The sequence below is a fragment of the Abramis brama genome, assembly GCF_963993115.1.
Source record: "Abramis brama genome assembly, chromosome: 9".
NCBI lineage: Eukaryota > Metazoa > Chordata > Actinopteri > Cypriniformes > Leuciscidae > Abramis > Abramis brama.
The window spans coordinates 21,371,416-21,443,504 of NC_139971.1; the positions used below are offsets into that span (position 1 = coordinate 21,371,416).

A 72,089-nucleotide genomic window follows, 5' to 3' on the forward strand; every position below is an offset into this window, starting at 1 on the left:
CTCAGTTGTTTTTGTTCTCTTTATGAGCATCACACAGGTAGAGTTGTATACTTTTGTCTGCCTGGATCAACTTCATTAAAAGGTATTTAGTGCTTTGACACTTTTATCAGCTATTTTAATTATTGTGGTCTCGAAGGAGGTAAAAAAAAAAAAGAGGACAGAATTAAGACAGCTATTTATCATTTAGTATATATATTTTCAAGCTATATATTTCTTCATATTCTCCTACTTACTGAAGTAAGGATGAGGAGGTTTGGGACTGGACCAAAGCAAAACAAAGCGTATTGCATTGTATTTCTGTCAGTCATCTTAATTGCTTGTATTATTGGCCAGAGTTGGTAAACATGCATTATGTAAGCCTAATCCTAATGTTGCATGCTTAGGCAATATATCTATATATAAACCAATGACTTACTCAACACACAACCATAATTTCAAAAAAGCATTGACATATTGCAGAGTCATGGTGTTGGTTGCAACCATTTTTATGATTATCACCTGTACTGTGAGTACTGCACAACCTAAATGTAAAGCTTATGGGACAGATGAACTCCTTCATTTCTCAAAAGAAGGTAATGTCTCTATTGGGGGCATTTTTTCATTCCACCAAAATCCAGTTGGTGTAAATCCAACACTTACAACCAATCCAGGAAACATCAGGTGTAATGGGTAAGATAGTGAATATTCATTTCATATTACTCCAAAAAAAAAAAAAAAATATTTTTTTTACAAAGATTTGTAATTTAATTCCATTTAATGATGGAGTAACAACTAATTACTATGGATTACTTCACTGAAGAAAACAAAGCTATCTTCCCTTTTCAGTCTTGATCCTGGAGAGCTACAGTATGCAATGACAATGATTTTTGCCATTGAGGAAATAAACAACAGCACAGATCTTCTTCCTGGCTTTTTGCTTGGCTACAGTGTCTATGGCTCTTGCCCAAGTATCCCTCTCTCTATAGGAGCATCGTTAGCTCTGATCAACGGACAAATTGAAGCAGAAGAGAGCTGTGTAAGTCCCTCTACTGTGCAAGCTGTGATTGGAGAAACTACATCAACATCCACAATAGATATTGCAAGGACCATGGGTCCATTTAAAATCCCTGTGGTAAGTCATTAAATAAATGTGTGTGTGTGTGTGTGTATTATTATTATTATTATTTATTATTATTGAATAAAGCACAGCAAGATAATTTGAATTTAGTACAGATTGAGAGATTTCTTGAAATATGATTAAATTACTGTTTATTTGTTTAAATTTGTGTTTTATTTATTTTATTCTGTTATAATGATGGAATTGTTATTATTGGTCTCCGTGATACAATTATGTGAATTATTATCCTTGTTTAAACATCACATACTGTCTTTTTAACAAGAGTGAGTTAATTTAAGCTTTTACATGTGCAAAAAGCAGTTTTGGGTCTACTGCTTATCTAGTGTCACACAGTAATCCCTCTAATAATATAAATGTCAATTATAAACCTTTTTTTGTCTCGTTTCAGCTTAGTCATTCGGCAACTTGTGCATGTCTTAGTAACAGACAGCTGTATCCATCCTTCTTCAGGACTATTCCCAGTGATTATTACCAGAGCAGAGCACTGGTTAAACTAATTAAGTATTTTGGCTGGACCTGGGTTGGGGCTGTGAGGAGCAGGGGAGATTACGGCAACAATGGAATGGCCGCTTTTTTAGAAGCAGCAGAGAAAGAAGGCATTTGTGTCGAATACTCTGTGGCCATTTACAGAACCGATTCAAGAGAGAAGTTTTTGGAAGTCACAAACATAATTAAACAATCAACATCTAAAGTCATTGTAGCTTTCGCAGATGGCAATGATTTGGACATCCTCATAAAAGAGCTTTACTACCAAAATGTAACTGGCTATCAGTGGGTTGGAAGTGAGGGTTGGATCACTTACAGATATGTAGCAACCCCAGTGAACTATGCTGTAGTAGGGGGAGCATTAGGCTTTTCTGTGCCAAATGCGTACATTCCTGGATTGAGAGAGTTTATTGTGAGTAGCCATCCCTCCTTGAGGTTAGGTAACACAGGACTAGTTGAGCTGTGGGAAAGCGTGTTTGACTGCATTTTAAATCCAAACACACACAATGCCTCTAAGATATGCAATGGAGAGGAGTCCCTAGCTAATACAAACACACGTTTCACAGATGTGTCTGATGCTAGTCTTCTAAACAATGTCTACAAGGCAGTGTATGCTATCGCTCATGCAATAGAAGCACTGTTGACTTGCGAGAAAGGGAAGGGGCCATTCCTCAACAAGACATGTGCAGAGAATGGGAAAATACAGCCTTGGCAGGTGTGTTCTTTTGAATTTCTGCTCTGTAATTTTCTGTAATTCAAAACTGATGTTCAAAGATCATGGGTGTTATTATACCACTATTCTTAACAGGTGCTGCATTATCTGACCCAAGTGAACTTTACAACCAAAAATGGAGAAAACGTTTACTTTGATGCTCGTGGTGACCCAGTTGCACGTTATACTCTGGTTAACTGGCAGATGAACTATGAAGGAATAATAACATTTGAATCCATTGGCTTTTATGACACATCCAAGCCAGAGGGACAACAGATTCAAATGAAAGATAAGACTGATGCAATCTGGGCAGGAAACCAAAAAAATGTAAATGATAATAATAATCTGTCATAAGCTTTATGCTAAATAGATTAGTACACAGTGATTTTATATAGTGCAGACTGTGATTATATAAATTTTTGCTTGTGTGTATGATTTAGGTCCCACGGTCTGTGTGTAGTGAGACCTGTCTTGCAGGCACTCGCAGGGCCTTCATAAAAGGAAAACCCATCTGCTGCTTCGACTGCATCTACTGTGCAGATGGAGAGTTTAGCAACACCACAAGTGAGATGAACAAGCCTCTCTCATTAACAGTAATGCTCATCATGTTTCTGTGTGGTCAACCCAAACACTGCATGTGTTTCTTTAAATTATGCTTTACTTAATTTAATCTGCCTTTGTTTTCAGATGCAGTAACATGCATTCCATGCCCTCTTGAGTACAAATCAAATGGGAACAGAACACGATGTGAACTCAAAAACATTGAATTCCTAACATTTAAAGAAGTAATGGGTAATATACTAGTGACGTTCTCTTTGTGTGGTGGATGTCTCACAGTCACAATTGGGTTGATTTTCTTCTACCACAGACATACACCAATAGTAAGAGCGAACAACTCAGAGCTGAGCTTCCTGCTACTCATCTCACTAACTTTGTGTTTTCTCTGTTCTCTTACTTTCATTGGTCAGCCCACTGAATGGTCCTGTATGTTGCGTCACACAGTGTTTGGGATCACTTTTGTCCTCTGTATCTCCTGTGTTCTGGGGAAAACAATTGTTGTGTTAATGGCCTTCAAGGCTACACTTCCAGGAAGTAATGTCATGAAATGTTTTGGGCCTCCTCAACAGAGACTCAGTGTTCTTGCCTTTACTCTTATACAAGTGCTTATTTGTGTCCTTTGGTTAACAATATCACCCCCCTTTCCCTACAAAAACACGAGTAATTACAATGACAAAATCATTCTTGAGTGTGATTCAGGTTCAGCTGTTGGTTTCTGGGCTGTACTGGGTTATATTGGCATACTGGCTGTCTTGTGCTTTATTCTGGCTTTTCTGGCTCGCAAGCTGCCTGATAACTTCAGTGAAGCCAAATTCATCACATTCAGTATGCTCATTTTCTGTGCTGTATGGATCACTTTTATCCCAGCTTATGTTAGTTCTCCTGGAAAATTCACTGTAGCAGTGGAGATATTTGCTATTTTAGCGTCAAGTTATGGCATGTTGTTTTGTATATTCATTCCTAAGTGCTACATAATTTTACTAAAACCAGATATGAACTCTAAAAAACTTTTGATGGGTAAAGCTTCTTCAAGGTTTCTCTAATTAAAATGGCTATTTATCATTACTGATATGTTTAACTAAAAATGTCAAGCATTCTCCCTATTAATTTGATGTTCTAAAGCGGCATGTATACCCGGTTACATACATAACCTGGGATGTTCCTCTTCAAAGTCGAACTTTGATGCTGCTTCATGCCTTTTACACTATGGGAACTTTAATTCTAACTTCTCCATGCCCAGGGTAACAGAGCCTGCTCAAAAGGCTGTGTATAAGCACAGACGATTGTTAAGTGCAGATTGGACTTGGATCAACCCTGAAGGACTTTAGATCCTGGGTTCAAATCCGTGTCCAAACTGTAGAACCTGATGAATGTGTGCATAGAGGACCAGTCTGATGCAGCACAAATATCTTGTAAAGGTTCTCCCCTCACAAGACCTTTAGAAGATGCTACACTCCTAGTGGAGTGAGCCTGACCCCTAGAGGCGCAGCCATTCCAATTGCCTCATAGGAGAGGGTGATAATCCAATGCGAGATACATTGCTTAGAGACTGCAATATTATCAGTGACCACATTATTATATGTTGCTTAGTGACAGCATAATTAGTATCTCTAGAAAGTACACTAAAGAATTCCAGAAGCTGATTTCCAAGTGGAAATAAACAATTTCCAGAACCAATTTCCAAGTGGGAGGAATTCTAAAATTTTGAATTGTTTCAGTGACCTCAGCTGAAAGACCAGAATCTTTGAGCTGGTGCCCCTCAGTGGCCAGGTCCAAAACTTCCAGATGTCCGGCTGGGGATGAAATGGTATCCCTTGCACCTGAGAGAGAAGATCTCTCCGGATTGGAATCTTACAGGAGAGAACGAAGCCGCTAGAAGGAGGTGAACTTGGTCCTTGCAAACCCTTGGTAGTACTGCTGGCAGCAGAGCTATCAGAGGAAAGGTGTACAGACGTAGACTGCACCATGGTTTCCAGCCCCCACAGAGCTGGAGGTGTGAGGGCGAACCAGAAGGGACAGTAGGTTGTCTCCTCGGAGGCAAAACGATCCACCTTTGCCCTGTCTTACCTCTGCCATATGGACTCTACTACTAATGGGTGGAGTCGCCATTCCCCATGCCTCAGCCCCTGCCTTGACAGGATGTCTACCATGTTTATATGCCCCAGAATGTAGAATGCTCTCAGACAAAGAAACTTTTCTTCCATCCAGAGCAGCCCACCCAGGTGATTGATGTAAGATGCAACAACCATAGTGTTGTCTGTATGGACCAACACATGCTAGCCCCTCAGCTGTGGAAGGTAGTACAGGATGCTTCAAAAAGATGGACCCAATTTCAAACAAATACATTTCAAAATTACAACATTAGGCTGTTGGTGCACTGGGCAGTGCATTGAAACTCATTGGAACTCTATTCCCTGCCCTTTCAAGTGGTAAGAGTTTAATTTATGGGCACTTCGTGGTTGCAGATATTGCTATTTCAAATTGGGTCCATCTTTTTGAAACACGCTGTATTTCAGAGCTAGAAAAACTGCACACATCTTGAGGAACTTTATGTGCCAGGAGAGATGAGGGTCCCCCCAAAAGACCACGGCTGGTCAGCCATCGAGAACCGCACCCTAGCCTGTGAGAGAGGCATCCGTCATAAAAGACTTGCAATGACTACATGCCCCTAGTGCCAGGCCCCTGTTGAGGAACCTGGCTTCTTCCAAAGTTGAAGAGCATGTAGCATGGGGCACATTACTCTTATGACTCTGGAAGGATTATTCAGAAGATTAAAACTTCTTCTGCCAGAACTGGAAAGTAACACCCTCTGAATTTCTAGAACAGAAAGCTTATGACCTAGCTTGATGCTTTTTACAGTGGTTAGGATCAAAACCACATGTGCAGGAGACATATGTGCCTGTATCGTGGTTGAGTTCCACACCACCCCAAGAAAAGTGGTTCTTGGGGTTTAATCTTGTGAGCGAGCATAACACCTCGAATGCTGTGGCTCTAACTTGATTGAGCTAGTATCAGCCAATTGTCTATATATTTCAATACACTGTAAACTGTCAAAAAGAAGCCAAAACGGCATCCATGCACTTGGTGAATGTGGACAAGGCTAGGCTGAAAGGAAGAACTCAAAATTGGTATGCTTCGTCCCCGAAAGCAAACCTGAGAAACTTTATGTGTTCTGGCAGAATCTTGATATGAAAGTAAGCATCCTTTAAATTTATTGTCACAAACAAATTTTTGAATTGGACTTGTGGCACTATGAGTTAAGTAGTATGGTTCAGGCCCCTCAATTCTAAAATTGTATGCATAGCGTCAACGTCATGACGCAGCGTTGAAGTATCACTTTGAACGGGAATACATTAAACAGAATTTAAAGCTGCAGTAATTCAGTTATAAAGTAACACAAATGTTGTGTAGTCTGTTTTATTTTCTTTTTTTTAATTATACATTACTGTTCTGAGCTATTTTATTCTGAACACCAATATAATTTGTCTTCAAGCTTTTGCATATGACATATGGCCAGTCTATTTCACATATATGTATGTATGTATCAAATCATGGATGTCCATTTTATGTGTGAAACACTTTACTTGATTTTACTCATATTTACAAAAGATTCATGAATATGCCTAAAGATATTTTAGTCTAAAGATATCTGCATATGTACATGAATTTGAGTTTGAAATATATAAAGATGACAACTCCATGTTGCCCTCTGTCAGGTGACTATCACAAAGCAGCCATAGTGTACGTGGCTGGAATCGTGCACAATGTGTAATGGCAGACAGAGAAACTTGGCATACCCCAGGCTTCAGTCATCCGCTGGTATTAGCGGATTAGCGGATTACTGTGTTTTATTCGTGTGTGATATTTTGGTTGTTGAGCATAGATAATTCCTTTCTAACGTGCAGAGTTTACAAAAGATTTTTCTTAAACATTTATGTCCATGTATTACGTGCATTTATTGCATGTTCCAACTCCATTTCAACCATATCTGCTTGCACATCATTAAAATCTTCCATTTGCAGTAGAAAATGGAAATGGAAAACAAAAGTGGGTAACCCTTTATTTTGATGGTCCCTATTGAACATTCTGTTGACTATAAGTAACTTTGTAACTACATGTCAACTAAAGCCTAGTTCACACTACACAACTTTAAACGTCGGCAGATCGCTGTGCTGTTTAGACTACGTGACTTGCTCTGGAGTCTTGAAGTTGTTGTGGTGTTCACACTATGTGACACTATGTAAATGATCTGCAACCGGGGGTTACACACTACACAAGCTGACAACAACTCTGTCCCCAACGACTCTATCCGGTCCCCAAACCACGTTTTGTCACGAAAACACACGTGAGAAGTGGAATGGGAAATGATGCGAAACAGGAGTTGTCTATTTGAAAATGGACGCTGGGACAAAATTGGTGATGCAAGTTGTTTGTGCAATGATCTGTTCAGAACCCCCCCAAAAAATAGAATATGGGTAAAAGAATGGATAAGCACACGCGGGCAGCAGGGATTGTCTGTGCTCAGGGGCAGCGCTAGATAATTAAAAAAAAAAAGGTGCTGAGGGCTAGATCATTGACAGGAGGAGCTGCGCAATTATATATAATATATAAATACTATTATTAAATGAGCAAAACTTGTCCACTCAATATTTAATATTCAATTATTTTAATTATCACAATTAAAGTTTTAATTTGATCAAATTGAACAAGCACAACATTCAGCATTCAATCAAATATTCTTAAACATTTATTATTATTAATAATGTTATTTCAACATAATATCTTGTTATTTCGACATAATATGTGTGCGTGCAACAAAAAAGATGTGCATTTGTAAATCCGGTGACACGCGTGCATTGATTTTTACTAATAAACTAGTGTTTTCTGTGTCAGTGTCGGCTGCAAAGATGAAGTTGACGATCGCCATATCTGTAGTGAACGCGCCTATAGAGAAAAATGCACATAATGGATTACATAATCAGAGAGTAGCCTATTTCTTTTCGTTTTTAATTGTTTCGTTTAAAGACATTTAAAGCTTTCTATAGATATATTTCTCACGTCTGTGAGGCATACGCTGAGTTTTGGTTAATTTAGGATGAGATGCGCTCCAGTTCACGTGCAATGCAAGACCGCGTCGGCGCCTCCATGTCATGATAATATTGTCTGCTATATTTGCTTCTTATTTATTAAATCCAGGCAATTGGTTGATGAAAATTGATTAAAATTCAGATACAATTTACACAAAACGAAATTCACTTTAAAGAAATGTTTTCTACAAAACAAAACTTAATAAAGTGGTCAAAATCATGTCTGACCCACTCCATGTCTCCTGATATATTGCGCATCCTATCTTACACATGCTGTTCACTTTTCATAATCAACATAGATGGTGTCATGAACTGCATGGAAGCAGAGACGGTAGTCGGATCTAAATGCAGCAATAGAATTTAATTAACAAAGACTTGGTAAAACTCAGAACTGGAACAGGGAAAACTCACGGAAGATACATACATTCATACATTCAATAACTGACCCCGAACAAAAAAAAACACACAGGGTTTAAATACACAGCGGGATGAGGGAACGAGACACAGCTGGGGCAAATGAGCACAATAATCAGGACCATACAAACTGACAAGACCACACACCTGAAACAAGGGAACTAATAATTAACATGACTAGCAGACTAGGGCTGCGTTCCAAACCGCATACTCAATGAGTAGGTACTTAATTTCAATAAGTACTTACTTAACGAGCGCTAAAAGAGTAGGTACTTTATAGCCAGATCTCGTTGAGTATGAATGCGAACCGGACATCTGCCATGTTTACGTTATCATGTGACCTACGACGCGTTATCACACGCGCAACAACTTAAAAGATTCGAACGGACACGTTTAATTCATCTATCTGTAAATATCTTGATATTGATTAAACTTGCTCATTTTGTGGTTTTTTTGAAGAAACTGCTGCCCATTTATTTTGTGAATACATTTAGGGTTGATTTAAGTTCTTATATTTAACCCTACTAATGTGACCCACCGTCTTATCCTTAACGATATTATTTATTTTTATTACGAAATCCCAAAATTGTCATCTCTTGAATATGTTGTTAATTTTATTTTATTTAATATCCAAACATTTTCATCCACAAGCCAAAGTGGCTCACTGCTTTATGTATTCCTCTTTTTCTTGTTGAATTTAACTCTCGTTTCATCCCTCAGGCCTACCCAGCCAACACACCCATGTGGGGCCCAAACGGGCTGCAAATGGGCTGATATCCGGGCCCCACCTGGGCTACCCAACTGGGAACCCAGCTAATTTTGGCCGCGGTTTCCGTGGTGGCCCCACATGTGTTAGCCCAGATGGGTTGATGATGGGCTCTTGATGGGCTCCATATCGGGCCCATATGGGTAACCTAGGTAGCTCCCATTTAGGGCCTACAGGAGTCTGCCCACATGGGTTGATGATGGGACCCAGATAGGTCTTATCTAGGACTCTTATGGGCCACAACGGGTATATATATGGGCTACCATATTTGTCTGTTTGGGTTACCTTATTTTACAGTAAACCCCTAAATACAATCATTACATGTGATCCACTAAACTATACTAAAATGTTAAAGGTATTCAATGAACAGAAAGCAGTAGTTCACTTTTAAAGTTACTTTATTAAGCAAGTACAAGTATCACAAAACAAGAAAAGAGTAATATATATATATATATATATATACACACACGTTATATATGCATATCTGAAAAATTAACCATTTCACAAACAAAACAATAACCGTGCAGCTTCTCACTCCTCTGTTGTCGCTCTCCCAACGGCCCTTTGAAAAGAGAAAATAAATCAGTCAACCATTATGCCACTTTTTTAATTCCTTTTCACAGTTCAATCAGATGTGTCAGGTTAGCCTTTTGGTGCCCCACATCAAGTGTATCTAGATAAGGGGTTTGCAAACCTGTCCTGGAACACCCCCTGCACTGCACATATTGGATGCACAAAATGTACATTTTGACCAACTTTTACCACTTTTGAAGTAATTTCTAGAAATTAGTGTTGTAGATCATTAAACCATTATGCTGCCTCATAAGTCTGTCTGAAATCAGAATGGTTACTGCTCAAATAAATAATAACTAATAAAACTTCCATGGGGTCACAAGCTTGCCCGCTGTCTGTACTATCCTGTATAAATAAAAGCAAGAAAACTCAATACAAATTAAGTCATGTACAAGATTTTCACTTTACAGTTCAATTAGTCGGGTAGAAAACAAAGTATACAACACTATCCATTCTAAAACACATTTTATGTATTCACACAAGCAATTCTTCAGAGCCCCAACATGGAATTGTAAAAAATGTATTATTACTTCCATGTGTCAGTTACGCTTACTATAATGATAAGGTCATGATTTCATCTTTAAAACAGATGAAGAAATCAACAAATTGTGGTGTTGAGCTGAGAGGGTTGTGGTCTGTTGCTCTTTGACATATCTTTCAATGCAGGTTTATATTGTTTCAACAATTTTTGCCTGACCTCTGGGGGCTCTGTATATTTCTGATAATATTTGTGGAGAAACATTACACTGTTTTAATTCAGAATCCTAACCATACATTGTAGGCTACTAATTAAAAGTAATTTATTAAATCAAGTAAAATAAAAAATAACACAAAAGGCCAATGAATCTGTACCAGAAGTGATAGTGCAATGTAGCAGCTAAAGAACAATCCTCCACCAAATTGCCAGTAATCAGCTGGATCCTTGGCGAATCTGAAGGGGGGAAAGAAGAAATGACTCAATGAAAAGTCCTTAAAAAGCAGTATTTTTTTATATCATTCCTTTAAACAATCTTAAATTGTAAAAGCGTTTGCTATTATAACATTCACACAACATGAACTGAGTAATGTCAAGGAAGGGCTGGGTAAAAAAATATTGATTTCTCGATTTTAATTGATTCTCATTTTTACGAAACGATATCAATTCTTAAATCCCAAGAATCGATTAGTCATCCTCATCCTGTTTTCAGTTGATGAATGAATGGAACATTGTAGCGCGCATCCCATCCAATAAATCCAGCCCTAGTAATGTCATCTTTGAGACTGTTAGTTGTTACATGATTAAAAATGTAAACATAAACTTTAAGCATGGCAATCCCATCAGAAATGTGTATCATAGCAAGGGAAGCAAACACACACACACACACACACACACACACACACACACACACACACACACAAAAAAAAACAGTTGGTACCAAAATCAAACCATCAAATAATTTTACCTGCAGCCATTTATCCTATTATGACACGTCTGAGGGTCTTTTCCTTTATGGTGTCCAGTGATTAAAGAAAGGACTGATGAAGGTGACATGAATCCACTTTAAGTGCGCCACTTCAGCAGAAGAAAGACAAAAGGACAAAAAAAGTTACTTAGACTTTCTATAAGTAACATTAAATGTATTACTTTAAAGGTGAAAATCATACTTAATACTAACGTTATATATTAATCCCAGTGTAGGTTTTTGAACAGTGGGTAAAATACACTTACTGTAACAGTTAACTTAGTTGGTGAATGGGTCTTTCTGTTGGGTGTTCTCCCCAGATAAAAAATATTCCAATGCTTGATCTAAAAAAAAAATGTAAACAAATATATTTTCAATACTGTTATCAGTGTTTGAAGAGGTTATGTAAACATACTTCTAACGAATAAATGACTGTTTTATCACTTTACTCATTTCCACGCTTTTTTACCTCTCATGCGTTTTTAAAACGTTAGCTGACAACATTAACGTTAAACACAACGTTAACTTACCAACAACAAAACACAGCAATGTCAGTCAGATGGTACTAAATTACATTGAAATACGTTCTTATATCGCTACAGCAGTACATAAACACACACAGAGAAAACTTATTTAACGTACGTTATAAGGTTGCATTAAGCCTATGACCGTTACTCGTGTCCATAAACGTTCATTTAACTGACTATAAGGACTGAAAAATGTTTTCTTACCTGATATCGCCAGTATTTTTACAGACCACGTACGAACCCTTCCTCTGTTCACATTCCAGCTTTTGTTCTTCATTGATATCAACTTAAATTCGCTCAAAATTTAAGGATTCAACAAGCAGATATAAAATAATCCAGGTCTGACCGAGTAATCAATGCAAGCAGCAGCTGCTCAGTGCTCACCGACCGAGTGTAACGGACGTATTTTCAAATTTAAAATAGGCGCGCAGAGCCGCGCACATTCTCATTGTACAGTTTCCTGGAAGACAGACAGATTAACCAATCATGCTCAAAGTAAAACGCCGAAACAACCAATAACAATAGTTTGCGCGAGTTAACAGCAGTGTATTGAGTTTTATTTGCAGTCTGTATTATTATTTAATTAATTAGTCAAATTACATGACAGTGTATGAATACAAATGTAATAATGCAATGTAAACGGTTAGGCAAGCAGACAAGTTGTAAATTCACACAAAATCACATAAGGCAAAAGGTTTCTGCTGCACTGCTCTCTTGAGGGTGAAACTATTATTGTTAATAATGATAATTATATTTTAACATATACACTGAAGAGCTGTTATATTAAAAAAAATATGAAATGCTAATTAATTGTCACAATAATGTTAAAAGGCAGATATTTCTGTAGTATGTTGTTTCAACGTACAGATCTTGTAAAAATGTCAACGTTGATTTAGAAGTGTTTTAAGTGTTTTAAATCTTTTACTTTTTTCTTTTCTTGTTTTGTGATACTTGTACTTGCTTTATAAAGTAACTTTAAAAGTGAACTACTGCTTTCTGTTCATTGAATACCTTTAACATTTTAGTATAGTTTAGTGGATTACATGTAATGATTGTATTTAGGGCTTTACTGTAAAATAAGGTAACCCAAACAGACAAATATGGTAGCCCATATATATACCCGTTGTGGCCCATAAGAGCCCTAGATAAGACCTATCTGGGTCCCATCATCAACCCATGTGGGCAGACTCCTGTAGGCCCTAAATGGGTGCTACCTAGGTTACCCATATGGGCCCGATATGGAGCCCATCAAGAGCCCATCATCAAATCATCTGGGCTAACACATGCGGGGCCACCACGGAAACCGCAACCAAAATTAGCTGGGTTCCCAGTTGGGTAGCCCAGGTGAACCCCGGATATCAGCCCATTTGCAGCCCGTTTGGGCCCCACATGGGTGTGTTGGCTGGGGATCTTGTAAAAATGTCAACGTTGATTTAGAAGGGTTTTTGTTAATCTTTTTCAACAACAAACTGACATTATTTCATATTTCAACGTTGAAGGTCGGTCATGTGCTGGCTGGGTATGTACTCTTTTCCCATTAGTGAACTGACTAGTTCTCACATAGGGAGCCCATCTGGGTTTGCCCATGTTGGACCTACTTAGTTGACCCAAGTGGTCCCCAGATAAGATGCCCATTTTGAGCCCATGTCCACTCTGTACCCCTGTAGCCCATTTGTAACCCATATGGGCCCCAGATAAGAAGCCCATTTTGAGCCCATGCCCACTCTGTACCCCTGTCGCCCATTTGTAACCCATATGGGCCCCACATAAACGTGTTGGCTGGGTATAAATAACAAAACAAAAAAAGCTTTTTTTTTAAATGTATTATAATGAATTATTTAAGAATATGTAACAACAATGCCTCTGTTTAGGGAATTTATTAGCTCAATTAAGAGGTATCATTCATAAGATATGAATATGCATATGTTGTTTACATATATTAAATTATTCCAAATAAGGGATAGGTCAAAACCTCAACTTGTATCAATAATTACACGATTTCTCGTAGTAATTACTGATATAGGTGAGTAGAGTTATAGTTTAATTAGGGGAAATTTAGGTAGAAGTTTAATGTTCAGCTATTATACCAACTGTTCGTCCAGCGACCAGTCTGTATGATTTCAGAACAGAAAACTATCGTCTTTAACACCGACAAAATAACCCTTTCCTGTGGCCACAAGAAATGATTATCTTCGGGTTTTAGACCGTTTGGATATCTTACTAGTAAAATTGTGGTAGAGCTGTAACTTAAATCGACACCTTCAGGGATTTAGTAATGGAACAATATGAGACAGATTCAATTCAAAGGATTATAGAATTTAATATAAAGCAAACTAAAGATTACATGTACTAATCATTACACGCAGGAGTAAATATGCATATCAAACAAACAAACAATATAACATGATCGTAAAAATAAAACAATAAAAATAAAATAAAAGTAAACTAAACAAAAATTATGAGAGAGAGATAGAAAGAAAGAGAGATAGATTGAGAGAGTGAATTAAGGTAATTTAAGTGTGTGTGGAATGGTAAGAACTTGTAGGCGAACGTGTGTGTGCCGGAGCACGTGTGGGAGAGCGTAAATGGGTGTGTGAGTGTGCGTGTGTGGGTGTGTGTGTGTGTGTGGAAGAGTGTAGAAAAGTTTGAGAAAGACAGGCAAACAGTTTCAAATTCCTTAACAACAAAACCCCAAAGCTTCTAGTAATTCTTAGCCAAACTTAGAACAGCATTTTCTTGAATTGCAAATTTAGAAATATACTTTACGTATTTTGCCAATGACCCTCGATCGTGTGTGCGTCGGTGTGGACAAAAGAGCCTGGAAACACGTGGTCAGCTGCGGAGTTGTTGCGATGGTCGCTCAGGGCGTGCGCAAAACTTAGCCAAAGATGATTTTAGTCTTAAGTTGGTTTCGTTGAGTTTCAAGAAAACTATCAGGATGAGGTAAAGTATCAAGAAAAGAAAACTTAAAATAAAAATGAAATAAAAGCGAGCGAAGGCTTCCTTGAGGAAGAAGGCGGGTCTCTCTCTCTCTGGCGTGCTGCACTGAGAGGAGGGAAAACACGGCATTTTGAAGAGGCCAATCTCACGCCCCTTCACGCCTGTAGGCCAATCGTCTTTAACAACGTGTTAGGCCCAGCCTTCCGACGCTTTGCGTGTATACGCCCTTCATACTAGAATGGTGGAATTATGATTTCGTTCTTATCAATGATACCGCTGGTATTTAGTTGAATAACACATTTTCTGATATTTTGCGTTAAAGATTCAGAGCCGTTGGGATTTCTGGAACAAAACGATACCACGGATCGTGGTTATATCAGTTAATAACAAACAGTTACATGGTTCTTGATAATAATAAGCATTTCACTTTTGATTATATCATAAAACTCAGTTATAATGGTCTTCCATATAAGGACCATGACATACCACAGAATACATTTCAAAAATATATATAGAAAAGAGTGATTTTGATCACAATGTCCAGGGATGTGAGTTTCTCTGTGTTTCGTGTGTGTGACCAGTCTTGAAAGTTCATGCCTGCGCGTTGAACTTTTGTCCTCGAGCCGCGGGGTGAGAAGCTATGTGTGTGCGTCTTACTGGTTTTGATGAGATTATCAGCACGCGCATCTGGTCGAACAGAGTCTTGTTGTTTTCGGAGTGTAAATTAGTGTCTAAATGCAAATCAATGTGTCAGAGAAATCCCGGGGGGGGGGGGGGTTTCTGGGATTGCTCTTATTGGTCAGCGGATGTTCGCCGAGTGATAACTCAAAGGTTCTTGTTGACCCAGCAGAAAGGGGTTTGTGTATTCAGATGGGCAGTCAACGATTTACGCCAAATGTCGGCGCCGTTTGGTCTAGTATGTCTTGGGGGCAGAATCTTGAGACAATGGAGGTGTTGTAAATGAGTATTCCAGTACGTTGATTAGGTCCCAGACTAGAGGGGGGGGGGATCTGATCACGGGGTAATCTCAGTAATTTAATCAACACGCCGTCTGATCATGTGCTTTGCGTTACATTCCCCCCTTGATGAGTGAACAGGGCGTGGATGGACCTGGTCGACTCATCACGGCAACAATGATCAGATGGCAAGTCAAGGATGTGAGGTGGCTGTGAAGGGGTCGCTAAGATTGGGGTTTAGTTCGATGAGGTCTTCAGCATTCTCTGGCGGGGCGTAAATTTTCCGAGGGGTTTTCCGGAAGCTGATGGAAACTACCTCTGTGAGCTTGGTTGTGGAAGTCCGGAGTGCGTTGACTCTTCGGTACAGGACATAGGCCAGGCCCAGCGTGAGGGCATGTCCGATGATGGTGGAAATGCACAGAGCGGTATCAGCTGCGGTCCAGGCCTGTGCAACAGGTGAAGTGTTCAGGATGGGTAATCGAGACAAGGCTTGAAGGGCTGAGTCCAAGGGAGTTATGTCGACAATTTGTGACCCCCCTTCCGCAATCCACTTTTCCAGTTCTGGATCTAGAGTGAAGTTATGGTTCCTGAAGAAGGATGGAATCTCTAGTTCGGATTGGTACTCTTCGCTTGGCAGGTGGTACAAGGCCAGGTCATCCAGGTGGAGGATGGCTCCTCGTGGGACTTGAATCCACATGCTTTGGTTAAGCAAGGTGACGCGGGTTGCAGTGTCGTGCTGGTCATAGGTCAGCGTCGCTGACCGCACTGGAGTGTTCACGAGCCATCGGTTCCCTACGATCTCAGCTTGCGTCTCGGAGACTTGGTCACGAGGCTTAGCATCGGCTGGACAACGTGCGTCGTTAGCCAGTTGTTGGAGGCCGCAGATTCCATCTGTGTTGTCCCGGAGGAAAGGTTTGCTAGGGCAGAGATAGTGAATGTCTTTGGTGAGGGTGCACATGTGCAGGTTAGGGGCGAGGTATAGCTGTGGGTCGCTGTCGTGGTAAGCTACCACTTCTGGAGTCCGTACTTTAAACTGCGTGTTCCGCTGCCAGAATCCAATGTTGACCACGTCTTTGAGGCGGTAGATTCGGCTTGATTCTATAATGGGTAAATTGAGGAGAAAACCCGCCTCCATCTGTGCAGGATCCACAAACAGCGGGATGGCGCTACCCAAGGAGTAGGCCAGGTGGATTTGTAGTGGATCAGTGGGAGTCGTGACGGCGGAAGCCAGTACGTCTTGTACCAGGCTGAGGGGTACCAGGTATGGTGGTATCCGGCCCATGGCTAAACTGTCCATTGAAGAGCTCACTTCTCTGAGCATGTCGCCCATTAATGCGGTGACGAGCTGAGTTTGGGCAAAGTCGTTCTGGAAGACTGTGAACAGCTGTTTCATGGAGCTCATAGTCTGGTTTAACATGACACTGTGTGTGTTGAGGACTGTGACTGTTCCTCTCAGTGTCTTACCTATGGTGGTCAGGGATGCGCTCTGTATGGTGAGTTGATCTTTCAACTGTGGAAGTTCCATCTGGATTTCTGCCACATGCCTTCGTACAGTGGCTATGTTTACGGCATTGACACTGGACATACCAATGTTGAACAACGTGCCCACAGCTGCGGCTGCTCCGAGCAGTGCTCCTATGAACCTTTTGGAACGTCTGTTATGGCCACTCAGTTCGGCTTGAGTGACGGTCATTTTTTCGAGTTGGCTCATCATGTGCTTGATGTCGGCTTCAGCATGGTTGAGGGCAGCTTCTGTCCATCTGGCACCCGCCCAACTGTACTGAGCGACCGCTCTTGGGTAGTGTGCTCGGTAGACATTTCGAGGGTCGAGTCGGACGTACACCCTCTGTGTGTGGGTTCGGCAATTCGTGATAAGCAGTCCGGGCTGCTCTCTCAACACAATTCCCGAGGCTGGCCCTGGTGTTATGAGGTCGGGTGGTGGCTGACCTCTGATCGTCTGGAAGCACATGATGGCAATCCACAGCAGCATCCTGTTACAGGCAAGAGAGAGAGGTTTGGAGGAGAAGGGAAAAAAAGAGAGAAGGCACAGGTCAGCAAGGGTTGTTCCGGGTTGTATGGGGCAGTCGTTTTCGTTGCGGTGACGGCGGTTGAGTTTAGCTTGAGTTGGCCTCTCCCTGTCTGTCCCTGCTAAGGGTCACATATCTTTTAATTTGATTGCGGTGGACCCATCTGAGGACTGGTTCTTTTTGTCCCCGTTTTAGCTGGATTTGGTACGCTACGGGGGAGAGTTTGTTCACAATCTCATGAGGTCCAGTCCAGTGGGGCAGAAACTTTTTTGACAGTTGCTTGGGTGGCAAGGCGAAACTGTAGTACAGGACTTTGTCGCCCACGCTGAGTTCTTGGTGTGATGCCTTTCGGTCGTAATATGCTTTCTGGCCTTCAGCGCTGTTTTTCAGGTGTTGCTGGGCGAAGGCAAAAGTTGTTTTCAAGTGTTTAAGAAGCTCGTCCAGATATTGGGACGTGGTGTAGGCGGTGACAAGGTTGTGGTCTCCTGGTTGGTACAACAAGTGTAACGGTAGCGTCATCTGCCGCCCAGTCATAAGTTCGAACGGGGAGACCCGTGTTGACTCCTGCGGGGTGGCTCGGATGGCCATCAGCACCAGAGGGAGTTTCACATCCCAGTCTTTCTGGTTAGCCGACACATACTTTCTTAGCATGGCGACCACTGTTCGGTTAGATCTTTCTACCTGACCAGACGAGATCGGATGGTGGCTGATGTGCAGTTTAGCTTGCACCCCGAGGATTCTCCAGATCTTTTGCATGATCTCTGCGGTGAAATGAGTACCTCGGTCTGAGTTGACTCCTAGTGGCAACCCGAATCGGGAGAAAATGTGGTTCATCAGGAGGTATGCTGTTGTTTGGGCAGTGTCGTTAGGTGCTGGCAGACACTCTACCCACTTTGTGAACTGACACACCACCGTGAGGAAGTATTTGTTGCCTCTGGATGATCGGGGGAGGGGTCCTACCCAGTCAATTTGAAGGTCTGACCAGGGGAACGTGATTCCTCTGCGTTGCAATGGGGCTCTGTGATTTAGGTTTGTTGGCTGGAACTGACAGCAGACCAGGCATTCTCTCACGTACTCTGCCACATCCTGTTGCATACATGGCCAGTATGCCACCTGTCTAAGTGTCTCATACGTGGCTCTGGTACCGTGGTGTCCAGCATATGGTGCGTTGTGGGCGTGGTTTATCAATACCCCCCTTTGACATCGGGGCACAACGAGTCTTGGTGAAGTGGTGTCATCGGTGACAAACCATAAAATGTCGTCCCGCACGCGTAGCATATGTCTGGAGTTGTGAAGATGTCTGAGATCAGAGTCATCCGTGAGATCTGAAGGTGCGACAGGGTAGGTGGTGGGGTCGTGGAGGTGCGATTTAATTGTCTTTATGGCAGTGTCTGAGGCTTGCATGTCCGCAATGTCGTTGTTGGAAATTTGCGGAGTTAGCGATAGCAGCTGTGAAGGTGGTGCCTTAGCAGGTAAGGTTCGCTTGCTGCGGGTGAGCACTGCGACATCTGGGGTGGGCGTGGGTTTTGGGGAAGACCACGGTTTACCGTGTAGGGCGCCCGCTTTTGCGAGGGCGTCAGTGTGGTCATTAAAGTCTTTGTCTTGTCCTGGTAGACATCGTGTGTGGTTGTGAGGTTATCACATTCCTGGAACAGGTGTTGGTGCTTGACAGGCTTGTTGTTAGCAGTTTTGAAACCATTCTGCTTCCAGGTCGGGAGATGGCATACAAAACTGAGTCTGGCATAGTTAGAGTCTGTGCAGATGAGAAGTTCTCTGATGTTGTGGGTCGATGCGATTTGCAGTGTTATGAGAATGGCTGCTATCTCTGCATATTGTGACGACTGGGGGCCCAGATTGAAGTGTTGTGGTGGGCATGGGTGGTTGCCGACCCACAGTATTCCTGCGCCCGCCTTTAGGATGCCCTCGCTGTTGTAGGAGCAGCCGTCAACGTAAGCTGTGGGCATACCTTCGCACGCATTCTTTTCAAAGTACCTGTGACAGGTCAGTTGTGGCTGCTGGGGCTCTGGTGTCACCGGCGTTGTGGCAGGTGAGTTGTCAGTGCAGTTTTGACATGCAGCCAGGCCGTTTCCTAAAGCAGACTTGTGATTTTGTGCGTATCGGGCCTCGACGTCGCGTCCCTGAAGAGCCATTAGCCATGTAGCAATGCGTGAATTGGTGACGACGCCATCGCGAATTCGTTGGCTATTGAGAAACGTGACGGGCTGGTGGCAAGTTTCTATGATGACTTTTTGTGTGCCAATGTAGTTTGAGAAGCGCTGAATGGCCCACACTGTGCAGAGTAAAGCTTTTTCACAGTCAGAGAATTTACATTCTGGAGGGAGAAGTGTTTTGCTGGCATATGCGACCACCTTTTTGTCTTGGTCGTGCAGTTGGTATAGGCCAGCACTGAGACATTGGTCCGAAAAACCCGCTTCTAGGTGGAATTCTTTTTGCGGGTCAGGGTAAGCAAGGCACGGAGCTGTGCATAAGTGTCTTTTTAGTTCTGCCATGGCGTGTTCCTGAGCGTCTGACCAGACGAAAGGGCAGTCTTTTTTCAACAGGGCTGTTAGAGGCCTGGCGATGTCTGAGTAGTTTTCGATGAACTGTCGGGAGTAATTGCATACTCCTAGGAAACTTCGTAGTTCAGAGATGTTAGTGGGAGGCTTGATGTTTTGAATGGCATGAATACGGTTTGATTGTGGTTCAATGCCATGGGATCCAATGAGCAGGCCCACGTAGTTGACCTTGCTGCGACACCACTGCCCCTTGTGGAGGGCTATCTTGGCGCCGGCTGTGGATAACTGGTTCAAAACATAGTCAATTTATTTTAGGTGGTCGGCCACCGTTGTGCTTTTCATGAGCACGTCGTCGACGTAAATCAGGTTTCCTCTCATCCTGGCGTCTGGGCAGGCTTTGTTCAGGAAGATGTTGAACTCAGCTGGTGAGTTAGCATACCCAAACGGGCACCTGTTGAAGGTGTATTGGCGGTTACCAAAAGTGAAGGCCAGCTTGTGTTGGTCGTCTGGGTGTACTGGAATAGTCCAGAATCCCGAGGCCACATCGAGTGTAGAGAAGATGGTGGCTCCTCTGATTCGGGGGATTTCTTGTTCCAGCTGAGTCATGGGCCACCGTGACAGCGGCACCTGTTGATTCAGTTTGCGATAATCAATGGTGGGTCGCCATTTTCCATTAGGCTTGAGGACAGGCCAAATCGGGGCAGAGTAGGTGCTATTACAAGCTCTTATAACACCCTTTTCGAGCATGGATTCGATGATTTCTTGCACTGGTTCGTGTGAGGCGATAGGAATTTTGTATTGTTTGACAAAGGTGGGCGGAGCCTCAGGGTGCGTGGGGATACGCACTGTGTGAAGGTCGGTGAGACCACAGTCTAAAGAGTCTTTTGCAAAGGATTCTTTGAACTTATAAAGGACTTGTCGTAGCTTTTGGCGGTCTGCATCATCCTGAAGTGCGTCAGCATCTTGTAGGATTTGTTGCACTTGAGATTCGAAACCTTGATACGGTTCTTCTGATGGCTTGTCATCAGTCAGGTTGGTTTTGACAGGCACGGCAGGTGCGTCAGTCTCACTGACAGGCTGGTGGGAGAGTGTGTATACTGAGAGGTGTTGGTCCTCTGTCAGCTCCGTTCTGCATACATGGTCTTTGGCCACCGACATGACTGATGTGAGGGCAATGAACTGGAAGGGTGTGGTGAACACTGTGTTGTCAGTGTGTCCTTCAGGTATCAGTGCAGGTGGAATGGGCCCTATGATGGGTAGTATCAGTTCAAAGTCATGAAACTTGTGGCTGACTAGCCATCCCAGTCGGTAGGCTTTGGGGATGCTGATGTCAGTTGCTGTGCAATTGTTGAACAGAATGTAGACTATCCGAGATGACACTTCAGTGAGGGGTGTGGCTTCGAGCGTGAGTCCGAGTTCCACACATTCAGGTGAAGGTTGGAAGAAAGCCAGTGGGTGGTTTAGGGTTTGGCCCTGTCTCATGTTGAGCCGCACAGCGACGCCCTTAGTGTAAGCAGGTACGGCCGTTTCCTGTTCGTTAATGAGAGTGCAGGCTTCTGGGATGGTCTGCCCTGACAGTCGATTGTCATGACTGATGGGAACAGGTGGTTGTGAAATCAATGGGGCCCATATAACCTCATTAAGCATGTCCACATGAGCCTTGAGGCGAATCAAGATGTCGGCTCCAATGTAGACGTCGTGGGCTGGATCCTCCAGGATCAGGAAGTAATGGGTCAAGCACCGGTGATTCCATTTCAAGTTCAAAGCACAGATCCCTTTGGCAGATGTCATTGAAGATGGATCTGGGTGCAAAGGGAAACGGGTGCGTTTGCTGGTATAGGGCAGGTCTGGAGTTTGTTCAATAATGGCATTGAATAGTGTGAGGCTTATGGCTGAGTTGTCTGCCCATAGTGCCAGAGTAATGTCTGTTGTGGTCATGTCCTGCAGCTGCAGGTCAGTGTTTACTTGGGGGCAGTAGTTATCAGAGTCTTGGGTGGTTCTGAAGGTGCAGAGTAGCGAACTTGAACTCTGCTCAGCTGTTGTGACTGTGTTCTCATGGCAGGCTGAGGGAGTTCCCGTGACCCCGGTGACCTGACAGTCTGGTTCAATGGATTTGTGTGGCTGGAGGGGGAGGGGTTCACGCACTTGAGCCCAAACTTGGAGGTGCTTGAAATCTAATAAGGGTTCAAAACGGTCTAGCAGGTCCTTGCCTATGAGAAATTGATAAGTGTTCATAGGAGAAATGTAGACAGGGTGGACTATGCTCATAGGACCGATTGCCAGGTGAATGGGAGCTACGTTCTTTAGCTGGATGTCATTTTGGCTGTATGACTGCACGTTCAGCTCACAAGTGTGGAATTTGAGAGTTCGGTTTTGTCTTTGAGCTTCAAACTTGAGTTTTTCAAATAGTTGAGCAGAGATTAGCGTTAAGTCGGAGCCCGTGTCCACTAGGGCTTCGAGCTGCATTCCCTTTTCCAAGGTAATGGTTAAGTAAAGCTTTCGTGCCACTCCTCTCTCAATTAGGTTACCCAGAAGTTGTGGTGTAGGATCTTGTGTGTTGATTGACAAGCAGTGAGGGTAAGTCTTGGGTGGCTCGTTGTGGGTGCAGATCAACAAGACCGCACTGTCTGGTACCTCATCGTGAGAGCTGCTGCAGTCCTGTTCAGGAAGTGGCGTTGTCAGCTGGAGGGAGTGAGTAGCATTGTCATTTGGTGATGCGACAGCGAATTTGACAGTCGGTGGTCTAACGGCAGTGTTCTGTGAGGTTGTCAGGTGGAGTGGGTGCATGGCGCTGTCATCTGGTGATGCAACAGCGAGTTTAGCAGTTTGTGGTTTAACAGCAGTGTCAGGTGAGCTGTCAGCTGGAGTGTTGGGGTTAGCGTTGGTTTCAAACCTGCGGTTTAGTCATGCAGTATCTGGTTTTTCTTTGTCTTCCTTGTGCGGTTTCTTTTGGAGCACCTCTCTTAGTACGCTCAGAAGTTCAGCTGCTTCAGACGTGGCTGCACTGTTTTTGTCGGAGGATTTCTCCAGCTTGTATTTACCAGCGTCCCGTTGAGAGTGGTCCCTGGATCTGTTTCCTGGGCTTAACGATCGGGGAGATGAGGGTTGGTTCCTTCTGGGTCGCCGATCGGCTTCCCAGCTACCCCGTCCCTTTGGGTTGTAGGAGGGACGTGGTCGGTCCCAGAATCCTCCGGGGCGGTCGCTTTGCTGCTTTGGACGGCCACTCCCTCGACCGCGCTGCCCTCGGCCGGCTTGAAACGGTCGGGGCTCTCTGTTGACGGGTCTGTAATTGGAAACCGGTGCGCCCTCTAGCGGCAGTCCTGGGTAGTTTCCAGAGACAGAGAAAATTTTGGGGTGCTTTGCAGTTTTGTCAGACACAGTTCTTTGTTTGACGTAAGCTTTGTGAGCCAGGTCACGCAGTTGTTGAATGGACATGGTCCGTGGACAGACGAGAACGCCCAGGTGCGCACTTTGGCTTGGATGGAGGTTCCGCAGGAAGAGGGTTTTGAAATTAAGGTCGTCTTCCATATTTGCTTCATTCTTTGGGCCGAAATAAACTTGTCTCAGGCGGCCATAGTACTCTTGTGGAGTTTCCAGCCGGGCTTGCTTGAGATCCATCGCCGCGATTATGCCTTGGTCTGTCTCTGGATCAGAGAATTCGCGGATCAGGGCTTGTCGTAATTGCGGGTAATCCATTTTGACAGCCTGTGGTTGTCTATCCAGGAAACTCCTCACAAGTCGACCAGAGGTGATTCGAAGAAGGTATAACTTGTCCCAAGTGGTGACGTTGGCCACGGTTTGTAAGTGAAAATCAATGTCTGTTAAATAATCATGAACGTCACTGCCGGATCCTGCTGACTTTGGGTTGAATGTAGGGATGTTTCTTGCCAGCTTGTCCAGTTCTTTAGAGGTTGTGCTGTGACTGGTGGCTCGCCCCTCCGGGGCGGGGCCTTTCCCTTGTTCGGCAGGTGGGATAGTGTCATGGCGTGGGCTTTCTTCTTCTTCTTTAGTTTTAGGGGTTTGGCTGTGAAGTGCAGGTTCGCTGGGGAGGGGAGACGGAGTGATGTGTGTCTCCCCTTCCAGCCCACCTTGCAGTCCGTATGAATGTTTGAGTTCACGGTGGACAATGTCAAGTTCGTCTTTAAGATCGCGTCTCTGTTGGAGGAGCTCGTTAATTTCAGCTCGGGCCTTTTGCAAATGCTTTTCACAAGCTTTGACCCTAGCGTCTCTGTCTCTCAACTCCATGTGGGCTCTGTCTAGAAGAGCCTCTGCACGCATTAGCTTGTCGTTGAGGGCCGCTGTGGTCTGTTTCTCGGCCTCCACTATCTTGTCCGTGTCCAGACGCAGGTCCTCCAGGCCCTTTTGCAGTCGGTCCACTTCCTGTTGCAGATCCTGGCGTGTTTCATCCTCGGTTTCGATCTCCAGGAGCAGATCCTCCAGCCGTTTTTGTGCCTGGTTCTTTTGTTTGCAGGCCTCCTCCAGCTGAGTCTTTAGTCCTGCGTTTTCCCTTTTTAGATCGGCGTTGTCTGTCTCCAGCAGACGTGCCTGGGCCACCAGGTAGTGAGAGAGGCTTCCGATGATGCGACTCCATTCTTTCGAACTGTATGCCTGCGTGGGATCATGGGACATGAGCTGGTCCACGTTGGAGTCCAGTTCCTGCTGGGTCAGGGTTTTTGGGTCGCCGATGTCTTTGGGTAGACAGCCGGTTGTCATAGCGCTCAGCCAAGCTGACAGGCCGTCCCAATGTTCCGCGGGACTGGATGCGCGTGACATTTTGGCTCACTGTTGGTGAGAGAAACACAACACACACAAAAAGGGCCAAGGCAAACTTTGTCTTAAGGCTAACGAGCTATAGGACGGTGTGCCGTCTATAGGATTTTTGGGCTAACTGACTTTAGGCAGTTAAGCTGTCCGTGTAGGATCTGAAATAGAGGCTGTTCAGTTGTCAATTATTACTTAGCGTCTTTGGGGTTTCTTTGGTAAACCGGAAGAAACAAGTCACAACAGAAGCGTAAAGCACGAGGAAGAGAAGATTGCGAGAAAAATAAAAGGAGAGAAGAATATTATCAAACAAAAGATAGCACAGTGAGGATAACCTGAGCGATTTGATCGGTGCTGCAATTTAAATACTACCGGCACGGAGGATGTGCCTTAGTGGGAGAGAGGTAAACCAAACACTTAGAACGTGTCAGTGGGGGAGTATTTAAGATTAGATGGCTTATAATGAGAGGCAGGGTTTTGTTTTGTTTTTCGTTTGTTTTTATATCAAAGTAAAGGTTACCTGTGGTGGTCTGAGGTCAACCCCAGCCGGCCCCCGCTGAGCACGGTCAACCCTTCTGGCGTCCCAGACACCCACCCGACCGCCGTGACCTTGGATTCTCCGTTACTCTGTTCACGGCTACGACCTCACAAACAGGGTGACTCTTAGCACAATCTTAGTAGTCCCGGAGGTGTCGACCGTCCGGACGCAATGCAAAGGTGGGTCTGTCACAGAACTCACCAGTAAACTGGCGTGGCAGGGGCTGCCTGTAGTTTGTGCAGTGATCCCAACAATTGACTTTTGCGTTGGCTTTAGTGGCTGACACTCCGGAGCACCAGATTGCTGATGTCACTACCTGCGTGTCGCACCCAGTGGCAGAGATAGAAGAAACTCAAGAGTCACCGCACGATCAGAGTCAGTAACGTCAGTCGGTAGACTCGCCCACAGAGGTCAACCAGGGATTCCCCCGATCCACTGCAGGTACCGAGGTTCCTGTTCGTACAACACAGCACACAAAATGAGTAAGGGAGTCTAAAGTGGATTAAGATCTCTTGCTTACATCAATTTGAGTTATGTGGGTAAATAGAACGAAAACTTGCAGTGAACCTGCAAAAGAATAATGTGGTGAAACAAACCAAACTTTGAAGGAGAGAAAACAAAAGAGAAGAAAAACAAAATAAAATAAAATAAATGAAAACCAACCTGACACGGAAAATCAAATCAATAGGTGTGTGGTCTCGTCGTTTAAAGGTGCAACAGAAGGAGGTTAGTGGTACCCCAATGCAGGTGGAAACAGGGAAAAGGGGCGCTAGCCCGCTGTAGTGGGTTAACAGCGCCTCTAGGGGGCACTCTTCTTCTCCGTGGTTCGTCTTAACTGTTAAACACAACTGACAATTTTAATTAAAAAATTGGTTCAAGATCACATCCGAATAAGCCTGGGGAAGAGTCACAAGTGAATTAAAATGATTCTTTATAATCACAATAACTGAAGTTATCTTGTAATGATTATAAACTATTCCTTGAGGAAAGTATATATGAGATCAAATTACAGAGTAAATTTGTATCAGGCTGATAGCTGACTTGAGAAAGGAGTGGCCACCAGAGGGCGGTGTCCTTCTCAGGGCTATGATGACTGGAATGTGATAATGGGAAAAACCAAATTAATTTGTTTCAATTTCAGATCAAATCTAAATACACTGGGAGAGGCGAGACAAAGTTTTTTTGTAGAGAAATGGAGAGATTTCTAAAAACAAAATACAATAATCACCATAACATTGAGGTTGTTATTAAATGATTATTAAATGAAAATGAAACTGAACAGAATCATCAAGGCAGATTAGAAGTGGAAACAAGTAGAGTAGAGTGACTTTGAGAAAAAGAGTGATAGCTGACCTGGAATTGTGCGGCCACAAGGGGGCGCTGTCTTTTTCAGGTGAACTATCAGTGTTTTTGGAGTGAGAGATTTTATAATTTTAAAGTTTCTATTCCTTTTCCGGGAATTAAACTCACCATAAAATGTCTCAGTTCAAAATAAGAGGATTGTTTTAACGAACTTAGTAAGCTGTAACTTCAAATATGTATTTAAACAGCTTATTAGATATTCATCGCCGTAAATTTTGAAACAACACAATCGAGGCGGAAGAAATGACCAACAGGTCTTACCTGCGGTTGACCACGCGATGGCAGTGTTACGCTTTAGCGGAACAGAGTCACAGGGTGGTGATTTGAGAACGAGACGCGTCTGTAAGATTGACTTCAGCAATCACAATTTCCACGCGTACAGACCTTTTGCAAACACAAAAATCACACTGCAAATAATTTTTTTTTTAGGAGATTTCGGCGGTTCTTTTGTGCCTGGTCTGTGCAGACACTGAAAACGGGGTCTGGGTAGCTAGGCCAGCTCTTTATAACCCGTATTTATCGTTATTAACGATTTAAAATAAAGATCTTTTCTGACCCGGAGTACTTTGCTCTGGGGTTTACAGAATACCGGTAACGCGCCTGAGGAACTTTCCTTTTGTTCCAACACAGGTCGTAAAACAGAATTACATGCAAGCAGTCAAGCAAAAAGAGATTTTCTTTTTCTAACTTGGGCTTATAACAATACTGTAGAAACTGAAAAACTGCAGTTTTTTCTTTCTTTCACCCCCAGGGAATGCTGGCGGGTTACTGATACGGCTTTTGCCTTTGATCAGTTTTTGGGTCGACTTTATCAATACAGATTCAAACGCGCGCACAAAACATTAAACTTCCAAAATCACACATGAATATGAATCTGAATATCTTGCTCCAAAACCAAATTTGAAAGTGCCCGCATTCTCCACCAATAAATGTAACAACAATGCCTCTGTTTAGGGAATTTATTAGCTCAATTAAGAGGTATCATTCATAAGATATGAATATGCATATGTTGTTTACATATGTTAAATTATTCCAAATAAGGGATAGGTCAAAACCTCAACTTGTATCAATAATTACATGATTTCTCGTAGTAATTACTGATATAGGTGAGTAGAGTTATAGTTTAATTAGGGGAAATTTAGGTAGAAGTTTAATGTTCAGCTATTATACCAACTGTTCGTCCAGCGACCAGTCTGTATGATTTCAGAACAGAAAACTATCGTCTTTAACACCGACAAAATAACCCTTTCCTGTGGCCACAAGAAATGATTATCTTCGGGTTTTAGACCGTTTGGATATCTTACTAGTAAAATTGTGGTAGAGCTGTAACTTAAATCGACACCTTCAGGGATTTAGTAATGGAACAATATGAGACAGATTCAATTCAAAGGATTATAGAATTTAATATAAAGCAAACTAAAGATTACATGTACTAATCATTACACGCAGGAGTAAATATGCATATCAAACAAACAAACAATATAACATGATCGTAAAAATAAAACAATAAAAATAAAATAAAAGTAAACTAAACAAAAATTATGAGAGAGAGATAGAAAGAAAGAGAGATAGATTGAGAGAGTGAATTAAGGTAATTTAATTGTGTGTGGAATGGTAAGAACTTGTAGGCGAACGTGTGTGTGCCGGAGCACGTGTGGGAGAGCGTAAATGGGTGTGTGAGTGTGCGTGTGTGGGTGTGTGTGTGTGTGTGTGGAAGAGTGTAGAAAAGTTTGAGAAAGACAGGCAAACAGTTTCAAATTCCTTAACAACAAAACCCCAAAGCTTCTAGTAATTCTTAGCCAAACTTAGAACAGCATTTTCTTGAATTGCAAATTTAGAAATATACTTTACGTATTTTGCCAATGACCCTCGATCGTGTGTGCGTCGGTGTGGACAAAAGAGCCTGGAAACACGTGGTCAGCTGCGGAGTTGTTGCGATGGTCGCTCAGGGCGTGCGCAAAACTTAGCCAAAGATGATTTTAGTCTTAAGTTGGTTTCGTTCAGGATGAGGTAAAGTATCAAGAAAAGAAAACTTAGAATAAAAATGAAATAAAAGCGAGCGAAGGCTTCCTTGAGGAAGAAGGCGGGTCTCTCTCTCTCTGGCGTGCTGCACTGAGAGGAGGGAAAACACGGCATTTTGAAGAGGCCAATCTCACGCCCCTTCACGCCTGTAGGCCAATCGTCTTTAACAACGTGTTAGGCCCAGCCTTCCGACGCTTTGCGTGTATACGCCCTTCATACTAGAATGGTGGAATTATGATTTCGTTCTTATCAATGATACCGCTGGTATTTAGTTGAATAACACATTTTCTGATATTTTGCGTTAAAGATTCAGAGCCGTTGGGATTTCTGGAACAAAACGATACCACGGATCGTGGTTATATCAGTTAATAACAAACAGTTACATGGTTCTTGATAATAATAAGCATTTCACTTTTGATTATATCATAAAACTCAGTTATAATGGTCTTCCATATAAGGACCATGACATACCACAGAATACATTTCAAAAATATATATAGAAAAGAGTGATTTTGATCACAATGTCCAGGGATGTGAGTTTCTCTGTGTTTCGTGTGTGTGACCAGTCTTGAAAGTTCATGCCTGCGCGTTGAACTTTTGTCCTCGAGCCGCGGGGTGAGAAGCTATGTGTGTGCGTCTTACTGGTTTTGATGAGATTATCAGCACGCGCATCTGGTCGAACAGAGTCTTGTTGTTTTCGGAGTGTAAATTAGTGTCTAAATGCAAATCAATGTGTCAGAGAAATCCCGGGGGGGGGGGGGTTTCTGGGATTGCTCTTATTGGTCAGCGGATGTTCGCCGAGTGATAACTCAAAGGTTCTTGTTGACCCAGCAGAAAGGGGTTTGTGTATTCAGATGGGCAGTCAACGATTTACGCCAAATGTCGGCGCCGTTTGGTCTAGTATGTCTTGGGGGCAGAATCTTGAGACAATGGAGGTGTTGTAAATGAGTATTCCAGTACGTTGATTAGGTCCCAGACTAGAGGGGGGGGGATCTGATCACGGGGTAATCTCAGTAATTTAATCAACACGCCGTCTGATCATGTGCTTTGCGTTACAAATATATATTAAGATATGCAACCTTGTAGGTTCTTTATCCTGTGTAAAAAATCTCATATATGTATGCAAACCCATAATATATATATATATATATATATATATATATATATATATATATATATATATATATATACCTCATAACATCAGTAACTCGACAGCCCTACCTAGAATGGTTTTCCTCAGCGTTTGTAATGTCTGCACAAAGGGCAGCTGTGCGAAGATTCGCCTTTGGAGAAAACTGTTGATTTTGTACTCGAAAAATGTAAGTATCATTAATATTAAAAATTAATATTACCCCAGAATGAATTGCATTGCTATCCCACCCCAAAACATAAAATAATAACAAAGATAAATGCTGACCAATACTTAATTTCAATAAAACAAACAAAATGTAATGTATATCATATGACATAGCTATGCATGATTTAATACACTCTAGATGTGTATATAATGAACATATCTACATTTTCTTTCAAGCAATTAAATAAAACATTAATTAAATAATTATATTTTATTTACTGACAACGAGAAATATTAATAAATTAGTAAAAGAATGAATGAAAGTCACCATCACACAATAAACAAATGCATAAGTCAACACATGAAACAAAGCTTTATTCAAACTACAATCATGTATGTAGGCTACAGGCGCTGAACCCCACATCCTTCTGCCATCTCAACACAGCGGCTCCCATTCTGCGGCTTTATTCTGATGACTCAGCTGACCGCCCGAGGTGAGCCGTTCCCTCGTGTCGGAGGTTGTTGCGTGATGTGTTGTGCTTCACAATCTGAGGCAATAAGAGCAGGTGGAGTGATGGAGGGTCTCGTAAGGGCAGGTGGAGTGATGGAGGGTCTCATAAGGGCAGGTGGAGTGATGGAGGGTCTCATCCATGGCACCGTTTCCAGGATTCAGCTCTGGGCTCCTCATCCTCAGTGCTCACACCAGCCTGCTGACATTTCAGATCCTACAAAATGCACAAACATAACACAAAAGCAGTCATTTTAACCGCACAATGTCATTTGATTTCAGTATTATTTAAAAGACAAAAACGTTTTTTTTCCACAAATGCCGCCATCATCTTTCCTTGCAGGTTCTACTCCACCACAAAAGATCTGCAGCAAATGCACAGAAATCAAGAATCAGAAAGGTGCTGTAATAGCTCTGTTTGAAATTACAATAATTAAAATAAACTACAACTTAAGATTTAAATAGTTGTTATTCATTTCTGTAGTATACTCACTCAAAGCCTTCATGAGCCACTCTCCACCAGATAAACACACATCTGTTCATCTGACCCTGTAACATCCAGACAAGATCCACGTTACCTCTGTGATTTATGAACTCAACACTACATTTACATGTTGAGGTTGTTTTAACTTTTTATCCAATATAAATGTTCCTCAATTTATCAACTACTAATGGACAAATAAAATAGATAACTTATGTTTAACGTTAGTTACTTTATAGATTTGTTCTACATAATAGCACACATTCATCACTCAGATGTCTATTTCATGTTGTGATATTTCAAGATTTTCCTGTCAGATGTAAATAGACATTTAAAATAAGCGTCTTTAAGATGTATATGGCTTATGTAAATCTACTTTAGAGACGTAACTTGCGTGTCTTTACTGGAGCTCCCCTGTTAGCTAACGTTATACATAATAAAACGTGTTTTTACAGCAAAATCACAACTATACTATACTGTGTAACGTCTTTACACCTTCAACAATTCAACAGTTTACTCTACAGTAGTTCAACACATGCAATTTTAACAAAAGGAACCGTGTTTACTCACATTTGAAAGCACCCGCGTCGCTGATCTCTGCGATGTTTGATAATGACGTATCCTCTCGCGTGGCCTCCTGGGATAGAAGAGTATCCATCGGTCGAGCACTCGAAAATCTGGCCGGAAGCAGTAAGCCATCCGGGAACTTCTCGCCTTCTCTTTTATGAATACTGATGTTTCGAACGTACTGCTTCCTTCACGTACTGTTTTCGCCTACTATATAGTAGGAAAGTAGGCATATTCGAACGCACTTAAGTCCGAATCTCGCGATAATTAGTACGTCACCCAGGTAATTCTCGCCTACTCTTTTGGATTCGTACATACTTTTTCGCTCGCCTACTCTTTTTCCCATACTAAATAGTAGGGAAGTATGCGGTTTGGAACGCAGCATGAGAATAACTGAATACAATGAACAGGAACAAGAAACTGAATGTAAAAACCAAAGACAGAGAAAACACAAACCAGAAACATGACAAAGTAACACACCGTTACAGATGGATAAAAAATAACATTATAATATTTTAACAAATATGAAACTAAATGTGCTTATTTAATGGCTACAACACGTATAGTAGGCCTACATACTCTCTATTTGTACAAATTGCTGCACATTCATTTAATTCTGAATTTTGCTCACATAAGTTGAAAGGCATTTGTTTGTGCATAGTAAAACATATCTGCAACATTTATTAAGTTCACGGATAATTGTGTGTGCATTTATTAATCATTATGATACTAAAATCATAATAAAGTAGGCTATAGTGTGTACAAAGAATCAGATGAGCCCAGAATATGAACGCAACGCATTTAATTACACGTTAAGCATTTTCCTCCCATAGAAAACCTTTATAAGAACGCATAACAACTTAATATCTCGAAATAACAATAAGTTTTCTTTTCTTTTTTTCTTCACCATGCGGTTCAGGGCTTCCATAGAATACAGCCTGAATATAATTGCTTCCAGAAATTATTTTTGGGGGTGCTATCAGGGTGCTTTTGTCTTTCTTGGGAGAGAGTTGGAGGTGAGTAAAACAAGGGTGAAACTACCCTTCAGTGTATACATTTGCATCAGTTGAAACGTTCATTTCCTTGTAAAGAACATGGTAACTGAAGTAAAATCATCAGTGGAACATCTCTGCTCAGTGAACGTTGCATTGCACACATACCTCTAAGCAAAATATAGCTCATCCCAGATTTCTCATCAGCACACATGTACAACATACTCTGACGTCACAAAATACATTATGAAATCTTTCTATAAATTACAGGAACGTCTGTATGTCTGTCTGTGTGTCTGTCTATTATTCGCATATCTCTTGAACTGTTAGTCCAATAGATTTCAAACTTGACAGGTGTCTTGCTACGGGCACGAGTAAGTGCAGTGCCAAGTTTGACGTTGTTTGGATTAGAAATGCAAAAGATATCGTTCATGTTAAACATAAATATATAGCAGCAAAGACAACGTCGGCAGTATTGACGGCAAAATAGGCTACAGAATATTTCGTTCTATATTGACAGGTGCAATATTTGAAAATCGATAATTTTTTTTAATTACATTTATATCTGCATTTATGTCAAAACCTAGAGACTTTCAAACATTTAAATTTCATTTATTAATATGTATTCGTGTCAAAATGACATATAAACATCTTTTCCTATTCTATTTTGCCTGGAAACGCTTCCAACATGCTTGCACGTTGCGTGAAAAATAGGCGTCGGTTCTATTTCATGCACGTGTTCGAGCTGTGCGTGTCATGCAGGCAGTGTGCAAGCTCTAACCTGTTAACATGGGAGCCGAAATAAAAACGGACACGCCACGCAGCTGAGACGCTCACCCTAATCAGCCAGTGTGTCGCCGGCCTTAGAGGGTTGTGGTTTAAAAATAAACATTCTGACATAAACACTCTGTCAGCTAAACATTAAGTCAGCTACACTGTTTACTTCTGAATATTATATTTTATTCACTGTCATCATTTGTAGTAGCCTATTCATAAACTGTTTGCTCAAGCGTAGCATTTTTTTCGTAGTTCACTGTGTAGCCTGCTCCCTGAATCGTTGCGCTTATTAATTTGTGGATGTTAACTGAATCTGTAAGTCAGCTACACTGTTTACTTCTGAATATTATATCTATCTATAAATTACAGGAACGTCTTTCTGTCTGTCTGTGTGTGTGTGTGTGTCTGTTATTCGCATATCTCTCGAACCATTAGTCCGATAGATTTCAAACTTGACAGGTGTCTTGCTACTGGCACGAGTAAGTGCAGTGCCAAGTTTGGCATTGTTTGGATTAGAAATGCAAAATATATTGTTAAATATATCGGCAAAGAAGCACACATTGGCTTTTTCCGCTCTAGCCGCTGGCCACTCCCCCTCTCACACTGCACACTGAGTGAGCACAGCGCAGGACCAGAGGCCACTCCCCCTTTCACACTGCACACTGAGTGAACACAGCGCAGGACCAGAGACAGAGAGGGTCGAAGAAAGCAGCGGAGCTTAAGTAGCGTTTTCTCTGAGTTCACTGTGTAGCCTGCTCCCTGAATCGTTGCGCTTATTAATTTGTGGATGTTAACTGAATCTATAAGTCAGCTACACTGTTTATTTCTGAATATTATATTTTATTCTGGTGTGCTTAACGTTATCGCTACTGTGCAATAGTAGCCTATGCTATTCACCAACTAAACATATCCTATTCAATGCGCTCACAGTCTCTTTCACGGCCATCATTTGTAGTAGCCTATTCACAAACTGTTTGCTCAAGCATAGCGTTTTCTCTGAGTTCACTGTATAGCCTGCTCCCTCAATCGTGTAGTTCAATTTTCCTTATTTATTGTATGTCATTATGTCAGTATCAGTATTTGCTTTCTACCATGCACAAATAAAAATCTCACTTAACTTTTGCTGTGTAATTGTATAACAATGAGCACTCAAACACACCGAACCAACAATTACTAAAAACACACACAAAAACTGATTTTGCACTGGCACTTTGCACTAGTTATTATGAAAATTAATAAAGAAAAATAATACAAAAAAATAACATTAAACAGTAAAGTTTTTAGTCTTCAGTCCCTCCACTGGATCTACGACAGTCAGTTCCACACCGTCACTCCACCAGTGGCCACCTAATGAAGAGATAGTGAGGAAAAGGAAAAGCATACCAAAGAAAGATCCAATAGAAAAACAAAATAAACAAAATAAAGATACAATGGAAACATAAGGAAAACAGAAAAGGGAAAACACAAAGAAAAACAAAACAAACGAATAACCCCAACCCATGTTATGTCCCTGCATACTATGTGTCATTTAACATCTATGTGTAAGCATTTAAAATGATCCCCAATCATCTAAGAAAAGAAAAAAAAGACTTGGTTGCATATGCGACCCTCGTTCCCCGAAGGAAGGAACGGAGACGTAGTCAACGTCGACTGAATGGGATCACGCTAGGGAGCCTGTCATCTTCGAGTACTATTGAACGAGCCAATGCAATTGGTGTGCGTGATTCACATCACACACTCCGCCCCCGCAGCGCAGGTATAAATACGGAAGTCGATGCACGCACTAGTTGTTTTTCGCTGAGAAGCAAAGAGTAACTCGGAGTCAGCAGTGGTCCAGCTATACTGCCGTGCAAAGGCAAAAGACCTTAACTTCAATTTTGGTCAAAATGAGTTATTGCCATTTTTGGAACAATGGACATCAGTTTTATCATGTGGAAAAATATCTTGAGTCAATTTTGTTCTTTTCTGCTAAAAATAATATGTTGTTTTTGCCATAACTTCCAAAAGCAGAGGGAAAGCAAAGGCAGAAGCCCTTAACATCAGTTACGGTCTTTTAGCTTTGTTCCGCTGCACTCTAGAATGCTGGAATCAAGTTACAGTTGGAGTTAAGGCACTCTGCCTTTGTTTTACCAACGTTAAATGTTTGCCGCGCTGAAGTTACGGCGTAACGTTAATGCCTATGTAATTGAAACACTTTTGCCACACCCATTAAATAAATAAAGTGAAAATAAAATTGTTGCAGTGGTTGTTTTTTAACTTTATCTAGCAATAAGAATGGCCTATCCTCGCGGGAAAATGATGGTGGAGATGGCTTTGAAACGCAAACACCAAGATCAAGGTAAGGATGATATGGATAAATGAAGAATTTTTTTTTAGATATGAAATTTACTTCAGATTTTGTTACATTCAGCTAGGATACGGGTAGCTTAGTTAGCTAGCTAGTGATGCAAACTTGGGCTAAGATAGGCTACTAGACACACAAAACACAACTATTCCTGATCCAAAAATAGCCTAATGTTACATGATAGATGGTGTGTCAGCTGTAAGACACCATAAATCAAAGCCTGGATACTATCCAGTCAATCTGACAGTCCATGCACTCACTGACAGAAAACAACGCGAGTGGGTTGGGGACGCCTCACAATAAGGGGAGGAGAAAACATTACCACGCAAACAAACAAACCCAGCAGATATAACTTAGATTGCAGCTTACCTTTTTTAACATGGTCAAACTCAAAATCCATGGAAAACGACATCCACTGAGAAGACAATCCATTGTTTAAATCCATCATGTGCCGGCTGGCTAACCTAATCTATCAAAGTGCAAGTTGACATTTTAAGTGTCGCTGTGGGTAGGCTATTAGTAGGGTCACTAGACGTCCGGTTAAACAGTTAAAATTAGGGTGACCAAACGTCCTGTTTTCCCAGAACATGTCCTGTTATCACGTCTTGTCCTGGCCGTCGTGGCTGTTTTTTTTTTTTTTTATAAAGTGATGAAAATGTCCTGGTTTTAATCTAATAAGCGCGTTCCTCAATCCGCAACGGCAAGCAGAGAGCACGTCAGAATGAGGCCTGTGTGTGTGTGTGTGTGTGTGTGTTCGTTAATCTCAGCCTCATTGGTAGGCGAATCAAAGTAGGCGGACTTTATATTCACAAAAACTTTTTTATAAGTTTTTTTTTTTATTTTATTTTTTTACCGATGGCCATGAAAAAAAATATGTCATGTAAAAGGTGTTTAAAGCTAAAAAAAAATTTTTTATTCTATTGTTGAGGGCCAAACTTGGATGGAAATGATGTATTGCTTTATGTATTAAAGTACAATAACATAGTTGCAAGGTTGTGAATGCATTTGTCAAGTATTTTTGATGCATTCACCCGCAAACCATTCCCCCACCCCTTAACCACGCCCCCGTCCTCTTTTCTGAAAACTAAAATTTGGTCACCCTAGTTAAAATGCTGACAGATAAAAGATGTAAAAGTGTGACTATTGTAGAGGATTCCAACAGCGGGACGTACAACAGTCTGCCGCTAAAGCTATGAGCAAAAAGACACAAACTAGCTAGCACTTGGTCACTCACTGAATTGTGTACTTCTAAAGAATATTTATCAGATATAAAAATACCATCTTGTCTATAATGATATTCATTAGCTGCATGTGTCTAATTAATTTTCTTTTCTACATTTCAGTTTCTTCCGAGTCCTTTCCTGGGGTTAATGCACAAAATGCAGAGAGCATGCCCCCCGCGAAACTAGATGCAAAGGAGTGGACAATTCTCCACACTTATCTAGACATCAGCGGATTCAGTGATGATCTGTTTTGTGGAGCAGATGAGCTGTTCACCACGAGCACACCAGACCCCACTCCTCTGCCACTAATGACACCAGAGCATGTGATTGCCCATGTCACGGCCCCAGACCCAGTTCTTCCACCAGTCACACCACTGCCTGTCCTTGTTCCAAACGGTCAAGCACACTCTCCTGCTCCTCCATCAGAGCCCACAAATAGACCACCAATGAGGGGACCATGTGGAGCTAAATGCCGACGGCAGTGCTCTGGAAAATTTTCAGAAGACAGGCGGCAAGAAATCTGGTCCGAGTACTGGAGTATGAGGTATGCACAGAAACGGGCCTTTATCTTTGCCTCAGTCAGCCAGGTTCCAACAGAAAAGGTCTGTGCCAATGCCAGTCGGCAGCGGAGTAGGTCATTTGTCTACAGGCTGCAGGATACCCACAAGACCCTGCAGCAGGTATGCAAACTATTCTATCTTTCCACACTAGGCTATCATCCCACCAATGATAGCCTAGTTCTCTCAGTCATGGGCAAAGCAATAACAACTGCTCTAGCTCCACCCAACGACATGAGAGGGAGACACGAGCCTGCCAACAAGCTGGACTTGCAACCACTGATTGACCACATAGAATCCTTCCACCCGTCAGTCAGTCACTACCGGAGGGAGCATGCACCATTCCGGCGCTATCTCCCAAGTGATGTCACGGTCAAGCTTATGTTTGCCGACTTCATTGAAAAAGGTAACCGCTGCTCTTATGAGACTTACCGTAAAACAGTGAAGTCCAAGAACATAAGCTTTACCAAGCTTGGAGAAGAGGAGTGCGAGGAGTGTTTGCTCCAGGACCAGCATGTGAGGTCTGATCACCAGGGGGAGGCTGCAGAAAATTGCCCTCAGTGCGAGAGGTGGCATAAACACCAAACTGAAGCAGCTGAGACCCGACTGCACTACAGGTCGGATGCAGACAAGGACTGGCCTGATGACACATCTGTCAGAAGCGTTGACCTGCAGAAAGTCATCATGCTCCCACGCATGCCAGGTGTGAAGTCGGCAGTGTTCACTCGACGAATATCCACATACCATGAGACCTTCGCGTCAGTGGGCAAAAAACAAAACAAAAGAAAAACCATCTCTGTTGTCTGGCATGAGGGAATTGCAGGGCGGAATGCCAAAGAAATCACATCGGCGTATGCAGCAGCACTAGAAAAAGAGCGCGACATCAGGCATGTAATATACTGGGTGGATAATTGTAGTGCCCAAAATAAAAACTGGTGTCTGTTTACTTCACTGCTGACATTGGTTAATTCTGAAACCATATCAGCTGAAGATGTAACTTTAAAGTTTTTCGAGCCGGGACACACCTTCATGAGTGCTGACAGCTTCCACCATGGTGTGGAACAAGAAATGAGGCACAGACCTGGAGGAGTTGTTTTTGATTTTGATGACTTTTTGTCAGTGGTGGCCAATTCCAACTCTAGGAAAGTGGAGGTGGTGGAGTTGAAGAACGATGACATCAGGGCATGGATGGATGGCCATTCTGCAGCCAAGACTAAAAAAATGCCCAGGCTGGCTGAACTCAAAGTGGTGCAACTGCGACGTGGGTCAAGGTCCATGTTTGTGAAGAAATCCCATGGGGAGGAGGACTTCATAGAGCTGGACTTCCTGCAAAAGAAATTCATTCCCTTTGTACCAACCACCTTGAGGCAGCAAGACTGGGGTGTGGAGGAGGCCAAGAAGACGGAGATCCTAAAAAATCTTGTTCCCCTCATGCCTCCTACCAGGAAGTTTTTCTGGAGCTCCTTGGCAGTCAGAAACCTCAATGAGGTTGAAGAACAGGGATAAATTAAGCCCCTCTGCGGACTGATTTCCGGACTCTTGTGATTTTCTCTCTCTCTCTCTCTCTCTCTCTCTCTCTCTTTCTCTCTCTCTCTCTCTCTTTCTCTCTCTCTCTCTCTCTCTCTTTCTCTCTCTCTCTCTCTCTCTCTCACACACACACACACACACAACCAAAATACCATCAACTTTCTTCATTTTATTCACCTCTTAACATTTGTTTCATTTTCTTGTTCATTTAATAAATTTCTTAAAATCAGTTTGTTGTTAGACTCCCTTCTTTGTAAACTGTATCAAGAAAATCTATCCTAATCACATCAAATTTGTGAGGGAGAACTGTTAGTCTGTACATGCATGTGGTACTAAATACATTTTCCATTTTGTCCAGGAAAAATGTATTATTACAGAGTTTTTTTATTAATTCTGGAAAACATACACCCAATGTCATCAGATATAAGCATATTCCAATACGTTTTGTCAGAAAAGGGTGAATGGTATTTGGGAAAGGGCGTCTACATATTACTGGCATAGCCAAATCAATTCTTTCAAATGTAAGAAATATTTGTGAAAGGTTACTTTAACTTCTCACAGTGTTATTTTACTTAAATTAAGAACACCGATAAAGTTTTAAAACGATCCAGTACGTTGTAGCCTTCTCATTATTTTTTATTTTGTAATATTCTATTTATGTAATATTAAGCCTTACTAAACAGAACTCACTAAATGTTATTTTAAGACTTTTATTGTTATCATAGAAATGTTTTTATAGAGTGATAAAAGTCAAAATGGTCAATAAATTAGAAGTTAAGGTACTTTGCCTTTGTATGAGCCATTATTGTTTTGCAGATAATGCAAAGGCAGAATGCAGTAACTTCCGAATAAGGGTCAAAGGTCAAGTTTGAGCTCAAAATTTTTTTATGTAGATAAATATATTCATTATGACAACTACTTGGCAAATTTTCAGTGTCCTACCTATCATACAATTGGCTGGACAACAAAAAAACTTTAAAGTCATTTTTCTCAGTTTCACACTCTGGTGAGTTAAGGTCTTTTGCCTTTGTAGGGCAGTATAGTGGCTAAGGGACTACATCTCCGTTCCTTCCTTCAGGGAAAGAGGGTTGCATACACAACCAAGACGTTCCCTTTCAGTCGTTCACGTTCGACGTAGTTGACGTCGACTGAATGGGATCTACTATGGAAAGCACCACAAGAGCTGCCACCTTCCAGTGCCTGGACGAAAGCCTCCTGACCCCCCGCAATTTTGAGGCGGAGAAGGGCAAGGCTTAGGCCAGGGAAGTCAACTGCTGTTCCACAGGACCACTTTGAAAGCATACCCTATCAATGGAAGGAAGGGACGCTGCGGAAACCACATCCTGCCGGAAGGGAGGTGGAGCATACACATAGAGAATGGCGCAGCAAGCCGACACTTCGAACCGTGCTTACAGTGAAACTGGCTTCATGTGATGGGAGCCCACAGGAAGCAACGGTTCAACACATAGGCTAGTTCTCTAGCGAACGTGTATAGGTGTCGCCCAGCCCCCAACTCTATTTAACATCTGTTCAGCGAGGCACTCTGTGTCAATGCCTAGGAGGGAGCAATACCCTCACTTAGGAGGAGAAGGCAACCACATGTAGTGGGCCAACCTCTGCTTGGAAACAGCCCTCCCTTCTGCTGGTTTCCGTAACAGACAGAGCTGGTCTAAGGTCTAGGCTTTGCATTCTGATCATGTATAACCGAACTGGAGCGGACGGACAGAGAAAAAGCCAGGGCTTGGGTCTGCCTCCTCCAGGGCAGCGCTTGCAGGCTCACCACCTGGTCCCATAGGAGAGGTAGGAACCTTGGGCACATATCCAGGCCGGGGTCTCAGGTGTCATGAGAATTAGCCGGCCCAAACTCCAGACATGATTCGTTGACCTAAAATGCGGGCAAGTCCCTACCTTCTAGATAGAGACCAAACAAGCAGGAGAACTGTTTCTTCAAAAACTGAATTTTTAACTCACTGCCTGTAGGGCTCAAAGGTGGTCTCTGCAGTAGCACCAGAGATACCAAGAGGGTAAAGAGGGGACGCAAGGCAGTTATTCAGTCTCCTTGCTCCCTTCAGGAACCTGATGATCAAGTCGCACTTTTCACACTTTTCACGGATTTGTATCCACTGCATCATGATGTGCGTCAATACAGAGGCCACAAGGTGGAGGAGACAGCCTTCACTCCAACCATTAGCAGGAAGGAAGCACTGAAGTAACCTAGGAACCTAGGCTGTTCGTGGGAATTTTCCCATTCATTTAAGTTGCCATCGTCAGCCTAGGTAATCGGAGGTCCTCGTGCACGAAATGGACGACACAAGCTGCTTATTCCAATGGTGGCGTGGACGTTTTCTAAAATCGCATATAAAGTAGCCAAAATTACCATAAATTACCATAGGCCCTGTGTGGACACCTCTGGGGGTGCCAGTGCACTACGGGGTGGTCCACCAAGTGCTTTTGGGGTCCGCCAACTATCTACTCTTCACCATAGTCCTCCTCAGTACCACGAAGCGCCTATTATGACCCCTAACCACCTATCCTCTTCTTCATTGCCACGAAGTGCCTATGGTGCCCCCTGACCACCTAAACTTCACCATAGTCTTCCTCATTGTCCACGAAGTGCCTATTTTGACCCCTAACCACCTATCCTCTTCTTCATTGCCACGAAGTGCCTATGGTGCCCCCTGACCACTTAAACTTCACCATAGTCTTCCTCATTGTCCACAAAGTGCCTATTTTGACATTTATGCGTGGTTTGTGAAAATACAAAAAAAAATTGTCACTGAAATAAGGCCATGAAACCCATACTGATTATTTCTTCACAAGACTTTTGAAAATTGTATCACGTAGCCTAGAATATTTGCTTCAAAACTATGTGAAAATCATCTTGACTACTCATTCAGATAAGACAATATATTGATTTAAAATTTGTAAGACGTGTTTTGTGTAAGAAAGCTTTATGCGAGGAGGCGTGATCACATCATTAATATGTATTGTTTTCACACCTGAGAAAGACAAAGACCCTCCCTAATGGCCCTATTAGGAGCTATCAGGCCCTGTCATTCTGAGCAACCTTGCACAAAGAATGAGGAGATTTAAAAAATAATGGCTTTTTGATTGTTTGGATTTATTTACAACACAACATAATCCAAAGATACACAACAAATGACAAAAAAGCACATTATTAACCCTTTAATGTTCACTCCAAGAAAAAAACAATGTAAAAATTATTTGTTTGCATTTTTTAAGTTATTGGGGCACTAATAACACAATTAATAAAAATAAATAAATATATACCCCCCAGTTTTTTAAATATAGGCCTCTACCAAATGGTTGAGATGCTGCTTGATGGTAAAAGTACCTATTACATAATTATAAATGTATAATAGCATTTAAATGATCATTTAATACCTACAAAGACAAAAACAAAGTTGCAAATGTAAAAATACCAGGAAACAATTCATGTCAAGTAAATTTTATTTCAACAAAAGAACTTCGCTCCCATTTTCTGCATAAAATTCCAACAATTTTAACAACAATTGTATTGTCAAAAACATATGGGGCCCTCTCCAACTTCTCAGCTCTGCTGTGTATAATCCCCAAAGAACTTTTGTTCTTGCATTCTGTGTGTGTGTGTGTGTGTGTGTGTGTGAGACTGTATGCCTGTTTGTGACTGTATGCCTGTGTGTGACTGTATAACTGTGTGTGTGACTGTATGCCTGTGTGTGACTGTATAACTGTGTGTGTGACTGTATGCCTGTGTGTGACTGTATGCCTGTGTGTGACTGTATGACTGTGTGTGTGACTGTATGACTGTGTGTGACTGTATGCATGTGTGTGACTGTATGCCTGTGTGTGATTGTATGACTGTGTGTGTGACTGTATGACTGTGTGTGACTGTATGCATGTGTGTGATTGTATGACTGTGTGTGTGACTGTATGACTGTGTGTGACTGTATGCATGTGTGTGATTGTATGACTGTGTGTGTGACTGTATGACTGTGAGTGACTGTATGCCTGTGTGTGACTGTATAACTGTGTGTGTGACTTTATGCCTGTGTGTGACTGTATAACTGTGTGTGTGACTGTATGCCTGTGTGTGACTGTATGCATGTGTGTGATTGTATGACTGTGTGTGTGACTGTATGCCTGTGTGTGACTGTATGCCTGTGTGTGATTGTATGACTGTGTGTGTGACTGTATGACTGTGTGTGACTGTATGCCTGTGTGTGACTGTATAACTGTGTGTGTGACTGTATGCCTGTGTGTGACTGTATGCATGTGTGTGATTGTATGACTGTGTGTGTGACTGTATGCCTGTGTGTGACTGTATGCCTGTGTGTGATTGTATGACTGTGTGTGTGACTGTATGACTGTGTGTGACTGTATGCCTGTGTGTGACTGTATGACTGTGTGTGTGACTGTATGCCTGTGTGTGACTGTATAACTGTGTGTGTGACTGTATGCCTGTGTGTGACTGTATGCCTGTGTGTGATAGTATGACTGTGTGTGTGACTGTATGCCTGTGTGTGACTGTATAACTGTGTGTGTGACTGTATGCCTGTGTGTGACTGTATAACTGTGTGTGTGTGACTGTATGCCTGTGTGTGACTGTATGCCTGTGTGTGATTGTATGACTGTGTGTGTGACTGTATGCCTGTGTGTGACTGTATGCCTGTGTGTGATTGTATGACTGTGTGTGTGACTGTATGACTGTGTGTGACTGTATGCCTGTGTGTGACTGTATGAATGTGTGTGACTGTATGCCTGTGTGTGACTGTATGCCTGTGTGTGATTGTATGACTGTGTGTGTGTGACTGTATAACTGTGTGTGTGACTGTATGCCTGTTTGTGACGGTATGCCTGTGTGTGACTGTATGCCTGTGTGTGACTATATGCCTGTATGCCTGTGTGACTGTGTGTGTGACTGTATGACTGTGTGTGATTGTATGACTGTGTGTGTGACTGTATAACTGTGTGTGTGACTGTATGCCTGTTTGTGACTGTATGCCTGTGTGTGACTGTATGCCTGTGTGTGTGACTGTATGCCTGTGTGTGATTGTATGACTGTGTGTGTGTGACTGTATAACTGTGTGTGTGACTGTATGCCTGTTTGTGACGGTATGCCTGTGTGTGACTGTATGCCTGTGTGTGACTATATGCCTGTATGCCTGTGTGACTGTGTGTGTGACTGTATGACTGTGTGTGACTGTATGCCTGTGTGTGATTGTATGACTGTGTGTGTGTGACTGTGTGTGATTGTATGACTGTGTGTGTGTGTGTGTGTGTGTGTGTGTGTGTGTGTGTGTGTGTGTGTGTGTGACTGTATAACTGTGTGTGTGTGTGTGTGTGTGTGTGTGTGTGTGTGTGTGTGTGTGTGTGTGTGTGTGCCTGTATCCCCCAACTCCTGGGAAGAGTAGAGATTGGTTTGATGAGCAATATGTTGAATCATCTCATCAGTGAAGAGCCTTTTGAAGTACTGGGAGGGTGTCTTGACAGCATCAGGGGGTACAAGGGCCAGAAAATTCCATGGCCTTGAACCATAAAATGATTTAGCATCCATCATTTGCTTCTAAAACACAGAAATACAAGGTGGGAATAAGGAAATGATGCACCATTACATATAAATGTCAGCCTGTTACAAAAATCATACATATTAAACCATTTAAGTATAATAACACTATAACTGTAACATATTGATAACAATGCATGAACAGCAGTGTTTTTATTCCATGGAAAATAGTGCATTTTAATAAAATTAGCATAACTTCACCAAACTGTTACCGTGCGGTTGAGCTGTCATTCCATGCCAAGGTTTACCATGGAGTGCCAACTCAACCGTATGGTCAAGCATGTTTTTAAAAAATTATTTGACCATTATAAGATGTTTCTGTTTTGCATCAATTTACATAATTCTGTTAAGTAACGTGTTAGATGATATAAAATGTTGACAAAACTAACTCACCTTTGAAAGTACAGCCAAAAATAGTCCACATGTCAGAGGTGATTTTTCAATTTTAAACTTGCTAGCAGCAGGATGAGTGAAAAGTTCTACTGTCAAAAAATAGAGTGACTTCTAGTGGATGTTTGAAGCATAGCATACCTCAACCAAGTTGTAGAGATGACCCAATCAGCTTGAGTTCAGTTCCACACATTTTTCAATAAGATATAGCGACTCAAAAAGTGATCTACCAAATGGTCGTGCAGAACATTAAAGGGTTAAAAACAATGATCCAAAGACAGAGACCTTTGTGCCATTCCTAAAAACATTGTACATACTTTTCATTTCCAAGGTGTTTGATTTTCACTTTACCATGTTCATGTACAGAGACTCATGTGAATGTTGAAGTCAGCAGGACTCTGGACTCCCTGAAAAAAAAACTGAACATACTGATATCAAGAGGCCTGCACGATTTTGGGAATAAATTTTAGATTTTTCTGGTTAAAAGTGCTTACATCTGAAGCGCTTATGCCTATATCTGAAGCACTAGATGTGCTCTTTTCCTCGTCCATGCTGTCTATTTTGAACTTGAAGCTTTCGAATTCGAACACGGAGCAGCGGGAAGGAATTGTCTCAAAACAAGTGTGCGTGAGATTAGGCCCCGCCCTACCCCAAACGACAACATCCACAAGTTTAGGCTGCTTAACCCCCTGGGGTCGGCGGTATCGCCGGCGATACCAGCTCGCTTTTTTTCTTATCAGTTAAAAAGAAATTAATTTTGCTCTGTTGACTTTGATATTACAAACAAGTTTCATATATCAATCGATTCTGTTAAATGTGTATTATTTTTGTGTATACTCACAATAAAAACAAAGTGTTGTGCTTTTTGCCAAATAAAGAAAAATAAACGTGATGCGAGTTCTGCCTTCTCTCTGTCAGTGTAGTCCATTCTGAAACGCGTCCGAAAATGAACTGTAACTCAGCGAATACTCAGTCAAACAGGCATACAGACGCACAGGCATGAAGCTTGAATTCTCTTCTTTTAAATGAAGTAATTTATATAAAAAACAAATATTCTCATCTTGTGAAATCTGTATTAAAAGAGAGCGATTCCAGTCGAGCTCATTAGAGCTCATTCAAAAATAAAAATAATGTGACCACGCCCCGGAGAGCGCGCACTATTCAAACACAAATGTCTGAGGCAATCCACGCAAACCTGTGAACGCCCCCATATCAGCTCAAGAAAACACAAGTTTATTCAGATCATTACATGTTTACACCGTCTCGCAGCGCTGTGAGGAATAATAATAATGGAAAATGTCCCTCAGAAGTGCGGGTATTTCGAGGAGCAAGGATCCGACTGAGCTGAGGAATACTGTAGTAAGTTTTTTTTCCTTCTCAAGTGAATCGGGTTTCTGTTTATGAATGAATGAACGGCAGAGATGTGCACTGTTTACCACAGCTCGCAAAAAGACAGTTTAAATTTAAATCGCTTCTGTGTGTGAATGAATGATGATGTTTTAGCAAACTGTATTGCTATACTGAGATGAGTAAAAATCGACTGAAATATGTTGAAATAAAATGTAGGCTATTTGTATAAGCAACGTATTAAACTGCAAATTAACATTTATATGCCCTAATATTTCATAAAAACAACGTTACAGTCAGGCGAAATATGAAAGACAACATTTTGTTGACTAGATTTGGGTACAGTTTTTACTGTAGAATATACTGCCACATCAAATAAGCTTTTGTTTAGCAATTTCTGCTCATATGTTCTATGAGATGTTAGATGTTCCAATGTTGGCTATATTCAAACTAATGAATACCTACATATGATAAAATGTAGGCCTATAATCATTTTTTTACAAAGAAAGAGTACACTTGAAATATTGTTGAAATTGTAATTATTGTTGTAATTGTAACCTTTTTAATAAAATAGCAAAACATATTTACAAGATAGATGTAAGCAAAATCTTAAATGGTCAATATAAGTCTTCTTCTAAATATATCTTTTGTCCTTGCATTGTGGCTCAGTCAGTGTCACACCTGAATGAATGGCTCATTATGCAGAGTGGGTGGGACATTGTATTCTCAGGTGTAAACCACTCCTCCTTCACGCCCCCCTCGCATATTGGCTTTCCAAGCAAAACCTGTCTTACACAGTTTAAATCAATGTATTGTTTTTTGTGAACGATAAAGCAAGACTATTTTCACATAATTTTGAAGCCAGAACTCGAAGCGACAACATCCATTAGTCAAAAGTCTTATTGACACGTATTTAGTATGTGTTTTGTGGTCTTATTTCAGCAACTTTCATTTTAATTTTTTTCAATAACCACGCATAAACATTATTCTCTTAAAAATACAAACATCTACATACATTTTGTTCACATATTATGGTAGGCCTGTTTGTGCTATATAGAGTGAATTTACACCTTTGCCATTATCATGTTTATAAATAACTGAAAAAAGCACAAATGTCAGGGCATGTCAAAACATCCCAAGGGCCCCAAAAACACCCCAGACCCCAGAGGGTTAAAACGTTTTTATTGCTGCCAAACAGAATCTCCCTCACAACTACAAATTATGTACGCTACTTTAATCATTTATATATTCTACTTTACACTCATATTTAATTTGCGGGAGTGCAGTGTATCATCCCCCCCGCCCGCACCCACAAGTGCACCTTCATCATCCCGCCCGCTCCCGCAATGACCTTTCAAAATTTGTCCCGCGCCGCACTGTTTTGCGTCGGGTCCCGCGTGCAGACCTCTACTTGGCATGTCTCGACCTAGCCCGCTCGCTGTGTCGCAGAGGGCCACGTGACGCAACTTTTTGTCGAGTTTGGGGCCCCTCGGACCCCCGGGGACCGGGCGGGAGCCACTGACACGTGCAACTTATCCCATTCATTTTCATAGGCGTTTGGTGAACATCCCACGGAACGGTCCCAATGGCTCCGAATGGCTCCAATTTGAAATATTTGGCCCCTCAGGGTCCTCTTAGACGGTACGCAAAGACTGGGGTCTGTAGTGCCCCATTAAGTGCTTAATTTGCTGAGTTGGGGATGTTCTGGCTGATAATTTTCCTTGAATATTTTTTCAGATTTTTTTTAGAATACTTGCCCAACTCTGAGGGACGCGGGCCTCGAACGTGTGGCGCGTGAGTGCGTGACGGACGAGTGTTTGACGCACAAAAACAAAGGCTGATTTGACCAACTCAAACAGGAAGCGCCCACGTGCAGCTTATTTGACATGACCCAGATAGGCTTTCTGTGGACAAAGCATTTTTATGCATATTCATCATTTTTATGAGCTGACATGTACATGAAACAGTTAAATGGTGTTTCCTGTGTGGTTTACAGTAGGTTTTACCTAATAAAACCACTGTAATTATGAATTATGACCTATTAATGCATTGACCACAGACAGCCTACAGAGATCCCGTCAAATAAGTTACAGGTGGGCGCTTCCTGTGGTCTTACAGGAAGTGCCCACCTGTAACTTATTCAACAGGGTTCCTGTAAGCTGTCCGTGGACATGTCATTTTAAGGCTAACTATGCATATTTATGAACTGTAAAGTACACCAACATGTTGGATTGTCTTCCCTGTGCACTGTACTCTATGATTTAAGCAATAAAACATTTATAATTATGAAATATGACCTATTAATGCATTGACCACAGACAGCCTACAGAGATCCCGTCAAATAAGTTACAGATGGGGCAATTCCTGTGATTTTACAGGAAGTGCCCACCTGTAACTTATTCAACAGGGTTCCTATAAGCTGTCCGTGGACATGTCATTTTAAGGCTAACTATGCATAATTATGAGCTGTAAAGTACACCAACATGTTTGATTGTCTTCCCTGTGCACTGTACTCTGTGATTTAAGCAATAAATCATTTATAATTATGAAATATTACCTATTAAACCTCTGAGGTCGGCAAACGCGTCGGCGCGTTTTGCTGGATTTTTTTCACATAGTAGCACAATATACTTAAATTACTCTGTCATTTATGGTCATACAGAAAAAAGAAATATGAAAAAAGAATCTGTGATATTTCTACTTTTGTATGTGTCCACTTACAATCAAATCAAAACATTTTGCTTTTGTAAAATAAAGAAAATAAACAGGGTGTGCTTTCTGCCTCTCCGTCGCGGTGAACTTTTTTTCTTGAGCCCGTCTATAAACTGAAACAAAACTCAGCGAATACTTGTCACACATTTATGAGCCATATATCTTTATAAACATTTAAGTGTGTACTTTTAAATGATTGGATTCAAACTGAAAACAAATATTCTCTGTTTAAGTAATTTGTATAAAACCAACAAGATGTCCAGTATCTCAAACCCTTGCTCATTATTTTTAATTCGACCACGCCCACGCGCGCAAAAGAGATTGACATGCAAATCGTCCACATGGAACGCGAACACGCTCGTTACCTCAAAAACAAAGCACCAAAAAACTTCACAAGTCTCTGCTTTTCGTCGAGTTTGGAAGACACGCCGTGAGCTTACATTGGATTTACCTCAGAAGAAGAAGAACGCGATTTGAAGACAAGAAAGATGTAAGGTAAGAAATTCTTAATTATTAGTTAATGTTATTGCATAAACTTCACATTGCATTTGAACTGTTGCTAGATATATGGTGAATATTATAATATTTAGACCCGTGTTTACTATACTGTGTTTGTGGATATCTGCTCAAATGTAGATATGTATAATATGGTAACCATAATGTATCATATTTTGGAGCGCGCTCTACTTTGAATGTTTCTGTGAATTTTAAAAAGTAATTTTAACCAGAAAAATCTAAAATATATTCCCAAAATCGTGCAGCCCTATAGTTTCTCTTGATATCAGTATGTTCACGTTTTTTTTTTCTTTTTTTTTTTACAGGGACCAGATGCCACTGAGCACTCACCCGTATCTTTCAAACAACTCACCCGTATCTTTCCAACAACTGTGATGGATTTTAATTAATCAACTTTAATTAATCAACTAACATTTGTTTTTCTTGCAGGAATAACATTCATATGCTTTTAATGTTTCCAAACTCTTTGGGGAAAACTTGTGACTTTGACTGTGTGCGTGTGTGTGTGTATGTAAAAATAATACAGAAAGGGGAAATTAAACTAGACAGTCTGTTAGAATCTTGTGATTAACAAATGAAGTCATCACAAGATCAGAGTTTGCTTGTGCCAGTGACAGAGGAAAAAGGTTGGGGCTTTTGAACCAATTGAACCAATCATATTGAAGGTGACATGTTAGTCTTATTTGTTTTCTCGATTCTATAAAAACTGTAGTATCTGTATTTTCCGGTGGGATTCTCAGTGGAATTTGTCTGAGATCCTCCGGCCTTGCTTCTTGGGAGAGATTCCCTGAGAACTGCTCGGGAAGATCTCCTGGCCGTGATTAAAGCATTTAAAGGACATTTGCAGGTCTGTCTGTCGATTTATTCCTGCGCAGGAAGCTAGTTTAGGGAAGCAAGTTAGTTAGAAACTCGGCCAGTTGTCGACTGAAGTCGCAAGAGCTAGAGTATAAAGGTATTGGGTGTCGATTAGTAGACGCCCCAGTTTAAGGAATTGGGTGTCGATTTGTAGACGCCCCAGATAAAGGTATTGGTGTCGATTTGGAGACGCCACAGATATTAAGATCAGTTGGGTGTCGATTTGGAGACGGCCCAGATAGTTAGGTTTAGGGAAAAATCTACCACACAACTCACCCGTATCTTTCCAACAACTCGCCAAGCCATATCTCGGCGCCTGGTGGCTATGATTTAAGCAATAAAACATTTATAATTATGAAATATGACTAATAATGCACTGATCACAGACAGCCTAAAGAGGTCCCATCAAATAAGTTACAGGTGGGCCCTTCCTGTGCCCACCTGTAACTTATTTGACAGGGTCCCTGTAAGCTCTCATGTCATTAACATGTCATTTTAAGGCTAATAATGCATAATTATGAACTGTAAAGTACCCCAACATGTTTGATTATCTTCCCTGTGCATTTTACTGCATATTTTAAGTAATAAAACATGTATAATTATGAAATATGACCTATTAATGCATTGACCACGGACAGCTTACAGGAACCCCGTCAAATAAGTTACAGGTGGGATGCTGTTTTATATTTTGATGCCATGATTGATTAAAAATTAATAAAATTGATGAAATATCACTTTTATGTTAATCTTTGGGCCCCCCTGAGCGATTTGCAGCCTTCAGAACCCAGAAATTCCACTGTCCACGAACAGCCTAAATTTTTGAATGGGATAGATTGTACGTGGGACGTCCAGATCTCAGCCTCTGGACATAATTTTGAACTGAAACCTGCGCTCCTGCGCTCGTCTGGACGTGCCCCGACAGTGGTGTGAATTTCAGGGAGTTTGGAGAAACTTGAAAAACGGACTGAAAAATTCTCCAATCCCTTTGAGATTTTTTTGGTCGAATTTTCAAGTTTCTCCAATCTCTTTGCAATTCACACCATGGGCAGGGCATGTCCAGATGAGCACAGGAGCGCAGGTTTCATCTCCAAATTCTGTCCAGAGGCTGAGATCTGGACGTCCTGCCTACAACCTATCCCATTCAAAAATTTAGGCTGTTCATGGACAGTGGAATTTGGAGGTTCTGAAGGCTGCAAATCGCTCAGGGGGGCCCAAAGATTAACATAAAAGTGATATTTAATAAATTTTATTCATTTTTATTAATCATGGCATCAAAATATAAAAAAGATCCCACCTGTAACTTATTCGACTGGTTTCCTCTAAGCTGTCTGTGGACATGTCCATTTAAGGCTAATTATGCATAATTATGAACTGTAAAGTACCCCAACATGTTTGATTGTCTTTCCTGTGCACTGTACTGCATGTTTTAAGCAATAAAACATTTACAATATGAATTTTGACCTATTAATGCATTGACCACAAACAGCCTACAGAGATCCCATCAAATAAGTTACAGGTGGGCACAGGAAGGACCCACCTGTAACTTATTCGACATGGTCCCTGTAAGCTGTCCATGGACATGCCATTTTAAGTCTAATGATGCATAGTTCTGCTGATGGGACACATAGGCCATTCGTGGTCACACAGGAGGTCAGGGGGATGATTAGGCTGTTTGCAGGGCCACGGGCTGTCACTTAGATTGGCCGTGGACGAACAGGCCATTTGTGGTCACATAGGCGGATAGGGGGAACAAATAGGCTGTCCGTGGTCAGTGGGCAGGGCCACGGGCTGTCACTTAGATTGGCCGTGGACGAACAGGCCGTTCGTGGTCACATAGGCGGTCAGGGGGATGAATAGGCTGTCCATGGTCAGTGGGCAGGGCCACGGGCTGTCACTTAGATTGGCCGTGGACGAACAGGCCGTTTGTGGTCACATAGGCGGTCAGGGGGACGAATAGGCTGTCCGTGGTCAGCGGGCAGGGCCACGGTCTGTCACTTAGATTGGCCGTGGACGGACAGGCCATTCGTGGTCACATAGGCGGTCAGGGGGATGAATAGGCTGTTCGTGGTCACACAGGCGGTTAGGGGGACTAATAGGCCGTTCGTGTCAGTGGGCGTGGTCAGGGGGCGGTCACGGGCGGTCAGGGGGGGGGACGGACGGGCCGTTGGTGGTCACGCAGGCGGTTAGGGGGACGAATAGGCCGTTCGTGTCAGTGGGGGCGGTCAGGGGCGGTCAGGGGGACGAACGGGCACTTCGTGGTCGGTGGGGGTGGTCAGGGAAATTCGCGAAAAGGCGGTCAGGGGGAGGCTTGGGCGCTCCGTGGATGCCGGCCTGCAACCTATTCAGCACGCGTCAAAACGATTGCAGGTGGTCGGGGGGTCGCTCCCTTGTGGCCGCTGCCCAGATTGCGAGCGAGAGGGCCGAAATTCGTCGGGCTCCCGCGGGGCCCCTGGGCCCGAGGCGACACCACAGACGTACCCGGAGTGGGGCAGCGGGGTGGAGGACAGGGACCTGGCTCGGAAGGCCCGGAGGCGGCCCGAAGCGAGGTCTGAGTCTGCGAGGCAACACTTACCTGACTCCACTGGCCGGCAGGGGTTACGGGAGAAGGCGTAATCGGGTGCTCGGACCGTACCCGACTGCCGGCTGGAGACACAAGAGGGGACCGGGGGGCACACACTGCCAATTTGACCCTCTTGGGGCCCAGGAACAGAGGAATTCACTCTTGTGAGGGTACCACTGGACACCGGAGAGCCAGTGGCGGAACGGTAACCGTCTGAAGAGCTCGTTCCCCCGTCCCCAGGCAGCCTGTATCAGGGACGCTTAGTCTTACAGTTGCCACCTGGCTTGGCAGTGACTGATACAGGCTGGGCGGCCTGCCTGCGGCTCGCTCTACGCTGAGGCCTGGGTGAAGGCTGCTGCTGTAGGCCAGAGGGAGCGGAAGCGGCGGCAGGGGGACGCCCTTGGCGACGAGCAGGCGGAGGAGCTGCCACCGGCGGCTGGGTGATGGCAGCAGCGGGCCGCCAGGGCAGGATGTGTCGGATTGCCTCCGACTGCGCCTGGGCGGTAGAGAACTGTTGGGTGCAGTTCTCCACCGCGTCGCCGAACAGCCCAACCTGGGAAATTGGGGAGTCAAGAAACCGAACCTTGTAATAAATCCGATAAATCAACCAGGTTGAGCCAACTATGGCGCTCCTGGACCACCAGGGTGGACATCGCTAGGCCGATCGCGCAAGCCGCAACGCTTGTGCTCCGGAGAGCCAAGTCAGTTGCGGTGCGGAGCTCACTGGTGAGCGCACGGCCTAGACTACCCTCGAGCATGTCCATGAGTGCCTGGTAGACCTGAATTAACGCCAGGGCATGCAAAGAGGAAGCGGCTTGCCCACAGGCTCTGTACGCTCTATCCGTAAGAACAGACGAGCGACCACAGGCCTGAGGGGGGAAACGAAGATCTCCCACCCAGGCCGCAACGGCCGCCGGGCGCAGGTGCGCCGCGACAGACCGCTCGACTGGGGGAATAGCCTCGTAACCCTTCACCGCTCCTCCGTCAAGGGTAGTGAGGGGGGAAAAACTCTCCAGGTCGCTTCCGGCAGTAAAAGGTGCCATCCACAATCTAGTAAGCTCTCCATGCACTTCGGGAAATAAGGGCACTGGGGCGGCGGGCTGAGAACCAGCACAGCCCGCCCCCAAGATATCAATCATCCAACCGAGACTGAGCGGGACACGGTGGAGGGTTCCACTCGAGCCCGACAGCCTCGGCGGCCCGTTTCAGCATAGCTGACAACTGAGGATCTGGCTCGGGCAACGTTACACTCCCCGAAGGGGATAACGCAGCCGAGTCGTCATCTCCAAAGATCAGCTCACCCTCCAATGCTGCGATTGGCATCCTGTCCTCTGGGGGAGCCGCGAGTGAGACATTTAGTCGGTCCATTACAGAGGGACCAGTGCTCTCAGCAGGGGGCTCCACCGGTTTCGGTGTGTTGGAGGAGTGAGGAGCCCACAGGGAATGGTTACCGGGCGGAAACTCCAACACTGATCTCCGATCACCCATCCCACACGGCACCCTGGGGTGGGGCGTGGTAATGGGGACTGCACCTTCGCGGACGAAGGCGAGTCTCAATCTCAACACCGAGACAGTCATATTCCCGCAATGGGAACATGAATCATCCAGCGTGCTGAACACCCAAACACGTGACGCAGCAATCGTGACCATCAGAAGGGGACAGGGAACGACCACATCCAGAAACGCATGGGCGGAATGACATCTTGAAAAAGATGCAAACGCACCCATGTTGCTCTTTCAGGAAGTGAGAAACCTCTCACCAGTGCCGGAGCACCCAGGGGAATGATCGCTGCAACACTGACAGGGATGGTGCAGCCTGTACCAGTGAAGCAATCACTCTTCTTGCCCTCAACCGGCCGTCAGACAAACAAACACAAACAGAAATGTGATGCTGTTAGAACAGCAGTTGAGTGCTCAAGGAGCTCGTGACCACCGCTGCTCGCGCTGTAGAAACACCAGCCAGGGAGAGACTTCCTGAAGAAGCACCGACACACTTGCTCGTTGTAGAAAACAACACTCTTCAGAGATTTCGTCATAGAGAAGGATCGGCTCCGAAGCGAAAGACAGATGGTGTATGCATCCGCTTCCGTATTTATACCCGTCTCGCGGGGCAAGATGCAATGCAATTCACGTCGCCATTGCGCGCATTGGCTCGTTCAAGCACGCTCGAAAAAGATAGGCTCCCTAGCGTGATCCCATTCAGTCGACGTCGACTACGTCTGACGTTCTCGACTGAAAGGGAACTACCCTTCAGTGTATACATTTGCATCACTTGAAACACTCCTTTCCTTGTATAGAACATGCCAACTGAAGCATCATCATCAGTGGAACATCTCTGATCAGTGAATGTTGCATTGCACACATACCTCTAAGCAAAATACAGTGCTCTGCATAAGTTTAGACACCCATGCTAAAGTTGACTAAAAAGAGTAATAAAAAATCATCTTTTGGAAATTGAACTTAATGCCTTAATTAAAAAAAATTGGAAAAATCCAACCTTTAAGGACACCAATTTTCTTTGTGAATGAGTAATGTATCGTAAATAAATAAATGTTCTTCCTTAAAATACAGGGTGCATAAGTCTGGACACCCCTAAGTTAAATTCCCATAGAAGCAGGCAGATTTTTATTTTTAAAGGCCAGTTACTTCATGGATCCAGGATACTATGCATCCTGATAAAGTTCCCTTGGCCTTTGGAATTAAAATAGCCCCACATCATCACATAGCCTTCACCATACCTAGAGATTGGCATGGTTTTATTTCAGTTAGCCTAATAGCTGGTTTGATTTGCATTGAGAGATGATCTTATGGAAAGTATTCCATGCCAATCTCTAGGTATGGTGAAGGCTATGTGATGATGTGGGGCTATTTTAATTCCAAAGGCCAAGGGAACTTTATCAGGATGCATAGTATCCTGGATCCATGAAGTAACTGGCCTTTACACACGTCTCCTCTTTTCGCTGAACCGCCCCCGGGAGCGCAAGTTCATTCCCTAATTTACCGACGTGCGCCTGTGGAGGGAAAAGTCCGATGTGCATCGAGTGAAAAATAGGAATGATACATGTGTCGGTGTACAAAGTCAATTGCGCTGGGTGCAAGATAGGGCCCTAAGAGTTAGTATACATGTAGGTGCAACTTTATTTATAATCAATGAATGTGTTAAAGGGACCATCAAAATAAAGTAAAACTCAAAAGTGTATAAAAAAAGTGTACAAAAAATAGTTAACCCTCTGGGGTCCATGGGTTTTTCGGGGCCCTGGAGAAGTTTTGACATTCCTTGACATTTGTGCTTTGTTCATTTACTTATAAACATATTAATAGCAAAAGTGTCATTACACTATATTCAGCACAAACTGGGCTACAATAATATGTGAGCAACATGTACACTGTAAACCCCAATGTTGTCATTAATAAAGAAATCAAGTTATCATAACTTGACATTACTTATAATAGCAAGTTTTGGCATCAAAAATTAAACAGGTGTGTTTAATATACTCATTTGGCAGCAAAAGTCTTTCAGATTAAGATTTTAAGTGTTATGAACTAAAAATTTCTAGTTATTTAAATTATTCGCTATGTCTCTGTTTATCATGATTGGTCGTGCCTGAAATTCTTACAACAAGCTGATAGATACACAAGGCAGTAATTTTTTTGTTCATCGTGAATTTGCTGATGGAGGCAGCAGGCCAGAGGCACTGACACTGCATAAAAACAGTAATGTCGGGGTTAAATCTGAGATTGGACATTTCAGTGAAACTTATGGTGTATCACCAGAGTCCATCACGTACAGACATTTCAGGCCTCGCATTTGGAGCTCAATCACATTACACTTTCAATTCCTGATGCCTGTAAATCGCATACACCAATTTACCCTCGGAGGAGAACCCTCTGGTCCTGAGCCACCACTGCAAAGGTCTCATGTACACGTAGGCAGATTCTTCCATTCTGTCAGAAATTCTACTAAGGGCACCAGCCTCTCAAGGCTGGCCTCTGGTGTAATTGGAACCCCCCTCAGAGGGTGCGAGCCTGATGCAGCGTCGAGGTGACACTGCGCCAGAGACCCGCTGGAGACCGCTGCACCCCGAAACACCAAGGGTGGCGGGGTTGGCAGAACGACCTCGTGAGAGTACCGAGATGGAACGGGCACCGTGTATTGAGGTGTACACCATTCCATCACGATTGGGGCTGCCCTCACAGGTCCGACCCTGATGGGGTCTTAGCGAGAAGAACGGTCCTCAGATCGACCTTCTGCTTTGATTGCTTCGGCTGAGACTGTCGGCCCGGTCCCCATGATTTCTGTGGGGGAGCACGGGACGCGACACTCTCCTTTTGTTGCGCACGATATGAGGAGCATGCTGGCTGGGGCTGCTCACGCCCAGCAGCCCCAGGGGGTTTAGATCGGCGATGGAGAAATTTTTTAAATGCCTCCGAATGTTTTTTAGTCTCCTGAAATCTTTCGACTACTTCATTTACTGCTTCACCGAACAGACCATCGGGAGATAATGGAGCATCAAGAAGAAAAGATCTATCTTTGTCTTTGATCTCAGATAAATTTAACCAAAGATGTCTTTCAGTAGCTACCAGCGCTGCCATAGACCGCCCAATTGCTCTGGCGGTCTCTTTTGTAGCTCTGAGAGATAGATCAGTAGCGCAACAAAGTTCAAGAATTTCGTCACTATTAACTCCCTCACTCTTATCTAAATCCCCCAGCAGGTCAGCCTGATATGCCTGAAGCAGCGCCATAGTGTGAAGGCACGCTCCAGCCTGACCTGCTGCCGTATAAGCTTTACCCAATAACGTGGAAGTTGTTTTTAATGGTTTAGTGGGCAAAACTGGAGCCTTCATGGATGATGCTGAACCGGGCGACAGATAGCTCGCGAGCGTCTGTTCTGCCCGGGGCATTGATCCATAACCACACTCATTCAAATCCTTTATATTAGAATAAACATGAACTTGAGGGCTGAACAAACATGAAGAGTATGGTTTGTTCCACGATCTAGACAGCTCACTGTGCAGATCGGGAAAGAAAGGCAAGTTCCGTGATGGTGGTGAAATATTAGATGGCAGGAAACACTCGTCTAATTTACTTTTGGGACGAGCGCCCTGTTTCTCTGCTTGCCATGATATGTGTAACTTTTCAACAGTTCTTGATATAACATCCACCAACTCCTCATGTGCTGGGGAAAGAGATGGCGATTCCTCTTCCACCCGATTGTGTCACCTTCAATACTGAGCACATCCACCTCCTCGGAGGAAGAGCACTGCAGCATTGGGCTCTCTCCCCGGGCAGAAGAAGCCGCAGGGCGGGCTTCCGACACCGGGGATTGAGCGATGGATCTCCCAGGTAAGGAAGGAGAAAGGGTCCTCGGACCCGTCTCCAACCCCGCTGAGAGATCCATTTGTGATCCCCAGGAATGCCTTCTCCGTTCTGCCTCAGCAGAAGCGGGTCCAGCACCCCGAGGATTGCGAGCTTCGCCACTTTCATCGACGCATTGCGAGTTCCTCGAAGGGGAATTGCCTTTCAAGTGTAAGAAAAAAATATTTGTAGCATTTTACTGTTATTCGTAAGTGTAATGCATGTAATTTGAAACTGCAGCTTCGTGCTAACGCAAAATAAATAGGATCTGTATTCTTCTGACTTCCATTTTTCTGCGCTTACACTTATGGCATGTTTTTTTCGCAAAAATACGGCCAAAAGCACTGCAAGCCTGTGAACAGCAATTTGCAACCGAAAACAACAGAGTCAGGAACTGCAAAACAGATTAATTGCGTAAAATCAAACTTTGTGAAAAAATAAGCTGTTGCAAATGTCTAAATGGCTTGTTGTGTGCATGGGGCAAAACAGTTCCCGAAATAACCCGATTTGTACAGTTGCGTCTTTCTTTTACCTGCGCTTCCAGTTTTGGCACGATTCTCTCACTCATTGAGTTTTGCAAGCGTGAAGAGGAGGGCGGGTCCACCTTCTTCATGTAGCCAATCAAATGATTTGGACCTGGGTGTGAGTCAAACTGTTGAGCTTCTCGCTGACTCTCAATTTACTCTTATCTGATTGGTTCAATAAACACGACAGTCACCAGAACACATCTTTATCGTACGGAGCCCGGGAAGTCACCTGTACCTGTGTGAGAAAAAAAAACAATCCGTGGCGACGGTTTTGCAATCCGTCCGCTCAGTTTATAAACCGTACTCATGAATTCTTAACCTGTTAAGCTGCAACCCCACTTTTGAAAAGTCCCCAGAAATGACATACCCAAACTGAAACAGATGCAGTTCATGAACCCTTTGTACTAAAAGCACAAATATGGTCTCATTTGAAAGCTGACACCTGGCAGTTTATTGTAAATGTAGAATTAATTATTGTCATAATGAAAAAATTTTTTATAAATAGCTTAAAAGTTTTGTAAAGTTATTAGAAATTAATTTTTATGAAACATCCTCATGAAAATAAAATTGAAGTTGGCACTGTAGCAATCTAGAAATGCACTACAGCTAAAGCCACATGTCTAAACATTTTATGTTTAAAATCTGTTTAAAGATAATAAGTCCAAAACTCTGTATTTAGTTAAATGTTTTTCAAGACCATGTCAAATTACTTTATTTTGATTTGACTCTAAAATGCAACTGATGTTTCATGTCATCTTCTAAGCATATATCCAGTATATTGTCTCTATTGTTTTGTGGTGCAAACGAGCCTCATTCAGTCTCAGTCTCCCCCTGCACACATTCACACCTCTCCAGCCTGGTTATGGCTCTAAATATGCATTTCTTTTGTCTGCATTATAGTTACTAACGACTGGCTATTCACAGGCTATTCATAGGGTTTCAAACCCTAATTTCTTTTCTCAAAGTTCACCTCACATTTTAAACTGTATCAAATGCATTTTTTGAATAAAGAAACATTTCAGTAAGCGTTCAAAAAATCATAAAAGTATAACTTCTAGGTGGCAGCCTGGCAGGTGCACCTAGGGCTAGCTAGCATGTTAGCTTAGCACACCATCAATACACGACAATTTATGAGATTAAAACCATGTTTGTGTTCCAAACTTACTTTATAACGCAAGTAGAGTATTTTAAATAATCTTCTGTGATCTAATTTGGCTTCAGATAAAAAAAATCAGACAGAAAATATACTATTGGTATAGTATTCTGCACAATGATTCTATATAGATTAGCATTACATTATAAATATAATCTATTATTATGGAAATACCTGGCATGGCTTGAAAAACACAGGTAACTCAAATACCATAGCAAACATGTTTATTGTCTTCAAAACGTCTGTATCTGCATGTTACAGCGCGATCTCTTGTTAGCTTTGTGTGTATCAGTGACGCCGAATGTCACATGATTATGGCACTTCTTCATGTGTTCTATATATGGACTAATACTGTGCACAGGGCGGCGAGGGCGCCCTCAGGCTATTGGTATGAATTGAAAACACAGTAGTATCAGAGTATGCAAGCGCTCATAATGATTACATCGACGCATTTGGGTATAAATTCAATAAATATTATTCCTGTCTATAGAAATCTGATGTAAACCTATGAGAATATATCAATATTTCTCCAAATCTGCACATTTTTGAGCTAAAGCCCTGAAGGACGTTGTTTTGTGTATCGCTGTCATGACGACAGCACGGAGTTTTTTTATGAATGAGAGAGGCTGACGTGCATAATTCATATTAAAGGTATCGACTCATTTTTTCATTTCATAACTCCTGACACAAATTAAGAAATAACTGTCGCTATAAGTTTCTCAGAATACAATAGTGGTCAAATACTGAAACTTGAGTCTTATATCTTTTTAATGATGTATAGTTTGTCAAGGTATAACATTAAATCTGATAGTAACTTTGAACTATATATAAAAAAAACCGCTTCAGTGCGCCCGCGCACTGGCAACGGTTAACAGGTTAAACTGTTCCCTCGGTTTAACAAATCGTGCCCACAGATTAATAAACCGTACCCACGAGTTTCTAATCCGCGCTCTCAGATTTGTAAACCGTGCCTTCAGTTTTTGCAATCTGTACCCACAAATTCATAAACCGTGCCCACGCTTTCGCAATCCGTTCCCACGGGTTTGTAAACTGTACTCACGGATTTGTGGCTCGCCCTCATTTTAGCAGAACACCAGGAGGTACGTTGTTTATGAATCTGTAACCGCACTGGGTATTGAACATTAGCTCAAATGATCTATAGGGAATTTTAATAATTAATCATGAATATGATTAATATATTGCATATTACAATTACATTAAATTATCGAAGTTGAAAATAGATCGATTGTATATATGAATAATCAATCATAACGAATTATAATTCCTCATTCATATATCAATAATCTTATTTCAGATCGATTATATGAGATAACCCTTAATGGAAATTAATGTAATTATCAAACAGTTGTTTGTCCAGCAAACGGCCGTAAGATTAACTTATCAACTTCTCAATAAAGTTATCACTTCTTATAATTTCAGGAAAAATAGTTTCTTGCCATGAAACTATTCTCCTGTCCTTATAAAATGTAGGTTACTGAAAAGTAACAAATCGTAAAGCTTGTAGCTAAGATCAAACATTTCATTGACCTTGTGATATGAGCATTCAGACAGAATCAATCAGGAATATATTGGATTTTAATAATTGAACTAATAATACATCGAACTACGAGTATAAAAACACTACAGTTTACACAAGTATGCATACACAAGATACAGAACACATAAACAAATAAAACATTACCAAACTAACACGAATTAAAATAGGAGTGAGAGAGAGAGATTGAGAGAAAGAGTGAGAGAGGAATGAACGAGAGAAAGTGAAAGCAAAATGTGCGATCAGAGAGAGATCACAGTATGGCAAAAATCACAGACCAGGTAACCTTTGAGAGAGACAACAAGAAATCAAATCACCTTAAGCAGGGACAGACAACCTTAAACGAATTAAAAGCTCGATTATACTTGCACATAGTCTGTGGTGTTGCTGAGGCAGGCGCGTGTATGGGCCTTTTGGAGCTAGCGTGTTCTCTCGTGTCTTCCGGGGCGAGCGCGGGAATTTAAAGGTCCTTTGAAAGCGACGTTACTAAAGAAATAATTCAGGCTAAGTTCATTTTCCCTCATAGATGGAAATGAACAAAGGAGAATATGAAAAACAAAGACAAAAGACTAAAAGAAAAGAAAAGCAAAACGAGATAACTCCCTATTAAGGAGTTCTGGAACCGGGAACCTCTCACATGACGAAGTGCACTGAGACATTTCCTGAGTCGGTCTTTTATGGAGTTTCTTAACTTACGCCTACTTCGGGTACGTGGACCAATCATCGAGCGGGAACAATTATTCTTTGTCTTGTCAGGAGAACTTATTTGCATAGTTTATGATGTTATAAAATTTCGTCATTTCTACCCAGAAAGATTGTATACACAGAATAATACATTTTACTGTAATCTCCTATGTATGAGTGGTTCAGTCAAAACGAGGCGGTTAAAGAGAGACCAAGAATGGCAGGTAAAGGTAGAAGAAACATAAAGTTACATTCATATGCAGAATTACACACATTTAAAGTTCACTCACACGACTATCAAGCCATAATACCGGCTACTATGACATGGGAAAATCAAATCCATGTTTATACACTTCTTAAGTGGTTATACATATAGAAAATATCAGATTGCAGGGTCAATTCCTCTTTCTTTATCAGAATTCAAGTGAGAGTTGTGATTCTCTTGGAATTCCTGTTGGGGGTCATAGAGTTTATGACCTAGCAAGAGGTGGGGTTACAGGAGGTGATCCTGTTAGGGGAATCTTTCTTTAGAAATACACTTAAAATTCGAAGTTACACACCAGTCTCAAATTACACCTATAGAATAAGACAAAACTAATCAGACCTGCATGCATACAGGAAGGTCAGATACAATTCTGCGTTACATACAAAGGACGTTTGTGTGTAAATGTGTGTGTGTGTGTGTGTGTGTGTGTGGGATGACTCCTCAGTCTCCCGGGGGTGTTGTAAAGTGTTATCCTATAGCAGGGGGGTCAGGATACAAGACCATGTTTCTATTTGAGAACATTAACCCTCTGGGGACTGGGCTGTTTTTGGGGCCCTTGAGATGTTCTGACATGCCCTGACATTTGTGCTTTTTTCAGTTGCTTATAAACATATTAATGGCAAAGGTGTAAATTCACTCTATATAGCACAAACAGGGCTACCATAATATGTGAGCCACGTGTATGTACATGTTTTCATTTTTGAGAGAATAATGTTTATGCATGGTTATTGAAAAAACTAAAAACTAAAGTTTCTGAAATAAGGCCACAAAACACATAGTAAATATGTGTCAATAAGACTTGTCGTCGCCTAGAGTTTTTTCTTCAAAATGATGTGAAAATCATCCAGCCTAATCATTCACATAAAACGATACATTGATTTAAGTTTTGTGAAACACTTCTAGTTTGGAAAGCCAATATGCGGATGGGGCGTAAACGATCATGCATATTTAGTAGTTCACACCTGATGTGCTGAAGGGCCGCTGTGCCTTGGTGAAACGGTATTTGTACGTGAAGAGCTCTTTTCCAAAACGACATAAACCTAAAAAGCTGCCTCAAAGATCCACCAAAAGTAATGATTATGAATATGTAAAATATTGCAATAAGACATTTTAATTGTTTATTAACTTCTGGCAAAGATGAAGTTGACGATAGGCTATTGACTCGCGATCTTCGCAGTAGGCTAGTGAACGCACCGGAGAAATGCACATTTATTAGGCTACATAGTTTTTTGTTTTGGATGGTTTTGTTTAGATCCAGCTTTCTGTAAATATATTTCACATTTTTTAGACATGTGAGGCGAGTAGGCTACGGTCTGGTTAATGATGATCTCCAGTTCAAGCACCTTATGTTGTGATTGCTAGCCTATATTTACTTTTTACGTATTAAATCCAGGAAATTTGTTAATGAAAAAATTATTAAAATTAAGATACAATTAATACAAAACGAAATTCGTTTTAAAGAAAGGATTTGTACTTTCTGTTTTAAGGTCTCTGTGAAAGTTTGAAAGTCTTTTAGTGCTTTAGTGCAATTACAGAGGTCAAACGTTTCCTGTAGTTTTTCACCAGGTTTGCACACACTGCAGGAGGGATTTTGGCCCACTCCTCCACACAGATCTTCTCTAGATCAGTCAGGTTTCTGGGCTGTCGCTGAGAAACACGGAGTTTGAGCTCCCTCCAAAGATTCTCTATTGGGTTTAGGTCATTGTCATGTTGGAAGACCCAGCCTCGACCCATCTTCAATGCTCTAACTGAGGGAAGGAGGTTGTTCCCCAAAATCTTGCAATACATGGCCCCGGTCATCCTCTCCTTAATACAGTGCAGTCACCCTGTCCCATGTGCAGAAAAACACCCCCAAAGCATGATGCTACCACCCCCATGCTTCACAGTAGGGATGGTGTTCTTGGGATGGTACTCATCATTCTTCTTCCTCCAAACACGTTCAGTGGAATTATGACCAAAAAGTTCTATTTTGGTCTCATCTGACCACATGACTTTCTTCCATGACTCCTCTGGATCATCCAAATGGTCATTGGCAAACTTAAGACGGGCCTTGACATGTGCTGGTTTAAGCAGGGGAACCTTCCATGCCATGCATGATTTCAAACCATGACGTCTTAGTGTATTACCAACAGTAACCTTGGAAACGGTGGTCCCAGCTCTTTTCTGGTCATTGACCAGCTCCTCTCGTGTAGTTCTGGGCTGATTTCTCACCTTTCTTAGGATCATTGAGACCCCACGAGGTGAGATCTTGCATGGAGCCCCAGTCCGAGGGAGATTGACAGTCATGTTTAGCTTCTTCCATTTTCTAATGATTGCTCCAACAGTGGACCTTTTTTCACCAAGCTGCTTGGCAATTTCCCCGTAGCCCTTTCCAGCCTTTAGGAGGTGTACAATTTTGTCTCTAGTGTCTTTGGACAGCTCTTTGGTCTTGGCCATGTTAGTAGTTGGATTCTTACTGAATGTATGGGGTGGACAGGTGTCTTTATGCAGCTAACGACCTCAAACAGGTGCATCTAATTTAGGATAATAAATGGAGTGGAGGTGGACATTTTAAAGGCAGACTAACAGGTATTTGAGGGTCAGAATTCTAGCTGATAGACAGGTGTTCAAATACTTATTTGCAGCTGTATCATACAAATAAATAGTTAAAAAATCATATATTGTGATTTCTGGATTTTTTTTTTTTGATTATGTCTCTCACAGTGGACATGCACCTAGGATGACAATTTCAGACCCCTCCATGATTTCCAAGTGGGAGAACTTACAAAATAGCAGGGTGTTTAAATACTTATTTTCCTCACTGTAAAAGAAGAGATTTCAAGCTTCATAAAGACATATCTCACGTGTCTGTGTGAGAAGTATTCGCTGAGTTACAGTTCATTTTCGGACGCGTTTCAGAATGGACTACACTGACAGAGAGAAGGCAGAACTCGCTTCGTGTTTATTTTTCTTTATTTGGCGAAAAGCACCACACTTTGTTTTTATTGTGAGTATACACAAAAATAATACACATTTAACAGAATCGATTGATGTACGAAACTCCTATGAAAAATCAAAGTCAACAGAGTATTTATGAGTTTCTTTTACACTGATAAAAAAAAAGCGAGCTGGTATCGCCGGCGATACCGCCGACTCCAGGGGGTTAATTAGGAGAAACACTTCCAAGTTACAAATCAGAAAATCATAACTATGGCATGAAAGGGCTAACCAAACATGCAGGCCTTAATACATCATCTTAGATTCTGAATCATTCTGAATTAAATGCAAGGTAAGTTTTTGTGTGTGTTTGGAATGTCTATAGAAAGTTTCGTTATCTCTCTGGCTGAGAGAAAGGGGGTTTGGAATTCCTTGAAACTTTGCAAAGCTAGGAGATGCGGTGTCGTGTTGTCCTGTTAATAATCCAGGGTGCCATAAAGTGTCGGGAGAGCCATACAAGTGGCCACCAAGCCACGCAATTAATGCGTCTATGGCAGACTAGCTGGAGCCAACACAAATGATTTGCATTCGGGGGTTCAGAGTGTGAAAGCAAGAAGGAATGTGCATTTGTGTTCAGATTCAACGAGCCATGATTCATTAATTCAGAACCAATGAAATTAATGATCTGCTCATCCGCTACAAATCTTATTGTATATTGTTTTATTGTGTATTAAGTGGAATACATCAAATTGTCTTAATTGCGTCTGCATGCTTAGTGATTCTCAATTGTAGCGGGTATGGGGTGGAATATACGATTTAATATTGTAGCGTGGCCACATAAGGGAAAGCTTACCTGTATTAATTGGCTGAGATTAAGGTTGTTGTTGTCAATTATTTTATTGCTTTACCCTGTAGTCTGTATTTGCCTTAACTAGTGTGTATTCGACCTCGATCCCGGGTCTCGCGAGAATATCTCGTGTCTTCACGTCACGTGTGGTCCTGTCACTCAGACAGGAAATACTATGTGTTTTTCCATATAAGGAACCGGCATTCCGGTCTTCGGGAGAGCATACTCTCATTCACAGAAACTCTCCCGATTCATTGTGGTTTATCTTTTTGCTGGCTGTTTTTGGAGCGCTTTGCTGCCGATCCTTGGAGGAGTAATTCCAGGAGTTCGTTGGTTGGATTACTCATCTCTGTGGACTTATTACAGTCACAATCTTCATAGATCCTGCACTCTGCTTCGATAATAATACCGGTGAGGCGGATCTGAACTCTGTTTTGTGCACGCTGGACTAAAAGACTTTATATACACACACACACACACACACACACACGTACATACGCACATACACAAACTTATACTTTCACTTTCCAAGATGGCTGCATGTCTTTCTGTCTGCTCTTTGTCTGTCCATTTTTAACTTTTTTAAAGGTTTTTATGGCACCTTTTACTGAAATAACCCAGACAGTGCCTTCATTTAATCTTAACTAAGTTTTTGTAGTTATGGATATTCTACCCTGTTATTTTTGTGAGCTCTTGGCCTATTATTTGGTTTGAGGCCTATCTTCATGCTACAGCCCAGGGATCTGCTGCAGTGTGGCTTGTCTTCAGCCTAGATCTGTGACGGGTTCTTGAAACAGGATTTACAGCAAGATAACAACATCTATCTCCAGCTGCATTGTGGTTCGCTTCCAGCACACACTAAAGCCTATGCTATCTGGCTACAGCTATTCTGAGAGGTTCTCCGCCTACTCCACCTGGTCTGAGGCCTACCTGCTTGTTTTCGAGAGGATCTCGGCCTACTCCACCTGGTCTGAGGCCTACCTGCTTGTTTTCGAGAGGATCTCGGCCTACTTCACCTGGTCTGAGGCCTACATGGACCTGCTGCAGTGTGGCTTGCCTTCAGCCTAGATCTGTGGCAGGGGTTTTCGATTCAGGATTTACATCAAGATACATCAAGGCTTGTTTCCAGCACACATTGAAGCCTGTGCTACACTACTAAAGTTTCTGAATCATGCTTTTCTTTATAAAAATCCTACTGGTTCTCTGGATTTTGTCATTCACCTTTTTGCTGCATGTACAGTATCAGGACCCCGGGCCTGCTGGTAAACGCACTCTAGGGTCTGCCACAGCATTTCACTGTCGGGGAACATTAGACTTCATTCTTCAATCGAGAGATGTCCCATCCTTTTGGATTACTAAATCTGTTGGACTTTCTGTCACCCAGGTATTTCGAACCCTTCCATATTTTTCAATTATGCTACTGCAGGAACTGTTTGACTCTAACTTGTTACTGGCTTTGCCCTTTGTAAAAGACAAACAATGGATTTGTTCTGGTGTTGCTCTTAGACGCATGTTAATTATTCTCATGTTATTTATCTCTGGTAATGTTCATCCAAATCCTGGGCCAGCTAACTCAGTTACTGCCCAGCTGTCATTTGGTGAATTTTGTGACCGTAAATCATTGGGTTTTTTACATGTAAATATCTGCAGTCTGTTGAATTCTAAGCATTTTGACACTTTAAAAACATTGGTGCACACAGCTAATCCTGATGTTCTTGCTATCTCTGAATCCTGGTTTAAAAAAGGGAACACTGATCTTGACATCTTCATACCAGGCTATAATGTGTTTCGTCAGGACAGAGCTACCAGGGGTGGTGGTGTAGCTATGTATGTTAAAGATCATCTGCAATGTACTGTTGCTCTTTCTAAGTCAGTTCCTAAACAACTTGAACTACTGGTACTAAAGCTTAGGCTTTCAACTACTTTCTCTATCTCTGTTGCTGTTTGCTATAGAGCACCTTCAGCTCCAGTTTCTGCACTCACAGCTTTTAGTCAACTCCTAGCTCCATACATATCCTCCGAGTTTGTCCTTATGGGTGATCTGAACAATCCCCCAGATACAGTTTTGCAACAGTTTGATGCTCTAAACCTTACTCAGATGATATCTGATCCCACCAGACCTAATCCTAAATCTTCCTCATCATCCACTCTGATTGACCTCCTTTTGACTAATAATCCATCTAATTATCAAGCTGGAGTTTTCAGTCAAATAAGTGATCATTGCGCTATTGCATGTATACGCTCTGGCCTTTCATTCAAAAGGTCCCCAGTAATTGTAACCAAGCGCTCTTTGAAAAAACTGGATATGCAAGCTTTTCTCCAAGATGTTGCGGCTGTGTCCTGGGACAGAATTAATTCCTTCCCCTTCTTGGAAGAAGCATGGTCTTTTTTAAAAAACACTTTCAGTCTGATTATGAGTAAACATGCCCCTCTGAAAAAAAATTAGAATAAAAAAATCGATATAGTCCCTGGTTTTCCAATGACCTGGCTGAGATTATTCATCATAAAAATGCCCTCTGGAGAAAGGCCCGCTCTACCCAATCTCCAGTTGACTGGCTGGCCTTCCGTCAATGCAGAAATAAAGCAACACAGGCTATCAGAAATGCCAAAATCTTGCATTTTAAAGAGAAACTCACCACATGTGGCACTGATGCTAGGGCATTCTGGAAAACAGTCAAGGTAATGGAAAATAAAGTTATTTCCCCTCATTTACCAGCTTCTATGTTATTTAATGACATTATTATTACTGAGAAGTCTCGGATGGCCTCACTTCTAAACCATCACTTTATTAATACAACCCATACAGTTTCAATGTCAAACCCTAATCCAGTCTCAATGGACACTTCAGTTACAACCTCAGCAGATGCCCAATTTTCTCCATCAAGCAACAGTGGCTTCTCCTTTATGCCTCTTTCCACCTCTGAAGTCCAGGATGAACTCACCAAGCTGAATACAAACAAATCTGCTGGCCTTGATGGTCTTGATCCCATGTTCTTAAAAGCAGCAGCCCGCATTATTGCCGCTCCGGTCACAAGACTATTTAACATGTCCCTACAGCTCTCTGAGTTCCCTATTGATTGGAAATCAGCCATAATTTTTCCCCTCTTCAAAGGGGGTTGTGAATCTGACCCAAATTGTTATCGCCCAATTTCCATCCTACCATGCCTTGCCAAAGTTCTGGAGAAGCTCGTCCAAAAACAGTTAAATGATTTCCTGGATAAAAATCATTTATTATTTGACATGCAATCTGGTTTTCGGATGGGACATGGGTGCATAACAGCCACCACAAAGGTCCTTGATGATGTAATTACAGCATTAGACAGCAAACAGGTCTGTATTGCCACCTTTATAGACCTCGCCAAGGCCTTTGACTCTGTCGACCATAGGATCCTCTTACATAAGCTTTCCAGTATTGGTCTGTCCTCCTCTAGCTGTGATTGGTTTGCCAATTATCTCACCAACCGTGCCCAGCAATTGAGGAGTGAAAACATTATGTCAGACCCACTTATTATCTCTAAAGGTGTGCCTCAAGGCTCCATCCTGGGCCCAACCCTTTTTTCTATCTACATCAATGATATAGCCAGAGCTGCTGGCACCTCCCGGATTCATCTTTATGCAGATGATACCATTTTGTACTCAGTTGGTTCCTCTCCCAATTCTGCGGCTTCCAGTCTTAAACTCAGCTTCACCTCTATAGAGCAGTTCTTTGACAATCTCCACCTCCGTATTAACACCAGTAAGACAAAATGTATCCTTTTTAGCCGAAAACCGGTTACCGAGACTCTACTTACAATCACCTGCATGAACGGTATGGCTCTGGAGTATGTCAAAAAATATAAATATCTAGGTATCTGGTTGGATTCATCCCTGTCATTCATTACACACATCAATAACCTTCAAACAAAAGTCAAAGCTAGACTAGCCTTTCTTTTCCGCAATAAAGTTTCCTTTACTCATGCTACCAAATGCACCCTCGTTAAGATGACAGTACTGCCAATTCTGGACTATGGTGATATTATCTACAGAATGGCACCAAACACAGCCCTAAAAAAAACTTTAGACACAATCTATCATTCAGCCATCCGTTTTGTCACTAATGCACCCTTTCACACTCATCACTGTGACCTGTATAAACTGGTGGGCTGGCCCTCCCTTTATACCCGGCGGCTCCATCATTGGTTTCTCTTCATATACAAGACAATCCTGGGCAAGACACCTCTCTATTTGTCATCTCTTCTTCATGCCGTTCATAACACCTATCACACAAGATCAAGTAATTTGATTAAATTTAGTACCCCCCCTACTTCTACTACATTTGGACGTAATGCCTTCCGCTTTGCAGCAGTACATGACTGGAACATACTACAAAATACCCTGAAACTTACATCTCTGATCCCAATCTCCACCTTTAAGCAAAACCTCCAAAATTACATAGTTGACTCTTGTTCCTGCTGACAATCATGAACCATATTTATACACACATATTTAAGCACTTTATTCTTTTTCTTTTTCTCTTTTCTTTGTTGTCTTCCTTTTTTAATTCAATTGCTTGTTCTATGTGTCATGTGTTTGACTATGTGCAGTTGTACAGTATGTTCCTATTTATTCCTGTAGCCTCTTGGCCAGGTCATGTTTGTAAATGAGAAGTGGTTCTCAAACAGTTTACCTGGATAAATAAAGGTTAAATAAAATAATACTAACGTTGTGATGTAACATTGAATTTTTGTACATTTTCTTTTTGTTTTGTAAATACACTTTGGTTGGCTACTTATTTATCCGTGTTGGGTAATTTTTTTTCCTCCTTAGTTGAACTAGAAACATGACTTTTGGTCCTATTATTTTGTTTATACTCTGGGTGATATATTGTGGAGTGTTACAATATGAATGACATGCATCAATAATAATAATATAGTTTATAACTATAAATGAGTTCACTTAAGACAGTAATATGTTTATCATTAATTTATGAATGCTTTATTTTTAAGCAAAAATTATGCAAAAAAAATGTAGGCCTATTTTATCCAAAACTGTAAAAGGTTAAGTTATAGCCTATAAAAATAAAACATTGCTAAATTATTTTATGACAAACATATTACTGTATTACTAAGTGAACTCATTTATAGTTATAAACTCAAATAATAATTATTATTACATTTTAGGTTACATATTTAGAAGACGCTTTTGTCCAAAACGTACAAAAAAGGAACAAAGAAATTTGTCAAATATCAGTCATAATACAGGTTACAAAAATAAACAAAAGATTTTGATGCACGTCATTCATATTAAATCGTATATTCCACCCCATACCCACTACAATTGAGAAACACTTTAAGCATGCAGACGCAGTTAAGACAATTTGATGTATTCCACTTAATACACAATAAAACAATATACAATAAGATTCGTTAACAACGTACCTCCTGGTGTTCTTCTAAAATGAGGGCGGACGGATTATAAACTGAGCGGACGGATTGCAAAACCGCCACCACAGATTGTTTTTTTTTTCTCCCACAGGTGACCTCCCGGGCTCCGTATTATCGTAATTTGGCTCAGCATCGTTCTCGTTGCCGAAATGGTACTTTTAACATTGTGTCTTGGGAGGCCTGAAATCATACACCCAGCAAGGTATTGTGAGTTAGTCTGTAATGGTTATGATATTTATGACATATTAGAGGCCTTTTATACCAGCCCAGTTTTGTTACTAAAAATGAATTTGTTCAGTCATACTGTATGTCTAAGCCAGAGATTATGTATCGATCATGT

General features: G+C 42.1%; 2 protein-coding genes and 2 long non-coding RNA genes across 5 annotated transcripts in view; 1 reads left to right on the forward strand and 3 right to left on the reverse strand.

Moving 5' to 3' along the window:
- Nucleotides 1-463: 463 nt before the first annotated feature.
- On the forward strand, nucleotides 464-3,916 carry LOC311089083 (extracellular calcium-sensing receptor-like; the record flags this gene model as incomplete). Its single annotated transcript, XM_084123533.1, has 6 exons — nucleotides 464-669; nucleotides 826-1,111; nucleotides 1,506-2,318; nucleotides 2,412-2,642; nucleotides 2,756-2,879; nucleotides 3,003-3,916. 6 exons carry the CDS (start codon nucleotides 464-466, stop codon nucleotides 3,914-3,916), a joined length of 2,574 nt encoding a protein of 857 aa, XP_083979659.1.
- A 5,702-nt stretch (nucleotides 3,917-9,618) lies between these two features.
- LOC311089109 lies at nucleotides 9,619-12,273 on the reverse strand. Its single transcript, XR_014607638.1, has 4 exons — nucleotides 11,422-12,273; nucleotides 11,156-11,265; nucleotides 10,566-10,644; nucleotides 9,619-9,702 (listed from the first exon to the last, which is right to left on the reverse strand). It is a non-coding gene; the product is annotated as an uncharacterized lncRNA (long non-coding RNA).
- Nucleotides 12,274-30,665: 18,392 nt separating this feature from the next.
- On the reverse strand, nucleotides 30,666-32,085 carry LOC311089102. The gene is made up of 3 exons (XR_014607631.1): nucleotides 31,661-32,085; nucleotides 31,103-31,158; nucleotides 30,666-30,826 (listed from the first exon to the last, which is right to left on the reverse strand). It is a non-coding gene; the product is annotated as an uncharacterized lncRNA (long non-coding RNA).
- A 36,992-nt stretch (nucleotides 32,086-69,077) lies between these two features.
- The window catches only part of LOC311089098 (uncharacterized protein), a 16,689-nt gene continuing 13,677 nt past the window's right edge, over nucleotides 69,078-72,089 (reverse strand). Inside the window, exon 9 of one of the 2 annotated variants that reach the window (XM_084123548.1) lies at nucleotides 69,078-71,929. The gene's annotated coding sequence lies outside the window, so the exon portion shown is untranslated. The remainder of the gene's footprint in view (nucleotides 71,930-72,089) is intronic. The other variant, XM_084123549.1, reaches the window with a different exon arrangement.